Source organism: Tachyglossus aculeatus, chromosome X4 (genome assembly GCF_015852505.1).
Source record: "Tachyglossus aculeatus isolate mTacAcu1 chromosome X4, mTacAcu1.pri, whole genome shotgun sequence".
Classification (NCBI taxonomy): Eukaryota; Metazoa; Chordata; class Mammalia; order Monotremata; family Tachyglossidae; genus Tachyglossus; species Tachyglossus aculeatus.
In genome coordinates, this window is record NC_052098.1 from 15,657,828 (window position 1) to 15,718,775 (window position 60,948).

The 60,948-nt window shown below is 44.7% G+C and overlaps 1 protein-coding gene and 1 non-coding gene across 2 annotated transcripts; both read left to right on the plus strand.

The window, feature by feature from the left end:
- The first annotated feature begins 37,754 nt into the window (after positions 1 to 37,754).
- Positions 37,755 to 37,891, plus strand: LOC119948358. Its single transcript, XR_005456759.1, has one exon. It is a non-coding gene; the product is annotated as a small nucleolar RNA SNORA7 (small nucleolar RNA).
- Positions 37,892 to 43,743: 5,852 nt separating this feature from the next.
- On the plus strand, positions 43,744 to 60,653 carry LOC119947858 (beta-1,4-N-acetylgalactosaminyltransferase 3-like). Its single transcript, XM_038769512.1, has 9 exons — positions 43,744 to 43,823; positions 44,566 to 44,700; positions 45,951 to 47,266; positions 55,363 to 55,478; positions 55,759 to 55,943; positions 56,648 to 56,780; positions 58,136 to 58,187; positions 59,879 to 59,934; positions 60,588 to 60,653. The coding sequence occupies exons 1-9, from the start codon at positions 43,744 to 43,746 to the stop codon at positions 60,651 to 60,653; spliced, it is 2,139 nt and encodes a 712-aa protein (XP_038625440.1).
- Positions 60,654 to 60,948: the final 295 nt, after the last annotated feature.

Genomic DNA, 60,948 nt, shown 5'->3' on the forward strand with positions numbered 1-60,948 from the left:
ATAATAATAATGACTTTAGTGCCTTCATTTTTCTAGATACATAGAAGCAGTGTGGCTCAGTGGAAAGAGCATGGGCTTTGGAGTCAGAGGTCATGGGTTCAAATCCCGGCTCCGCCACTTGTCACCTGTGTGACTTAGGGCAAGTCACTTAACTTCTCTGGGCCACAGTTACCTCATCTGTAAAATGGGGATTAAGACTGTGAGCCCCACGTGGGACAATCTGATCACCTTGTAACCTCCCCAGTGCTTAGAACAGTGCATTGCACACAGTAAGCACTTAATAAATGCCATCATTATTATTATTATTATTATTATTTGCAGGATGACAATAGTAGTAACAATAGTACTTGTTAGGTGCTTACTATTGTGTCAAACACTGTTCTAAGCACTGGCGAAGATACAAGATAATCAAGTCAGACATTGTCCCTGTAGGAGAGAGAACAGGTATCAAATCTCCATTTTACAGATGATGTAATTGAGGCACAGAGAAGTTAAGTGATGTGCCCAACGTTACACAGCAGGAAAGTGACAGAGCCAGGATTAGAACCCAGGTCCTCTGAGTCTCATGCCTGTGCTCTTTTCACCAGGCCATGCTGCTCCTGAGTCCTATAAAGTGGCCTATTTCCTGCCCACAAGGAGCTCACACTCTAAGGGGGGAGACAAACCAAAAACAAAAAAAAATGACAATTGGAGTGGTCAAAAATAAAGTGAGTGCTAAGGACAATGTAAATAAGTTCATGAGTGCTAGAGTTGGATGATGAGATGCTATGGCTCAGGGGGCTGGAAAATTAAAAATGGAGAAAGCTGGTTGGAGGAGGTGGGATTTGAGATGGGATCTGAATGTGGAGAGAGCTGTGGTCTGATGGGGGAAGGGAGGGAATTCCAAGCCAGGGGAACAATGTGAGCTATGGCCAGAGTGAGAAGGTTGACTTAGGAGTAATGGAGGCAGCGAGTTGGGGAATAGCAGTTGGGAAGCAGCATGCCCTAAAGGATAGAGCATGGACTTGGGAGTCATAAGGACCTGGGTTCTAATCCCAGCTCTGCCACTTGTCTGCTGTGTGACCTTGGGCAAGTCACTTAACTTCTCAATGTCTCAGTTACCTCATCTACAGGAATCTGTAAAGATTAAGATTGTGAGTCTCATGTGGCACAGGGACTGTGCCCAACCTGATTAGCTCGTATCTACCCCAGCACTTAGTACAGTGCCTGGCACATAGTAAGTGCTTCACAATATACCATAAGAAAAAAGAGAGAGAGAGAGAGAGAGAGCACATAAGTAAGGTGGGGCCAGATGGTGGGGGATCTTGAAGCCGCTTGTAAGGAGTGTGCTTAATACATACTTACTCATGAGGTTGGAATTGTAATAATAATAATAATTATGGTATTTATTAAGCACTTAGTATGTGCCAAGCACTGTTCTAAGCACTGGGGTAGATACAAGATAATCAGATTGTCCCACTTGGGGCTCACAGTCTTCATCCACATTTGACAGATGAGGGAACTGAGGCACAGAGAAGTTAAGTGGCTTGCCCAAGGCCACACAGCAGACAAGCGGCGGAGCTGAGATTAGAACCCACATCCTCTGACTCCCAAGCCCAGGCTCTTTCCATTAAGCCACGCTGCTAGCGGTGGCACCCCAGCACTCCGTTACCCTGTTCTGGGGTGCTCTGCTGACTCTACAGGATTTTGGGACAGAGTGGGAGATAACAGGATGCCGTGCCATTCCCAGAGAAATATGGAGTGTCACTGAAATTGCACTCTGAAGTTAAATTGCAGCCTGGAGAGCTCAGAGACTTTTTTCCATCAAGCAAGAACCCAAGAGAATGCAGCATTGTGTGAATGAAAATAATAAAATTACATCGAACCAAATTCCTTATTACTTGAATTTCTTCTCGAGTTACTCAGTTCAAGTACAAAATGCTTCTTTAAATTTCAGTTGGTAGCCTCAGAAACTGGCAGGCCAAGGTTTATCCCATTTGTTTTCTCTGACGACAACATGCTGGGAAAAATGCAATACTCATATCGCTTTCCAGCAGGAGGGGAAAGTGGGTTATTGGCAGGCATAATGACTTGAACTCACAGGACACGGCTCTCTTCACCACTAACAGTTTAGAGGTGTCATAACTGGGACTCCATTGTGTAAGAGCTGGTGGAAAAGCCCACGGTGGTGTTCTAGATCACATGTTCCTTGTGGGCAGGGAACATCTCCATTGTTTCTGCTGGACTTTCCCAAGTGCTTAGTACAGTGCATTATGCACTGTATTTCAATAAATACTATAAATACTACTACTATGGCCACTTCTCAATAAAGACTCCATCTTGCCTCCAGAAAGTAGAAATGAGGGAAGACAGATGATGACATTATTACAATTTTTGTAATAATAATAATTAGCCCTATTACAATCATCTCTTCCAAGAAGCCTCCCCAATCCCACATTTTCCCACCCCATTCACCCTCCCCTCTCCTGTGTACTCCTTAAGCATCTTGATATTCATCCCACCCCAACAGCACGTCTATACATATCCTTACACTTCACCATTTCCCCATCTGTAACTTATTTTCACGTCTGCCTCCCCCGCAAGACCGTAAGCTCCTTGTGGGCAAGGATAGTCTATATGTACTCTGTTGTATTGTACTCTCTCCCAAATGCTTAGTATGGTATTCTGCACACTGTAAGCACTCAATGAATTTCACCGATTGATTATTTGATTAATGCAGTTCCGGAAACTTGAATTCAGGATTGTCAAGAGTGAATGATTTCATATTCCACCACTGTCATTCCCCAATCCACAGAGTGACCATATTTTTTGGATTGCCTGGGACGGTCATGGAAATTCAGATTTTCTGGGCAATCTTCCCAGGGTTTATAAAATGTCCCAGATTTCCAAGGTATAAATGTTTCCAAATTACGACTGTAGTCTCAGGTTAAAGGTCCCCATGGTGACTTCACAACACGCTCAAAGCACCCTTCTTGTAGAATTACAATTGGGAAATAAAATTCCCAGAAATACTTAGCAGGTAAACTTTTCCCCAGCTCTGTGCTCCTGCCCAGTGGGAGCCATGTTTGATGTTGGAATAAGCAGCATGGCCTAGTGGATAGAGCCCAGGCCTAGGAGTCAGAGGACCTGGATTCTAATCCTGGCTCCGCCACTTGTCTGCTGTGTGACCTTGGGCAAATCACTTCACTTCTCTGTGCCTCAGTTACCTCATCTGTAAAATGGGGATTAAAGCTGTGAGCCCCATGTGAGGCAGGGACTGTATCCAACCTGATTAGCTTGTATCTACCCCAGCGCTTAGTGCAGTACTTGACACATAGGAAGCACTTAACAAATACCATTATTATTATTATTTATTACGATAGCAGGGCATCATGCCATCCAAACGTGTCCTGTGATAGGGGTCCCAGTTAATCCATCAATCAGTAGTATTCACTAATCAATCAATAGTATTCACTGGGCACTTACTCTGTGCAGAGCACCATACTAAACATTTTGGAGAGTACATTGCAACAAAATTGGCAGACATGTTACCAAGCCACAACAAGCTTACAGTCTAGAGGGGGAGACAGACATTGATATAAATAAATTCACCAAATATAATTTATAGATATGCACAGAAGTGCCACAGGGATGAGGGTGGCACAAATGACCAATGCCCAGAGGTCACAGAGCCAAGCGCAAGGTTTACATTTAATGCTTCTTCTAATGTGTTTATGTTGATTTATGTTTAATAGTTCCAATAGAAAGGCTTATGAAACAGTACTTTCACTATCTAGGGAGTATCTAATTTGTTCAAAACCCTCAGGCCCTCGAGAAAACACTACACAAAGTCTCCCTGAAAGCGGGTTCCCCTGTGGGAAAGACGGGAGGCCTTCCCCTTTGCCAAATTGGTAGCTTACTGCAAGTCAAGCCCAATATAGTTGTGTTCATCAAAAAACTCTCACCACTTTCTTCTGTGCAATGTACGTTTTCAGTGGAGGACTTGAGAGAGCGAATGTTATTTTAATGCAAATAGTTGGGTCATTATTTCAAAACAGATCAGTTGCGTGTTTTAAAGTAATGTACATTTAGCAGTGCTTCAAATAAAACAGCTGCTTAGAATGCATCTTTAAAAACTCTCTCCCAAAGCTCCCCATTTTCTTGGTGGATTAGGTAACAATAATACCTATAAAATTACAAGTTTTAAAAGCTTCCAAAAGAAGTTTACCTAAGGAACACTGGTGAATCCTAATTTGTAAGTGGCCAAAAAAGAAAGGGAAAAAAAGACCAATGAAGTTTCCAAAGCCATCAGAAGCATTAGAAGCAAATGGAACTCTCTGAAGACTACTTACTAAAGGAATGGATTCTGTACTCTTTGGGTGCCTGAACATAAGCAGGCTGGGAAATACAAGTTATCCTTCTTCTGTGCCACCACCTCCACTTCCACCCCAACGTTCTGCTACTGGGAGCTGATACGGGAAGGTAAAATTATTCCTGGCACAGCACTCTTAGCCTGCAGTGTGACCCTTGAAACCACTGGTGTGGAGAAGCCACTGGAAGCCCCAAATGACACTAGTGACGAGCAGAAGTAATGCCAGTCGGATAGCCATGAAAAGAACTATCTTCCACTGGAAGGATGAAGAAAACTAACAAAGGCCACAAGAGTAAATGGCAAAATATGTTCTGATTTTCAGAAATACCCTTCCCTGCACTTCAATGCCCAATCTGATGGGGTTGCTGGGAGAGAAAGAGATAAGAAGTGGAGGGGGGGGGAGGGTGACTGTGGTCTATGACTATGTTTTTTCCTGAAAAAAAAAAAGATGCTGCCAATTTGACACTGTGAAAGCCTCCAGAAGCCAAAAGACATTCTTTCATTACACATTTTCATGATGTGTTTTGGTTAGAACGGGATGGCAGAATAAGGGAATGGTCTTCCAACAATGCACATTAGCCTGGATACAGTGTAAAAAGAAACATAAGATCTAGGCCCATGGAGCCAGACCAACTGCAAATATTGCCATGCAAGTTTTATTTAACACGAGATTATGCAAGAACACAACCCCCATATTAAAGGAGAACTCACTGTATTGGGTGTAAATGTCAGGAGACAAAAAATAAATATATTTCCATTTTATGATGAGGGTGGGATTTCATTTCAGTCAGCAGACTCCTGTCATTGGTTGGATGAGAAATCTCACCTCACCACTTTCGTCTCATCTGGCGGGGTGTGTGTGTGTGTGTGTGTGTGTGTGTGTGTGTGTGTGTGTGTGTGTGTGTGTGTGTGTGTGTGTGTGTGTGTGTGTGTGTGTGTGTGTGTGTGTGTGTGTCTGGGGTGTGTGTGTGTGTGCGTGCAGAGAGAGAGATTCTCTCTATATATAGAGATATATACACAGATATAGATATATCTATGATGAATATCTGGCTTAGGTTGGGTTTGAATTACCTGCAGTTCAGCAAAATGACGGAAGTAAAGAAGAAAGAATCGGCATTTCCACACCATAGGTACAGAACTATGACTTATCTACAACCCCGAGCCTCCATCAGCCCTTTCATCTCTCCTTATTTGTTGAATGTTTTACATGCTGCATTGTGATTCTCGGAACCCATAAAAGAACATAAAAAAGGAACCAAGCTCAAGAATGAAATGCAATTACACATGGATATTCTTATTTCCCTAATGTAATCGATCAAAATGTTTTCAAAAATCCTAATCAACCCTCGAGGAGAATCTTTAATGACTTATTTCTGGCAAGTACCAAGAAGAATTAAGAGAAGTAGCGTGGCTCAGTGGAAACAGCCCGTGTTTGGGAGTCAGAGGTCATGGGTTCTAATCTTGGCTCTGCCACTTGTCAGCTGTGTAACTTTGGGCAAGCCACTTAACTTCTCTGTGCCTCAGTTACCTTATCTGTAAAATGGGGATGAAGACTGTGAGCCCCATCTGGGACAACCTGATAATTTTGTATCTCCCCCAGTGCTTAGAACAGTGCTTGGCACATAGTAAGCACATAACAAATACCATCATTATTATTATTAAGAATTAAAATGGGCTCAAAAAACATATTGTGTAAGATTTTTGTCAGGGATGTGGTCCAAAGTGACATATTACTAGAAAAGGAAAGGTGGGTTTCAGAAAAATGGGACAATGCTACGGATGGTAAACTTTCTGGGTGCTACACAGTACACCTAGGTCTAAACTCCAGTGTTCAGAGCTGCAGACTGGCAGCGTGTAATAACCAAGAGCCCACAAAGGGGCCAGAGATGCCTGCACTCTTATTGAAGAAGGGAGACTCTAAGCTCGTTGTAGGCACAGAACATGTCTTCCCATTCTGTTATATTGCACTCTCCCAAGTGCTGCATACAGCGTCTGCACACAGTAAGCACTAATAAATACAACTGACTGATCGATTGAATGACCAATGCTTTAAAACTGATTGGACAGGAGAGGAGGAGTTCAGTGCTGGAAGGCGAAAAAATGTGAGCTTGTGAGGGGCTTAGAAGATGAGAACATAAAAGTCGTACAAGAAAGGGAAGGCAGTTCAAGGAGCGGGACTTACCAAAAAAAAAAAAAAAAAAAAAAAGGACACAGAGCCAGGAGAGGAGCGGGCTGACAATCTTAATCCCATTTTACAGATGAGATAATTGAGGCACAGAGAAGTTAAATGATTAGAGAAGTTAAGTCACACTACCCCCCTTCAAAGCCCTACTGAGGGCTTACCTCCTTCAGGAGGCCTTCCCAGACTATGCCCCCCTTTTCCTCAACTCCCCTTCCCCCCACCTCACCCTAACTTGCTCCCTTAGCTCTACTTCCCCTCCCTGCCCCACAGAACTTGTGTATATATGTACATATCTATAATTCTATTTATTTATATTAATGCCTGTTTTACTTGTTCTGATGTGTATATATATCTCGACCTCTATTTATACTGATGCTATAAATGCCTGTCTCCCCTCCTCTAGATTGTGAGCCCGTTGTGGGCAGGGATTGTCTCTCTTTGTTACTGAATTGTACTTTCCAAGCACTTAGTACAGTGCTCTGCACACAGTAAATGCTCAATAAATACAACTGAACAAATGAGTAAATGAATGACTTACCCGAGGTCACACAGAAGATAAGTGGCAGAGCCGGGAATAGAACCTTGGTTCTCTGACACACAGGCCCATGCTCTTTCATTCATTCAATCGTATTTATTGAGCGCTTACTGTGTGCAGAGCACTGTACTAAGCACTTGGGAAGTACAAGTCTGCAACATATAGAGACAGTCCCTACCCAACAACGGGCTCACAGTCTAGAAGGGGGAGAGAGACAACAAAACATGCAGATAGGTGTCAAAATCGTCAGAACAAATAGAATTAAAGCTATATGCACATCATTAACAAAGTAAATAGAAAAGTAAATATGTACAAGTAAAATAGATAGAGTAATAAATCTGTACAAACATATACAAGTGCTGTGGGGAGGGGAAGGAGATAGGGTGGGGGGGGATGGGGAGGGGGAGGAGGGGGAGAGGAAGGAGGGGGCTCAGTCTGGGAAGGCCTCCTGGAGGAGGTGAGCTCTCAGTAGGGCTCTGAAGGGAGGAAGAGAGCTAGCTTGGCAGATGTGTGGAGGGAGGGCATTCCAGGCCAGGGGAAGGACGTGGGCCGGGGCTCGACGGCGGGACAGGCGAGAACGAGGCAGAGTGAGGAGATTAGCGGCAGAGGAGCAGAGGGTGCGGGCTGGGCTGTAGAAGGAGAGAAGGGAGGTGAGGTAGGAGGGGGCGAGGTGATGGACAGCCTTGAAGCCGAGAGTGAGGAGTCTTTGCTTGACTCGTAGGTTGACAGGCAGCCACTGGAGATTTTTGAGGAGGGGAGTAACATCCCCAGAGCGTTTCTGTTCAGTGATAATCCAGGCAGCAGAGTGAAGTATAGACTGAAGTTGGGAGAGACAGGAGGATGGGAAATCAGAGAGGAGGCTGATGCAGTAGTCCAGTCGGGATAGGATGAGAGACTGAACCAGCAAGGTAGCGGTTTGGATGGAGAGGAAAGGGCGGATCTTAGCGATGTTGTGGAGGTGACACCGGCAGGTTTTGGTGACGGATTGGATGTGTGGGGTGAACGAGAGAGTGAAGTTGAGGAAGACACCAAGGTTGTGGGCTTGTGAGACGGGAAGGATGGTAGTGCCATCTACAGTGACGGGAAAGTCAGGGAGAGGGCAGGGTTTGGGAGGGAAGATAAGAAGTTCAGTCTTGGACATACTGAGTTTTAGATGGAGGGCAGACACCCACATGGAGATGTCTTGAAGGCAGAAGGAGACACGAGCCTGAAGGGAGGGAGAGAGAGCAGGGGCAGAGATGTAGATTTGGGTGTCATCAGCGTAGAGATGATAGTTGAAGCCGTGGGAGCGAATGAGTTCACCAAGGGAGTGAGTGTAGATAGAGAACAGAAGGGGACCAAGAACTGACCCTCGAGGAACCCCTACAGTGAGGGGATGGGAGGGGGAGGAGGAGCCCACGAAGGAGACTGAGAATGAACAGCCAGGGAGATAAGAGGAGGACTATGGGAGGACAGAGTCTGTGAAGCCAAGGTTGGATAGCATGTTGAGGAGAAGGGTTTTCCTGGCCTTTCCACTAGGCCAGTCTGCTTGTATGCTTGGGAGAGTACGATACGGTCTAGATGGTAGATATGATCCCTGCCTGCAACGAGGTTACTAAGTCTATGTGGAAGATTTCATAATTTGGAGATGAGATTTTTCCATACCTGCTCTCGGATTTTACAGTATCCACCACCCATGACTGTTTCCTTTCCTCCCCCAGAAAAGTGAAAGGAAGAAAGAATGAACACTACAAACAAATCCATGTCAGAATTTCTGTGTCAGAAGGCTCAGGAAAAAGACATAATCATTGTCCATGCCAAGTGATTTCACTGAGCTCTTGATAGATCGGAAGAACAATGCAGGGAGGAGACCTGTAAAGCATTTATGTGGCTGGGATTAAGGATGTGTGTGAAACTGCAATCACTAAACTGATCTGAAAAAAAAAGGAACATATGGAACACTTCAATGAGAAATTAACAAACACTTTTGCACAGGTGCAGCTGAATTTCACTAACACATTCATATCAAAGCCTCACATGTTTATCCAAAATGTCAGCAATAAACAAATAAAGGTGTTGCTGACAGCCAGCGGAGTGAGTTAAGTGAAACTATTTTTTAAAAGGACATAAGCAGATTGTATTCGCAATGTTGTTTATGAATTCACTGTTTCATAGTCTTGGTAAGGAAACTTGACCTTGACAGCAGAGGTTAGTCAATACCCAGGCTTTAGTGGGGCATATAGCAATGGATGGCATTAAACAGTGCGTTGCTCTGACCTGCCTCAGCTTCACTGTCAAAGAGCATTAAGTGCCAGTAACCACATGGTTCTGGTATAATAATTAATAATTATGGTTTTTGCTAAGCGCTTACTATGTGCCAAGCACTGTCTAAGTGCTGGGGTAGATACAAGGTAAGCAGGTTGTCCCATGTGGGGCTCACCGTCTTAATCCCCATTTTACAGATGAGGTAACTGAGGCCCAGAGACGTTAAGTGGCTTAGCCAAGGTCACACAGCAGACAAGTGGCGGAGCCGGGATTAGAACCCACGACCTCTGACTCTCGAGCCCTGGACAAAGCAACTGAACGCTGTCCTTATCCAGAACAAGTTTCTCTCATGTGTGCTCATAAAATGTGCTCTGATTTCTCATCTGCAGGGCAGTTTTAAACCCTGCTCAAGGCTGAAAATCCAAGTAATGTCACGAGCTCCTCCCTCTTGACTGTGAGCTCCTTGTGGGCAGGAAATACGTCTACCGACTCTTGTTGTCCTGTCCCAAGGGCTTAGTACGGTGCTCTGCACACAGCAAGCTCTCCATAAATGCCACTGATCTATTGACTATTGATTGATTGCAACACTTATCAGGGTTAACCAAGCTCTTCGGTCCTGAAGTGAGTGCGTGGCCACAACCCAAATGAAATCAGGGGGGACCCAAATAAATCAAACAGCGGGACTAAAATAAACGTACTGTGTTCTAACCTTCCTTTCTAGTCCCTTCTGTGGTATCAGTTAAGTGCTTACTATGTGCCAAGCACCGTAATAAGCACTGGGAGAGATACAAGATAAGTGGAAAGAGCACAGGTCTGGGAGTCAGAGGACCCGGGTTCAAATCCTAGCTCCTCCACTTTTCTGTTGCATGACCTTGGGCATGTCATTTAATTTATCTGTGCCTCAGTTATCTTGTCTGTAAAATGGGGACTAAGACTGTGAACCCCATGTGGGACATGGATTGTGTCCAACCTGATTAACTTGTATCCACTCCAGTGCTTAGTACAGTGCCTGGCACATAGTAAATGCTTAACAAATACTATTTTAAAAAAAGAAAATATATCAGACACAGTCTCTGTCCTATAGGGGGCTCACCTACTCCCTATTTTGCAGATGAGGAAACTGAGGCACAGAGAAATTAAATGACTTGTCAAGGTCAGACAGCAGACAAATGGCAGAGCCAGGATTAGAAACCAAGGCCTCTGACTCCCAGGCTCTTTCTCCTTCCATTAGACTGCTTCCCTTATTTGGATTTCTTGGAATTGTTAACATTTGGTATTTGCACTTTTATGCATAAAGTATTCGCTGTAGCAGCACTGCATAAACTTGACAATCATCAAGGAGTCAGGTGCTGGATCTGCTTTTCTCTGGAAAGGCCTCCTTTCCTCAAAGTCACATCTTTTAAGCATTTGATCTGCAACTGGACAGTCCATGGCCTCAAATCTATCAAACCTGCCCAATGGCATAAGTGATGAACTGATACTGTGAGGCCAAAAACCTGGCTACCATCATCAGCACATATGTTCCAATGCCTACAGATACTGCCAAAGAGAAGAAAAATGCTTCAAAAGATCAGTAAAGGCTCACTAAAGAAGTGTGGTGCTTGAAATATGACCAGCTGATCATCATGGAAGATTTCCAAACATAGTTTCTGCTCGTCTAGCTCCAGGACCCTACTGATCTTTCTTTTTGTCTATGTTGTTTTAGTGTTTTGTTTCATCGCTCCTTGTGTCCATCACCAATCCCCTCTTCTCCTTCATAGTTTTAGATTGTGAGCCCCCTGAGAGACAGACACCATGTCTAATTTCCACCTGAGTTTTCTTTCAACACTCAGTACAATGCTCTACACAGAACACACACGTAATAGTATTACTACTACTACTATAAGATGGTTACATCAAAAGATGGGAAAAGGCTCATTGGTCCACATGTGATCAGAAAGCTCCTCTACTAGACTGTGAGCTCCTTGAGGGCAGGGATCAGGTTTACTTATTCTACTGTCATTCATTCACTCATTCAATCATATTTATTGAGCATTCACCGTGTGCAGAGCACTGTACTAAGTGCTTGGGAGAGTACACTATAACAATAAACAGACACATTCCCTGCTTACAATGAGCTTACCATCTAGAGGGCACTGTAGACTGTACAGTTTATTGTCCTTTCCCAAGTAATTAGTTCAGTGCCCTAAACAAAGTGAGTACTCAGTAAATAGCACTGATTTACTGAAATGGCGATAGTCTACTGCTGCTCAGTAGCTTATAATTGTCAATGCCATCTGACACCTTCCAAAGATACAGATTTGAAAAATACAACCAATCAACCAAGAAGTAGCGTGGCTTAGTGTGAAGAGCATGGCCTTGGGGTGGGTTCTGATCCCGACTCCGCCACTTATCAGCTGTGTGACTTTGGACAAGTCACTTCACTTTTCTGCGCCTCTGTTACCTCATCTGTAAAATGGGGATTAAGACTGTGAGCCCCACATGGGACAACCTGATTACCTTGTATCTACCCAGTGCTTAGAACAGTGCTTGGAACATAGTAAGCGCTTAATAAATGTCATCATTGCTATTATTATTATTATTAGTGGAAAGAGCACAGGCTTGGGAGTCAGAGGCCATGGGTTCTAATCCCAGCTCTGCCACTTATCAGCTGTGTGGCCTTGGACAAGTCACTTCACTTTTCTGTGCCTCAGTTAACTCATCTGTAAAATGGGGATTAAGACTGTGAGCCCCAGATAGGACAACCTGATTACTTTGTATCTACTCAGCACTTAGAACAGTGCTTGGCACATAGTAAGTGCTTAACAAATACCATTATTATTATTATTATTATTAATTGTTAATACTATTATTAATAATAATAATCATTAAGCAATCACCTTGTCATTTTGATCATCTTGTCCTCCTTTCAGAGTTCATTTTAAAAAAAACTCTGGCTAATAGCTCTTTCTCTTGGACCAACGGCAGAGTTTAGGAGTGGGATTTTCGATAGCGGAAAGAGAGAGCATATGAGAGGGGTTGGTGTAAATTCGGCAATTGTGATAACTATCAGCTGTTTCACCTGTCTTCTTGAAGATGGTGATTGTGGTGGCGTTTTCAGGATTCAATGGCATCTCCTTAGTGTTCTATAAACTTGTGTCAAGTATTTTAAGCTTGTCCATTTCAGAAGATGAGCTTTCAGGTCCAGCTGCTGTACTCTGATGGTGGAGGGGACTGTAAACCCTAGACTATAACCTCGTTGTGGGCAGGGAAAGTGTCTACCAACTCTGTTATATTGTACTCTCCCCTAGGGCTGAGTACAGTGCTCTGCACACAGTAAGCACGCTTAGAACAGTGCTTGGCACATAGTAAGCGCATAACAACTGCCATCATTATTAATGAACAAGATTAATTGCTTGATTGGGACATCCTGAATAGTTGGATTAGTTCTCTAGATCGTAAGCTCATCATGGGCAGGTAATGTATCTACCAACTCTGTTGCATTGTACTCTTCCAAGCTCTTAGAGAAGCAGCGTGGCTCAGTGGAAAGAGTCCGGGCTTTGGAGTCAGAGGTCATGGGTTCAAATCCCAGCTCCACCACTTGTCAGCTGTGTGACTTTGGGCAAGTCACTTCACTTCTCTGTGCCTCAGTTACCTCATCTGTAAAATGGGGATTAAGACTGTGAGCCCCACGTGGGACAACCTGTTCACCTTGTAACCTCCCCAGCGCTTAGAACAGTGCTTGGCACATAGTAAGCGCTTAATAAATGCTATTATTATTATTACATTGCTCTGCCCACAGTAAGCACTCAATAAATACCACTGATGGATTGATTGAAGCACTTGCCTTGTCTTCAAATGTTAAAGGTCTCTATTGCTTTTAGAGCATCATCTTCGATAATAGAAAGTATATTCAAGTGCCCATTGAAGTGATACCATCACCCCAGGAATCCTTCCATGTGTGTGATGGAGGTGGAGCTATCTTCACTCTTCAGCAGTACTGGGATGGGGGACATTAGTTCACAGAGCTTCTTCAGTGAAGCTAAGAAGGAAAATTAGACATGGCAAGTAATCCTTCAACTTCCTTCAAACCCCAACATCTCTCCATAAAAGCATCACAAGGGCATTAAAGCCATGACATAGGGCCTGCAAATCTGGCCAAACTGAAAACAAGTAGGCCATATTAAGCAGTGGGCCAAGAAGGCTCCCAATTTCTCACTCTCTGACTTACGTATCCAAGCGCGGTTCTTAGAAGAAAACCCTAGGTGACACAGTAAGCTCTCAATAAATACGACAATGGGTGAATCAGTCTGGCCTTGGCCAAACTTAACTGGATTGCTGGGGTGGGGCCCAACAAGGAGATTGTGTTGAGATTTTCTTTTCCCTTTTGAAACTGGCTCCCATCTCTTTGAAAACAAATCATTTGTTTTATTTAGTGTGTGGTGAACAATGGTTTTCCGGACAAATCTGACAAGTTTTGTTTCTGGCTGTTCATTTGATACCCACCACTTTAAAAGTGAAAAGTGATATGTGACTTCAACTTGTTTAACAATAGCATCCCCAATAAATATATGGTATGCCTGACAGATATCTTTTTTCAGTACCTGCTATAAAAACAAGTCAAGTATACTCCAGACTCCTACAAACAAGTCATATTGGGTTAAAACTAAACACTTCGTGATGTTCCCAGCTATTACCCCCAAGCAGCCAACTCCAGTTTTTCTCAATTCTGCAAGGAAATCACATATTCAGTGACACAAAGGGAAGGCAAAACACTCAAAAGAAGAAAGAGATATAATCATAAAAGAAGCGGGAGCATTTACAGGCCAAATTCCTAGGAGATATGAGGTACCATTTAAAAATCTAACAGAATCCTGAAAAGCCTGTATTCTTACAAAATGGTTTAGTTGAAAGTTGAGATCAGATAATTATCTGGTTGAAGAGGATAATTATTATCCAAAGGCCACACAAGTCGAAGCTGCAGAGTCTCGTCACCAAGAAGAGATCTCCATCACTCCACATAACAGGTTGTCTTCAAAATGTGTAGAGTAAAACCTTGCATTTGGGGAAGGGTGTGGGTGAGTTATAACTCGTTTAAAGCTCAAACTCTCCTTCGTCTCCCACTGCATGGTGTGACTCCTTAAGCACTTGGGTAGCTTCCCCATTACCAGTTATGCATACATCTTTAAACTTGGTTGCGTTTCCCTACTTGCAATTTATTAATCAGTCAACCGATGGCTTTTATTGAGCACTTTCTGTGTGCACAGCACTGTACTAAGCACTTGAGAGAGTACAACACAATAGAGTTGGTAGACACATTCCCTGCCTACAGTGTGCTTACAGACTAGAGGGGGAAACGGACATCAATATAAATAAATTACCGATATGTACATAAGTGCTGTGGGGCTGAGGGTGGGGTAAATACCAAATACCCAAAAGGTACAGATCCAAGAGAATAGAAGACACAGATGGGAGAGGGAGCCAGGGAAAAAGGACTTAATTGGGGAAGGCCTCCTGGAAGAAATGTGACTTTAATCATTCTTAGAAGGTGGGAGAGTGGTGGTCTGGCATATATGGCAGGGGAGGGAGCTCTATGCCAGAGGAAGGATGTGGGAAAGGGGTCGACGGTGAGGGAGATGAGATCAAGACACAGTGAGCAAGTTGGTGCCAGAGGAACAAAATGGGAATTTTTCCAATCAATCAATTGGATATGAAAAGGGAGGACATTCCAAGCCAGAGGCAGGATACGGGTGAGAAGTCGGCGGTAAGATAGACAAGACCAAGGTACAATGAATAGGTTGGCGTTACAGGAGTGAAGTGTGCGGTCTGGGTTGTAGTAATAATAATGCTAATAATGATGGCATTTATTAAGCGCTTACTATATGCAAAGCACTGTTCTAAGTGCTGGGGAGGTTACAAGGTGATCGGGTTGTCCCACAGGGGGTTCACAGCCTTAGTCCCCATTTTACAGATGAGGGAACTGAGGCCCAGAGAAGTTAAGTGACTTGCCCAAAGTCACACAGCTGACATTGGCAGAACAGGGATTTGAACCCATGACCAAATGGGTAGGAGAATAGCAAGGTGAGGTAGAAGGGGCAAGTTGATTGAGTGTTTTAAAGCTGATGGTAAGGAGTTTTTGTTGGATGTAGAGTAGAGAAGCAGCGTGGCTCAGTGGAAAGAGCACAGGCTTTGGAGTCAGAGGTCATGGATTCAAATCCTGGCTCCGCCAATTGTCAGCTGTGTGACTTTGGGCAAGTCACAACTTCTCTGTGCCTCAGTTCCCTCATATAGAAAATTGGGATTGAGACTGTGAGCCCCACGTGGGACAACCTGATCACCTTGTATCCCCCAGCGCTTAGAACAGTGTTTTGCACATAGTAAGTGCTTAACAAATACCATCATTATTATTATTATGTAGAGGTGGATGGGCAACCACTGGAGGTTCTTGAGGAATGGGGAAAAATGAATTGAATGCTTCTGTAGAAAAATGATCTGTGCAGCAGAGTGAAGAATGGACTGAAGTGGGGAGAGACAGGAGGCAGGGAGGTCAGCAAGGAGGCTGATACAGTAGTCAAGGTGGGACAGGATAACTGCTTGGATTAACGTGGCAGTAGTTTGGATGGAGAGGAAAGGATGGATTTTAGCGATGTTGTGGATGTTGCATTGACAGGATTTAGTGATTGATTTAATATGTGGGTTGAATGAGAGAGAGGAGTCAAGGAAAATGCCAAGGTTATGGGCTTGTGAAACAGGATGGTGGTGCTGTCTACAGTGATGGGAAAGTCAGTGGAAGGAGAGAGTTTGGGTGGGAAGATAAGGAGTTCTATTTTGGACATGTTAAGTTTGATGTGATGGTAGGATATCCAAGTAGAAGTGTCTTGAAGGGAGGCGGAATTGTGACACTGCAGAGGAGGAGAGAGATCAGGGCTGGAGATGTAGATTTGGGAATCATCTGCATAGAGAGGGTAGTTGAAGCCATGTGAGTGAATGAGTTCCCCAAAGGAGTGGGTGTAGATGGAGAATAGAAGGGGACTCAGAACTGAACCTTGAGGGACACCAAAAGTTAGGGGGTGGGAGGCAGAGGAGGAGCCCACAAAAGAGACTGAGAATGGGCGGCCAGAGAGATAGGAGGAGAGCCAGGAGAGGACAGTGTCAGTGAAGCTGAGGTCGGAGAATACTTCCAGGAGAAAGGGGTGGTCGACAGTGTCCAAGGCAGCTGAGAGGTCAAGGAGGTTTAGGATGGAGTAGAGGCCGTTGGTGTATATAGGTTCAGATTCCATCACTCTTTTTTTCAGTTTTGTCTAAGGTCCCAAGAAATCTGGAAGCTAGGATTTGCCTGTCAAACTCTTCTTGCCCAAGAAATGCTGCAGATTTCATCAGAAGTCTTTGAGAAAGCCATCCAAAAATTCAGCCAGAAATTGGCAGAGGCCGATAGCCGTGCTCTCTGGAATGCACATAATGCATGCATACCGGCAAGGTTATGGATCACTCTGCTGATTCTACACAGAGAAATTGCCTGATAATCAGGCTGCAGACCCAAACCCTTGTACCAGCCTGGATCAGGAAAAACCTCATACACTGAGAAAGATCTGTATATCATATACAGACCTGAAAGTTTCCCTGAATTATGTTCCTAATTGTCTAAGGAGGCATTGACAGACCCAAAAAAAAAAGACAATCTGATCAAGAAAACTCAGGCAACTCACTGACAGTAGACACTCAATAAGTATTGATAAAGATGATAAGGATACTACACTCACTACAACAGAAGCAAGACACATGATCAATGCATTTAGTACAGTGCTCTGCACATGGTAAGTACTCAACAAGTACCACTGATCGAATCCCACTGGGTTAGATAAACAGCTAAAGTAATTTACAAGTTGGGAGCCAGAGGAAGAATAATTATATAGCAGAATGTAGAATAAATATATCAAGATGAAATAGATGAATAAACATTAGATTTCACAAATAAAAGTATAACAAAAATGTATACCTCTACGTAAGATTTGAGGATAAGAATTAAATGTATAAGTGTTAATAAAAGTGGTATTGGGTTGATGCCACTGGAGCACTGGGAATGATCAATCTGTCAATCAGTGATGTTTACTGAGCGTTTAGTGTGTGCAGAGCACAGTACTAGGTGCTTATCAACACACCTCATATTCCAATACAAACGGAAGATGTATAGAGGAGTAGTCTTTTACAATTCAGGCTAAGTGCCTGGTCTAATTTTTGTGAGATATTTGCACTTCTAAAAGAGTTGCTTCTCAGCAAAGGAATCTACACTCCCACAGAAACTTGAAATATCACATTTTATGCTCATAGGCATGAAATACTTTAGTCAGTCTATGCCTCGGCTGGGTTCTGTCATATTTAAGGCAGAAAAGCTTTTTCACATTCAACCAGAGTAAAAGAAAATTTCACAACACATCTACAAGCAACATAAATAATGTTTTAAACCATTTAACTGGCCACAGCAGTGTCTCCTGGAGAATGGCAACCCAGGTGGTGGTGAACTTGGAGTTAGGGGAGAAGGGGAGACAGGGTTCTCTGCAATTTTCTCGTACAATTTAAGTTGCTTTTTGGGGATTTTCAGCACAGATTTTCCCTGGATAGAGTATAAAGGGAAGTAGTTCCAGGGAGAAAATCCACAAGGAACTACTTTAACTGTACAAAAAACCTTGGAAAACCCACGCTATTTGACCTTGGACTTCACTATTTTGGGCCTCAGTTCCCTCATAATAATAATAATAATGATAGCATTTATTAAGTGCTTACTATGTGCAAAGCACTGTTCTAAGCTCTGGGGGGTTACAAGGTGATCAGGTTGTCCCACGGGGGGCTCACAGTCTTCATCCCAATTTTACAGATGAGGGAACTGAGGCCCAGAGAAGTTAAGTGACTTGCCCAAAGCCACACAGCTGACAGTTGGTGGAGCCGGGATTTGAACCCATGACCTCTGACTCCAAAGCCCGGGCTCTTTCCACTGAGCCATGCTGATTCTCTAAATCCCTCATCTGTAAAATGGGGATTGAGACAGTGAGCCCCACATGGGACAGAGACTGTGCCCAACTCAATTTGCTTGTATCTACCCCAGTGCTAAGTACAGTGCCTGGCACATAGTAAATGCTTAACAAATGCCATAATTATTGTTACTATTATTACTCTCCCAAGCACTTAATACAATGCCCTGTACAAAGTAAGTGCTCAATAAATACTATTCATTGGTGTTTTAATGGTATCTGTTAAGCACTTACTATGTGTCAGGCATTCTTCTAAGTGCTGGGGTAGATACTAGCTAAGCAATTTGGATACATTCCATGTCCCACACCGGGCTCACAGTCTTAATCCCCATTTTACAGATGAGGTAACTGAGGAACAGGGAAGTGAAGCGACTTGCTCGCAGTGAAGCAGACAAGTGGCAGAACTGGAATTAGAATCCAGGTCCTTCTGGCTCCCAGATCCATGATCTATCCACTAGACCATGCTGCTTCCCAAGTTATTGACTGACCAAGTTATGTTTGAAAAGATTGCTCTAGCGTAAATACCTTTATCATGCGATAAATTTTCCCATACACTTACATGTTATAACTAAAGATCCATCCCAGAAACTCTGTATTCGTAATATCAAAAGTGAAGAGAATACCGAAAGAGAGGTAGCGTAGCTAGTGGAAAGAGCACAAAGCTGGGGGTCAGGAGACCTGGGTTTGAATCCTGGCTCTGCCACTTGCCTGCTGTGTGACCTTTGGCAAGTCACTTAACTTCTTTTGCCTCAGTTTCTTCATCTGTAAAATGGGGAGTAGATACTTTTTCTCCCTCCCTTTTAGACTGTGAGCCCCATGAGGGACAGGCACTCTCTCTGTGATCAACTGTAGTGTATGTACCCCAATGCTTAGCACAGTGCCTGGCACTTTGTAAGTGTTTGACACACTCGATTGATTGATTGACTGCAGAGCACTGTACTTAAGTGCTTGGGAGAGTACAATATAACAGAGTTGCTTGACGCATTCTCTGTCAACAAGGAACTTACAGTCTAGAAAGGGAGAGTGACATTAATATAAATACATTACAGATATGTACATAAGGGCTGGGGGACTGAGGGTGGGGTGAATAAAGGGTGCAAATCCAAGTGCAAGGGGGACGCAGAAGGGAGTGGGAGAAGAGGAAATGAGAGCTTAGCTGGGGAAGGCCTCTGTGCAAATATATTAAGTGCTTAACAAATACCATAATTATCAAATTCCTTTACTTGCTAAATATTACAATAATACATGTCACTAAAGTGGGGTTTAGTCTTTATGAAAGTAATTCAAAGCATAGCATCAAAACAATAAATGGGTTGTAATATGATTAGGAGTCTTTGAAGGAGGTTGCAGAAGCAAGAGCTCATTTTGTTGAGAATGGGTTCAATTTTCGTGAAGTTTCTCCAATTTAAGGTGAACAACAGACCTCTTTTCTTCATAAAGCACCCTGTAGCAGGCGGGCTCCTAAATACCTCTACGCATCTTTGAAATCCTCTCTATATTTGGATCTTCTTCAATTATATTTTAAAATTAATCTGCTTTCCTGAAAATTGATGCTACACTTTTCACTCTCAAAATTTTTAACTGCTAATGGAGAAGCCACTATTTCTTCTTGATGCATTTTGCCACCTTGCATTGGAAGCAATGTGACCTCCTTTCTGTCAGCTCGAAAGGCCTCTACTCTGTCCTAACCCTCCTCAATCTCTCGGCTGCCTTCAACACTGTACTGAGCGCTTACTGTGTGCAGAACATTGTACTAAGCACTTGGGAGATTACAATAGAGTTAGCAAACATGTTCCTTGCCCATAATGAGCTTACAGTCTAGAGGGAATGTGAACCACTCCCTTTCCTTGGAAACATTCCCAAACACAAATCTCTTGTGCTTTTTCTCTTACCTCTCTGGCCAATCTTTCCTTGTCTATTTGCTGGTTCCTCTGCCTCAACACTCCCTAACTGCAGGTGTCCCTCAGGACTCTTTTCTGGGTCTCTTTTTCTTCTCAATTTACACTCACTCCCTTGAGCAACTCATCCACTCTCGGCTTCAGTTATAGGTGGATAATTCTCAGCTTGGCTTAGTGGAAAGAGCACAAGACAGAGTCAGGAGACCTGGGTTCTAGTCACGGCTCTCTGAGACTTGTCTGCTGTGTGACTTTGGGCAAGTCACTTAACTTCTCTGTGCCTCAGTTACCTCATCTGTAAAGTGAGCCCTATGTGGGACAGGGACTGTGTCCTATCTGATTGGCTTGTATCCCAATCACTTAGTACAGTTCCAGACACGTAGCGCTTAACACACACCAGAAAACAATAACTGTACACACCAGAAAACAATAAACGTCCCCCCATCTCCCCCACAACCAAAACCCCTCTCTGTTCTCCAATTTCCTCATCTGAAAAATTAAGATAAAAAACCTCCCTCTCTCCCTCTTAGACTGTAAGCCCCACGTGAGACAGGGACTGTGTCTGATTGCATTTATCTTGTATCTACCCCACCCTTAGCACAATGATTGGCATGAGTGATTACTAAATACCATTTTTTAAAAGTAATAATATATACCTTGCTAGCTGTGACTGCCCCTCTTCTCTGAAATCTTGCATTTCCTTCTGCCCCCAAGACATCTCTACTTGGATGTCCTGCTGGCACCTCAAGCTCACTATGTCCAAAACAGAACTCCTCATTTTCCCCCCAAATCCTTTTCTGTTTTCTTGTAAAAACCAGGGGAAAAGCTAATCATTCAATCAACATAATTTACTGAGAACCCTCTGCATGTAGAGTACGGTAATAAGCACTTGGGGAAGTACAATAGGGATAAAAGACCAATCCCTACAAAATGTATACACAGCTGTCTTCTGCCTCACTAGACAGACCAGAGCCAAACAACAGCAAGAATAGCAGAACAGTGCTTGGCACATAGTAAGCGCTTCACAAATACCATCATTATTAAAAGCAGACCAGTGAGGAAGTTTCAGGGAATTGTGCAGTTGCTTATACTCCTGGGAAAATTTGGAAGGATTATTCCTAGAAATTAATTGTCTGGCTGCCTCATGAGGAAAAGACCTCTCAGAAATAAAGCATATCCAGCACCTGCCTTCATCGGACCATAAAGCCTTGATCGACATTGTAATATCAACTTTAGCTCATGGCCAGTTATCCATTGAAAACTAGAGTATTCCCGAGTTACCTGTGTATGTGGATCCTACCAATATGGAGACTCACTATTACAGGAAAGAGTGTGACTTTTGGCATTTTTCAAAACTCCTGTCTGTAGTATTTAGTCATACCGCTAAGCTTGGTCGACAACTCCTACTTCTAATTTATTTTAGTGTCTGTCTCCCCGACTAGATAGTAAGTTCCTTGAAAGCAAGGATCATGTCTATTAACTCTACTGTACTCTCTGAGTACAGTGCTCTGCACAGAGTTGGTACTAAGTAAATACCACTAATGGGCAAGCTCAACCCCAGATACTTCCCCTGCTGTTTGAAGGGTTCAAATCTAAGAGCCATGGGATGGTGGCAACAAACTTCTGAGACAGTCTTGGGGCATGTCTGCATGAGGCCTCAAGGAAGTCCATACCCCAACTGCAAATTGCTCTTGTCATTGGAATTCTGGTACTAAAAACTGCATGTCCTACCCGAAAACATCACAATGGGGCAGGCCAATGATCCATCCAGCACAGAATTCTGTCTCTGACAGTACAAAGAGTATGCTTGGAAGAACAGTGCTCCATGGCAACCATTTTTATGGTTATGAATATTACCATCTAACATCCCTAACATTTCCTCTGATTGACATCATAGAATTATCCACACATCTATTTAACTCTTCTTGAGCTTTCTAACATTCATAATGGTTCTCTCTCACAACCTAAACTTTGCCTCTAAGTCATTATGACCTCTCAATCATGAATTCCTCCATCCTTTAGGAATCTATCAATCTCTTCTCCTTTGCTCTAAGACAATACTATTTCTTTTCTACATCAATCTCCAATCTGTCCTCTTCCGTTAGAGATGGTTTTAATCTGTCCCATTTCTGAGCAGAATCTCTCAGTTTATTTTAAGATACTGAATTTCCATTTTGTCTCCAACCATATGCATTTATCAGTATACATGTGTTGAAATAAGGTATATTAGAGTTTGTGATTAAAGCTTTTTTTGGGTGTGGCTGTTTTAAGTGATCAATCAATGGTGTTTATTGAGTGCTTACTGTGTGCAGAGTACTGTACTAAGCAGTTGGGAGAGTACAATACAACAGAGTTGATGTTGAACAACTATGTCCACTTTTTTCTGAAGTCCCACAGTACTAGATATCACTAGCATATCAACAATATTCATGGCTTTATTTGTGTATGAAATTAATGTTTCTGCCCCTTCGACATCATTTTTCATCTTGCCCTTTCATGTAATACTTTTCTGAGTCTATAAAACTGTGTGGCCCAAGATAAAGCAACCTCATTAAGAATATCTGTTGTTCAATTGGCAGTTGAATAATAAAACACTAATTTTTATGACATGACACAGCTCAAATGAATAATAGCTACAAGATAACCGAACAGATGAAATTAGTGTAAACCAGTTTGAACCTAGCCGTACTGCTTCAGTGAGCTAGCACTTTTATCTCTTCATTTGATTGAATGGGGCCTCTGTCTATTCTTTTATAAGACTCTGAAGCATGCTTTAAAAAATTTACAAAAATAGCCAATCAGGGAAGGGAGCAGGGTCTAGTGGAAAGAGCATGGGACTATGTGTAAGGAGACGTTTGAGTCCTCGCTCTGCCACTAGCCTACTGTGCTGCCTTGGGCAAACTACTTAACCTCTCTGGTACCCTGTTTCCTCATCTGAAAATGGGAATAAAATGGATTGTGAGTCCCAGCTGAGATGGAAGCCCTTTATAAACACCATTAATATCATTATTATTCAACTAATAATAATAATAATAATGGCATTTATTAAGCACTTACTATGTGCAAAGCACTGTTCTAAACTACTATTACATTCATCCTTACCAAAATCTGGGAATGGCCCCACCCAAAACCTTCGCCAGATGATTCTTTAAAAATGATGCAAAACTACTTCCTGGATAATACTCCTGCAGCTGAACAACCTACACAGTTTTTTATAGCTATAGCATTTGATCTTGGAAAATAAGATCAGGACCGTATTTCCCTAGTACTTGACTTTAAACTTCCTATAAAATATTATGCATTCTCTCAGAGATTCTGTAAAATATTTTACAATAACTGAATAAATATCAGGAAGCCTGTATCTTGGCTAGTATTAAATTTTAATTGTGTTGCAGTTATTGCCTTACCAACAGATTTCTTAACCTGTGAATACCTGGGGGTAATACGGCTTGTTGTGAGTTCTGGACATGAGCATTTTATGTAAACACATCTTCCTCCACTAATTTTTATTGTCTCTACCCATTACAGTGTCAATGTGCCCAGTGTTATTGGAATAAGGCTTTATATAGTTCTTTGCTTAACCAAGAATTTAAGAAGCACCCCATAGCACATGGTTTCATTGCTAAGTTGCTGCTTCATTTGACTCCTGATAGCCCTCAGAACAATAGGCAAGTCAGTCTCAGTAATACTCTCTTCTTTAATTTACACATTTCTGTTGGGCTCCTGCCTGTGACAAGAAAAGCCCATGCTTGCTGACACATTTTCAGTCACTGGTCGTGTAAGAAATAGTGAGATCTTCCCACAGTTTGGCTTCTTATGAATCAATTTAGCCTTCTTTTCTCGCTCTCTTGCAGTCACCCTTTCTCATTTTTGAAGCCTTTGTTAGTGAATTATGGAAAAAAGTATTTTTGTAAGGCTAATGGGAAAGCCCCCGAATAGCAATGAAAAAATGATTAACTATATAAACTTTAGAGACTTGGAACTATTCTTCTTTGATAAAAGGTTTTCTGCTAAATCTGTTTTTGCCCTTTATAAAACAGATTTGGAGGACATCTTAGGCACCTTCGCCACACCCCATTTCACAGAAAATCTCCCCAAACTTTCCATTAGTGGAGGTGACTTGATTGGTCACCACTCAACCACATTGCTTTTCCCAATTTCCCCATCCCCATGTGGTCTCTTCTTAGTTCCCCATCCATTACTAGGACTCACCCCAAAAAACTGACCGCTACTTAGTGGAAAAATTTTGCTTTTCAATGTCTAATGCTCTTTAAAGGAGAGGTGCTTAGCTAAGATAATGCTAGACCTACTTGCTCACAGTTTAGGCCAGAGAAACTGCACAGAAACTGGGTAAAGGAGTTGAACGATATCTAGGAGGACAGAGTAAGGGCTAGGAAAAACCCTGGAATCTGAATGGAGAAAACAGAAGGGCAAGAAATCTGAGAATACATGAAGGAAGGAAGGAGCGGGAGAAAGCTGCCCTTTCGGAAAGATATACAGCAACATTGGAGGTCTCCTGGGGGTGGGGGTGGAGTTAGAGGTCTGCCCCACCCCACTATCACCTTGTGCAGTTTCTTTCTGTTGGAGAAGAGAAGCAACCTGGCCTAGTGAATAGATCACGGGCCTGACAGTGAGAGGACCTGGGTTCTAATTTTGCCTCTGCCACCTGCTTGCTGCGTGACTTTGGGCAAGTCACTTGACTTCTCTGTGCCTCACTTTTCTCAACTGTAAATGAGAATTCAATACCTGTACTCCCTCCTACTTAGACTTTGAGCCCCATGCGGGACAGGGACTGGGTTTGACCTAATTGACCTGTACCTACCCCAGTGCTTAGAACAGTGTTTGACACATAGTAAGCACTTAACAAAGACCATAAAAAAAAGAAGAAGAGAGCAGCACTATAGGAAGGCAGGAGAAGGGCAGTCTAGAACAAAGCAAGGCAGGATCCTACATCACTTAAACTGACTGTTTCATTTGTCAGAGAGTTTGACTTTCCTGCCTTAAATGCAGGGAGGGACTAGGCCTTTTCTTCCTCTGTAAATTCCCCAGGCTATGAACAGTGCCATGCGATCAATCAGTCAATAATTACTATTTACTGAACTCTTACTTCGTGCAGAGCCCTGTACTAAGCGTTGGCATTGGAGGCATTCAATAAACAACTCTCAGTGACAATAGGATACTGATCTATGTGTTGCTTTCAAAAGTATTAAGTCAACCAGACCCTGACCAACCAAATCTGAATTTGAAACTGGTTCTAGGTGCTGGATATGAAGATGCAGGACCTTGAGAGCTTCTGGCATCCCTGCTCGAATCTTTTTATGTTATCCAGTAGTTCTGAAGATGTGCATTGCTCTTATCAATTTTGATGAATCATAAAAGACAGTGACTAGATGTCTTCCTTCAGTTACAGAGGCAGCACTGCCTCGTGGATAGAGCACGGGCCTGGGAGTCAGAAGGACAAGGGTTCTAATCCCAGTTCTGCCACTTGTCTACTGGGTGACCTTAGGCAAGTCACTTAACTTCACTGCGCTTCAGTTCTGTCATCTGTAAAATGGGGATTAAAACTGTGAGTCCCTTGTGGGACTTGGACTGTGTCCCACCTGATTAGCTTCTATCTACCCCAGTGCTTAGTGCAGTGACTGGCACATAGTAAGTGCTTAACATGTACCATAAAAAAAGTTAGACTGTATTCCTGAATCTGCAAGTGTGCTCACTGTGGGTAGGGAATGTGTCTGTTTACTGTGATACTGTACTCTCCCAAGCGCTTAGTACAGTGCTCTGTGCACAGTAAGCACTCAAGAAACACAAGTGAATGAATGGGTGTGCACCTGTAGTTGGCCTAGATCAATGCCCAATTCCTGAGTGTGTATAGGTGCGTGTTTGTATGTGTACACATATATAGCTGTTGTATTTGTAGATGACCTTGTTAAAGAAATATTTCTATGGGACCCCTGCTATATGCCGTGGGGGATAGAGCAGAGCCAGGCACATCTGTACACAGCCAATTCTGCTGGAGTGCGATATGGGCTCAGGGTGACTCGTGGGCAAAGTTGGTACAGGGGAAAAGAAATCTGCCTGGGAATGGGATGGAAGAGGAGGGCTGCCTCTTCTTGGCATTTGAGGTCTACGGTGGCTGCTTTGGTTCCAAATGTATGATCCATTTGCACATGTGTAGCTGCTTCTAGGAGACTAGAAGTCCCAGCTTTTTGTAACACGTCAGAGCTGCGGGCCTTCTCAGGGGGTCCCACCTACCTAAATCTCCTGTCCCCAAGAAAGGACTGAGGACCCCCTTCCCTCCCGATCCCAAATTCCAAACACCATTCCTTTCCCTTTATACCTCTGCTCAAACCTTCCTCAATCTTACATAGTTTCACTACCTCCCCATAAGTTGCCAGTATAACACTCCCAGACCCCTGCTGGTGATCTGGATGAGAGATCATTGGAACGATGCGCTTCGGATCCAGCAAACCCAGGAATACACCGTCAATCCATCTTCTCTGGGATGTGTGGCTGATCCCCCTTCAGTCAGTCGAGCTGGGGTGGCCGAAAGGTTTTGGCTCCTGCAGGGGCTCTAGCCTCTGGTCTATGCTGCCCTCCAATGGACACCATCCACCACTACCCCTCTCAGCGACCAGGAGCAGAGAGGGTCCAACTTTGCTCAAAGAAAGGGGCTGGGCGGAGGTAATGCAATAACCAAACTTCTTCTGATCAATGCTTAGTTCAAATAATGAGGCACCTCAGGAATTCGTCACCCCTCTCCCCCCAGCATAACTTTATGGCCGATTCCAAGTGGAGGATGTAAAAAGGCACACTCATGGTGCTCAAAGAAGAAAACCCCACAGGAGGGGAGTTTGCTTGAAACCTGAGTGGGATTTTTTTTTAAAAAAAAAAAGGTAAACTGCCAATCTTTAATTTCTAAAAAAATGCAAGCTTGGACAAAACTTTCACAGATTTCAGTGAGCCCCGCTCAAGTTCCCCATTTACTGTATGAAGAGCACTGTACTAAGCACTTGGGAGAGTAAAATACGATAGAGTTGATAGACACGTTCCCTGCCCACAAGAAGCACCCAGGTGGAACTGTTTTTGTTTGGCCTTCAAGTGAGGATTGGCCTTTTGTCCTTTTTCTTTTCTTCCTTAAATTTTTCAGGTGATACTTCATTGTGCATTCCCTCTGGCCTAATAAAAAAAAAAAGTTTTCCTGGAAGTCTAACCCAGGAAAGTTCTCTATCCATTTTCAAACAATCTTATTTGGAGCAATAAGTATGTGCTATATTTCTTTAGCCATGAAATACTATAGTCTCCTGGTGGGGATGGGACTATTTCCTAAGCAGGTTAGGCTATGCCTCACTAGACTACACTAAGGCCTTCACAGTTCTTTTCATTTAAACAGTGTACCTGTCTTGGGAAGAATTGAAGGGTATCTTGAAAAATGATTTTCCAAGCTTAAATCTATTCAGGAATTTCCCTGGCAAGTGATATTTTACTCCAGAAATTATGCACTTGCCCTCCAAATTGGGGGCTAAGCCATTCCAAGAGCTTTGCACTTGACAATTTGATTTGGGCTTTCAAACAGTGCCCTACCTCAAAGCCTTCACATGGCTGGGGCAGGAAGGAGTCGGTTCAGCCCTACCTTTCACCGGCTTGTTTAGTCTATTACCAAGGAAATATTTAAGCGTGATCTGAGAAACACGGAAGGAATCTGAATGGACAGCCGAGAGAGAGAGAGGAGAGATTAATGCCTTCAAATCTTCATGCAAAAATTATCCAGAAAAACAGCTCTCCACATAGTTTTGAGATGCTAGAATATTCCATTTGATTTACATGAACATTTCAGTTGCATTCAGCTTCAAATAACACAGGGCAACTGTATTAATTCCTCAAATACTTATTGTATGCACTAATTTCTAGTCTTTTTACAATTTTCACAAAACTTCTTTTAATCTACTCACATTGGTGCTCAAACTGTGTTTGGGCTATGAAGATTACATTTTTTAAAATCTACTGCACCACACCTTGGGATCTCAAGGCACTTCTAAACCACATTTTCACCAACCCTCCAATTATCCCTAACCAACAGGTATTTGTCATCTTTTTAACAGCGATGAGAATTAATCCAATTTAAGTGAGTGTTCAGAAACAGTATCTTTTTCATGTGACTCTTGTCTTCCCTTTGCATTCATTTGCATTGATTTGCAGGAGTGATTTATCAATCACTTTGTTCTCTTCTACCTTTCCCATCTCTAAAGCCTAGAGTATGTTATTAAGAGAGCACATTACTAGCAAAATTGGAATTCGTGAACCAAACTCCCCATAGCCTGTATACTCAGGTCTGTAAAGGTGGCAGATGGCATGCTTTTGATGCTTTAGTACTGCTTTTCGGGATGCTGCATGCCAAAATGCAGTAGTTTACGGTAAGGGAAAGCCAATCTCCCATAAAACTCGGATGCTTATCAAATTGGCTTTCATGGGCCACAGAGGCAATATCACAAACAACATGCAGTAGTTCCCCTACAATGTCACTGAAGTGCACAGCTCTCACAATTCTTTGTGATTTTTCTTCTTGCCTTTTTCATTCTTTTGATTTGATTTTCCCAAAGCATTCACTTCACATGCAAATCCTCCTCTACCTTTGCACAATCTGTATGTGAAATGGTAAATCATGATTTTTTGAGGAACTACTGTACCCAGGTTGTCCCTCACAGATTTTTTTTTCCATCCAACTTTTTGATTTTCTCTCATCTCGGTCTCATTCTCCTCTGCTCTCTTCTCACTGTTTAGGTCTCCTCTTGTGGAAAGCTACCTTGAAGTCACTCAGCTTTTAGGGGGGACCCTTAACATCAGGTGAGAATCCCTGCTGTCTGGGGTATCTTTTCCGACTTTACAGCTGATGACACCGAGGGATGGACGATTGCGTGTACTGGTCAGAGACCCTCAAGCAGATCAGTGGCGGGGAGGGAATTGTGGCATTTTCTCCTTACTGACTGCTCTGCCATTATCTGAGTTGTCTGACTCTTAAGGATGGAAGTCAGTTTCATTAAACATTCTCCAGTGACCCAACGGAGAGAACAGTCCCCTTGTAAAAGGCATCGGGTTCTGAAAGAGATGTGGAATCATCAATATCCGGGAAGGAGGGGCAGACAGAATCCTCCTCGTAGCTGACCCTGTTTGTAACTCCCATGCTGTTCCTGCTGCTGGTCTCTGTTGAGATTAGTGGAATGTCAGGACAAACTCCTGGCAGCAGTGAGATAAAAACTCTACTCTCCAGTAGTCAGGTGGTTAAGATTAAATTATTGCTCCATAATGCACCATGATATTAAAAGTCCTCTGAAACAGGAAACCCTCCTTGCTCATTAGAAACTGTATTTCAAACATTAACTGAACATCAACAAATGTCCTCTACAACTGCTCCAGCAACATGCAGTCGCATGAGTGTACCAGACTATTTTATTCTTGAATTCATCTGCTGTTCATTTGTGGGACAAAATTTTCAAATTTAGATCCAGCTTCCTGGTATCACTTTCCAGTTTGGGGAACTATATATTTTTTAAAATTAATGGCATTTGTTAAGCACTTTAATATGTGCCAGGCACTGAGTGCTAGGGTACACAAGCAAATCAGGTTGGACACAGTCCCTGTCCCACGTGGGGCTCACAGTCTCAACCCCCATTTGACAGATGAGGTAACTGAGGCAAAAGGAAAAAAATGACTTGTCCAAGGTGACACCACAGGCCAGTGCTCTATCCACTACGCCCTGCTGCTTCTCACAGTCTTAATCCCCATTTTACAGATGAGGTCACTGAGGCATAGAGAAGTTACGTGACTTGCCCAAGGTCACACAGCAGACAAGTGGGGGATCTGGGATTAAAACCCAGGTCCTTCTGCCTCCCAGATCCTTGTTCTATCCACTAGGCCATGTTACTTCTTTGAGGTGACCAAGGCACTGCCCGTGGGACTCTTGGACCATGACGAGTTCCTACCTGCACAGGATCTGTCCCCTTCAAGCTCATGATATAATAATAATAATAATAATAATAATAATAATAATAATAATGGTATTTGTTAAGCGCTTACTATGAGCAAAGCACTGTTCTAAGTGCTGGGGGATACAAGGTGATCAGGTTGTACCACATGGGGCTCACAGTCTTAATCCCCATTTTACAGATGAGGGAACTGAGGCCCAGAGAAGTTAAGTGACTTGCTCAAAGTCACACAGCTGACAATTGGCGGAGCCGGGATTTGAACCCCTGACCTCTGACTCCAAAGCCCGGGCTCTTTCAACTGAGCCACGCCTCAGCTCCACAGCACCTGCACACATACCCATAATTTATTTCTTTATATTAATGCATCCCCCCCTCTAGAAAGTACACTCCTTGTATGCAAGGAACGTATCTATCTAGTCTGTTGTATCGTACTATCCCAAGAGCTGATTTCAGGGCTCTGTATACAGCTGGCACTCAATAAATACCATTGATTGACAACTGCCACCAGAGGAAAGCAAAAACAAGACAAATGGGGCAATGCTGGTAGACTTGGAGACAACCAGAGTAGAGGTTCAGAGATGAAGGGTGCAGAAGGAAGTACAGGAAGCCAAAGAGAGAAGGCAAGAGTGGAGAAGCAGCAAGGCCTGGTTGATAGAGCATGAGCCTGGGAGTCAGAAGGACCTGGTTTCTAATCCCAGCACAGCCACTTGTCTGCTGTATGACCTTGGTCAAGTCGCTTCACTTCTCTATGTGTCAGTTACTTCCTCTATAAAATGGGAATTAAGACTGTGAGCCCCATGTAGAACATGAACTGTGTCCCACCTAATTAGCTTGTATCTACCCCAGCACTTAGAACAGTGTCTGGAACATAGCGAGCGCTTAACAAATACCTTTAACAACCACCATTAGAGAAGCAGCATGGACTAGCAGGTACAGCATGGGCCTGGGAATCAGAAGGTCATAGGTTCTAATCCAGACCCCGCCATCTGTCTGCTGTGTGACCTTGGACAAGTCACTTCACTTCTCTGGGCCTCAGTTACCTCATCTGTAAAATGGGGATCAAGATCGTGAGCCCCACTTGGGACAGGGACCGTGTGCAATCCGATTTGCTTGTATCCATCCCAGTGCTTAGTACAGTGGCTGGCATATAGTAAGTGCTTAACAAATACCACAATTATTATTATTAACAACAAATTCTGTTAACTTGTGCTCCCCCACAGGATTGTCAGCTCCTCAAGAGCTGAAATTGTGTCTACCAACTCGATTGTCCTCTCTTGGGTGCTTAGTACAGTGCTCTGCACACTATAAGTGCTCCATAAATACTAGTGATTGATCAATTGGATGGTAACAAACTAACATTTAGAGAGGTCTACCCAAGGTTCTGTTTTGCAGTAACTTAGAGCTCTGCAAAATTGCACCATCTCAGCCCTGCCTGACTCTACTCAACCTGGCCTGGTCCCAGCTCTTTCTTTTATTCAACTCATCTTTCTGGAGTCTTGGAATCCCAGCATCTGGTTCCAGCCATCACCATCATCATATTATCATTCATAACAACAACGACAGTGCTATATTTACTCACCGAGTGGTTTTGCGCAGGGAATGTGTTTACCAACTCTGTCATATTGTACTCTCCCAAGCACTTAGTACAGTGCTCTGGAAACAGTAGGTGCTCGCTGACTGATTTTTTCGATGATGATAATGATGACGACTATAGAGTACCCTCTCAGGAATGATGGATGAGCTTCGGTCCTAAGATCTTGGGACTAAGAACCTGTGCAAAGGCAGGAACAATGGACTATAGGGAAGCGGTGTGGCCTAATGGGAGTCAGAGGACCTGGATTCCAATCCCGGCTCTGCCACTTGGCTGCTGTGTGACCTTGAGCAAGTCACTTCACTGTACCTCAGTTACCTCATCTGTAGTACGGGGATTAAGACTGTGATTTGGGACATGGACTGTATCCAAACTGAGTATGTTGTATTTACCCCAGTGCTTAGTACAGAGCCTGGCACATAAATACCACAAAAGAAAAATGGTGATAGTGGTTCGTGCAGCACGACTCTTGTTCTCTGTTCATTCATTCATTCAATCATATTTATTGAGTGCTTACTGTGTGCAGAGCACTGTACTAAGTGCTTGGGAAGTACAAGTTACTGTACTGTTATTGTTCCCTGCTAGTGGTGTTCCTCCTGGGGTACTGAGCACCTGTTGTGTCAGGACACTATATTATGCACTTGGGAATGTCCAGAAGTAATAGACACAGTCACCGGCTTCTACTATCAATGCTCTGAACCAGAAATGTATTTCAGCGGGATCCAAAGTTCCAGGCTTGGTTTCCAGGGGCTGTTTTTCTGTCTGTGGGCACCATGTTTTCACAAATGGGAGCTCACCCTCATGAGCTGCTGGGACTCATCATTGCAGCAGGCCACTGGAACAACTTGACATGGAAAAAAGTCACACAGGTGACTTGAGAAGCAGCATGGTCTAGTAGAAAGAGCACAGGTCTGGAAGTCAGAGAACCTAGGTTCTAATTCCGGCTCTGCTACTTATCTGCTGCGTGACCTTGGGCAAGTCACTTCACCTCTCTATACCTCAGTTACCTCCTCTGTAATATGGGGATTAAGACTGTGAGCGCTATGTGGACCATGGACTGTGTCCAACCTGATTAGTTTGTATTCATCCTAGCACTTAGTACATGCCTAGAACATAGTAAGCACTTAAATATCATTTTTTAAAAAATCCCAGTCACATGCCAAATCTCCCTCACTCCTCTGCAATATGAAATGGACACACAGGGAAACTTAACAGGGATCACTGGGGAACCCAAGCTGACCTTTAACCAGAGTGTCTCCCTCTCTTGCAACTGTTGTTTTGACTCTCAGGGGAGCTGTGATTTTAGTAAGGTTTTGAAGGTGGGGAGAGTGGTGGCCTGTCAGATGTGAAAGGGGTGGAGTTCCAGGCCAGAGGGAGGACATGGGCAAGGGCCAGGAGTAAAGTGCGCTTCCTGGGTTGTAGTAGAAAAATCAGTGAGGTGAGGTAGGAGGGGGCAAGCTGACTGAGTGCTTTAAAGTCAATGGCAAGGAGTTTATGTTTGATGTGGAGGTGGCTGGGCAACCATTGGAGGTTTTGAGGAGTGGGGTGATGTGGACAGAAAGGTTTTGGAGAAAAATGGTCTGGGCAGTAGAATGAAATAATGACTGCCGTGGAGAGAAGCAGAGAGGTCAGTGAGGAGACATGCAATAGTTGAAGTGGGCTATGACAATAACAATAATTGTGGTATTTATTAAGCACTTATGTGCCAGGCACTGTACTAAGCGCTGGGGTGGATACAAGCTAATCAGGTTGGACAAGGTCCCTGTCCCACATAGGGCTCACAGTCTTAGCCCCCATTTTACAGATGAGGCAACTGAGGCACAGAGAAGTGAAGTGACTTGCCTAAGGCCACACAGCAGACAAGTGGCAGAGCTGGGATTAGAAAGCATGACTTTCTGATTCCCAGGCATGGATCAACATGGTGGCAGCTTGGATGGAGAGGAGAGAGGATGCTAGAGATGTAATGAAAGAAAAACTAACCGGATCTGGTGACAGACTGATTATGCAGGTTGAATGAGAGTGACGGATTGAGGATAATGCCCTAGTTTCGGGCTTGTCTCTGGTGATGGGAAAGTCGGTGGAAGGACAGAGTTTAGGTGGGAAGATGAGGGGTTCTATTTTGGACATGTCTATTCTCCCCCTTCTGTGTTGTTGCCTCCGCCCCACCGACCCTTATGTCACGGTACAGTGGGAAGTCATCGTCCAGAAGATGACCCATGTGAAGAGATGCATGCTCAACCCGGTCTTCAACCTGTCATTCATTTCCCGGCCAGCATCACGTCAGATTCTTTATCACCAACTTTAACTGTAATACTAAGAATGAAGCACTCATTGGTCCACGCCATCTTTGATACTCACCGCATCATAGTCCCCAGGGCCAAGAACAGGCAGGAGTTCTGCTCCAGCAGCCCAAGAGCCCCTGGCTATGTGGCACAGCCTCATCGAATAGTAAGCCCAGCCAAGTGCCCACTAAGCCAATCTCAACGCCAGTTTCCAGGTCTCCTGTCATGCCCTCACACATGCCAGTATGGAATAAACTGAACAAACTCTAATTCACAACCCTGCTTTTCTCTACTGATGACAAGAGGAAAGTGTCACTTCAGACATATTCAATTCTGCCATCACCCGCCACACCAGTATGGGTTAATATTTGGAACTTTGGGACTTCTCAGGGAAGCCAATTTGCTCAGTAGCTGCTGGAACTCAGGAATGCAGTTGCTGCCAAATGTTTAGTAGGATCTCTGAAGAAAGATGTTTTAATAGGGCTGATAAGATCCAAAACCTGAATATGGGGTCTATTTTTTCCCCTAGAAATAGCCCTTCTCACTAGGCACCTTTGAAGAATGAAACGTGTCTCCTGCAGGTAGTTTTGAAATTCCATCTAATGGAGATAGGACATTGCTTTGTGGAAGGAGCTCCTTTAGGGGAATTTCCATCCAAACTGACAAGTCCCAGCTATCTCAATTGGCATTTCACAGGTTCTATCTGAACATACACTGATAACTTCTGCTCCACTTTTATGAATGTTTGCTACTTTGCATTTGACCCTGGAAGTGATTTAATCTCCAAAGGACTGGTTTTATCAATCCAAAAAATCAATGAGTACTCTAACACAAAGACAATGATGCATTCTCATGTTGTTTACCCAGGAACTTCCCTTGGTTACTGTAAATACTGGTGCCCAGCCAAAAGCAGAGGCCAGGCTCACTACTGCATACTAGTGTTTTCATCATGGGGTTTTTAACCTGGGCTTTTCCTGTTTGTGAACGTGAATACCGAAAGATTATAGTATCTCCGTCTTGTCCCTGGTTTCTTAAAAGTCAACCTGAAGACCCACTGATTATTTTCATTTCTAAGTAGGTCAACCAGGATCTAAAAGTAAGGGTGATTCTCTCCTCAATGAAATCTCCATGTGGAGATGAAAGGTGTGGGAGAAGAGACCCTGACCCAACTTTTGTCAGTGACCGGCTGCTCCCAGATTGACTTTATGGCCCAAGTGAAAAAATACTACTGAGCAGTATATAAACAAAACTCCTCTCTGAAGTTCCTGGGGCCAGAGCAGTCGATCTGAAACAGTTGATACGCAGTGAATCCTGGAAGCACTGGTAGCACCAGATGACATCATGAAATTCCAAAATCTTTAAGCCAGGCTCAATCGCAACCAATGATGGCTAGGATCTGTCATGGCCACACTCACTATACCAATGAACTTTTGTTTGAGGAACTAAGCTTGAGGTTTTCTTTAAATGGAGCTGTTCATTCCCCCCCACCCCCAAGACCACCTCCCTCCTCCTAGCCCTCTCTTAATCCACCGAATCAGGGTTCCAGTTTGGGGTGGCTTTCCTATTTACTCTCAGGTGGGAAAGGGCCTGCCGGGGTCATTTTGTTTCCACTCGGCTCCTCTTTCTTTCAATTACTGGATTCTTAAAACCTGATGGTTCTCCAGACAGTTCCAGCCAAATGGCAGCTTTGGCAAAGCGACTAAAGTGCCTTGGAATATGATCATTGTGTTCAGGAGTACAACTGTGTCCTACATGTTAAGCATTAATATAGTCCTCCAGCAAATTACTGCTGTCTTCAGATTTCCAACACCAGGGTAGGAAAATGATTCCAATAGACCTAATATATTTTCCAGTGGGTGTACCAGGAGTTTGAAATGAACCTCCAATAACTCCTTTAAATTACTTTTGTTTCCATTTTTACGGCCATGAGGGGGTGGGGTGAGGGGAAGTCTATCAGATTTAATGTACAGATTTTACTCTGTGGCACTTTTAGTTTCAACCACATCATCTGAAACAAAAACAACACAAGTTTAAAAAAGAAAAAGAAAGAAACTCTGCCAGAGACATGGCCTGAAACAGTGCCAGAGATTTCAAGCTGGCAAATCAGCAAAGGAGTCAGATAAATCAGAATGAGTGTAACAGATCTGATCTATTTCAGCTCAGCTTAGCCTCTTTACAATATCACTGTCATCGATAGCCAAAAATATTGAGCTGAAGGAATAGAAGTGTCTGCCTAATATAGTGGAACCGTTAAAAGAGAGAGCGACAGCAAGAGTGAGAGAGAGAGAAAAGGAAAATTGAGAAGTGTGACCATAAGAGCATAATAATATGATTGAGCTATAGGGTTGGGGCGGGGGCATTCTGTACAATATAAGCAGAAAAGGCAGATTGATTTCTATTGTATACAATTTATTCAATATCCCAGTAGTAATTTACATTTGCTGGCAACAGCTGCCTACGGGTCAGGTAACTATGGCATTCAATAACCTCATGATGAACAACTGTAGACTTAAAATTGGTGTTCATAGCATTTCATGCTTTCAGAAGGCTCCAAACGCACTGTGCTGAAAATACTTAGAGAATATTTCAGAAGTACAAACTACGAGAGGCAAACAGAATCCCCAAGCTTCGGTTGAGGCGTTTGGGGAGAGGGAGCTGCACATGTGGTGAAAACACTAGTGGGATAAGGATCTGGGTTCCCTTCCTCATGTATATAAAACTCTCATTAAAGGTAAGGAAGTTAAAGATAGCCCCACAAGGGAGGAGAGGAGCCTCTCTGGTCAGAGATAAGATTTTGCACAGATGCATTCTTGCATACCTCTGCAAGTCTAACAGACACTACTGATTATCACATTCCTTAGCATCAGAACTTCCAATCTTTAGAGATACAGATCTCGTTACCAGTGCAAAAGGAGATGAGCAGTAGGCTATCTTCGCATACACTAAGGATTAAAATCAGCCCTGGTAGGAGACTCGACGGCATAAGGCAAGACACAACAGTAAGCCTCTCCAACGCCGGGTCCTAAAGATTCCTTTTGCTCATTATCCTTTTGGATTTGCTCCAGTGAGTGTTTTAATAACTCATCGACTTTGCATTTGCACACTACATCTGTGGGGTGATCGAGCTCACGGTCATCGGCATATGACCGGAAACATTAGAAGAAAGAGTGCGGAGTCCAAATTGAATTCAGAGCAATAAATCCATTTCTGACTGTTACCTGGAGGTAGGAGAAAACAGCCAATCCCCTCCCTTCCGTGCCCCGCTGCCCCACCCACACACTCACATTTACCCCCACTTCAAGGCATGGAAAGTAACATCATAAGAACTGCCTTACTAGGTTATGGCAATGAACCATCCAATCTAGTATTCTGTCTATTCACTCAATCAACCAATCAATGATCAAGAAACAGTGTGGCCTAGTGGAAAGAGCATGAAGCTGGGAGTCAGAAGACCTGGGTTCTAAACTTGTTCTTCCAACTGTTTGTTGTGTGACCCTGGGCAAGTCACTTAACTCTCTGTGCCTCAGTTGCCTCAACTCTAAAATGGGGATTAAATCCAACTCCCTCCTTAGACTGTGAGCCTAATGGGGGATGGGGACTGTGTCTAACCTGATTCACTTGTGTATCTACCCACTTCGCTCAGAACAGTGCTAGACATGAAGTAATAATAACAATAGTAATAATAATTTTCCCTCTCAGGGTCACACCTGGAGAGTTTCCAGTACTCCACCAGTCTCAGCTACGGGAGGGAGAGTCAAGCGGAGCATACCCATTCCATTCCTAGCTTGGCCAGTGGCTAGCGAGTGGAAGGCAATCTGCTACGAGTCAAAACTCACCCATGCTGGGCAGCAGCGGCACGGGAGAGAGTCAAGGGAGGAGACTCAAGTTTACTGCACGGAAGGCAGCGATGGTAAACCGCTTCCGTATTTTTACCAAGAAAACTCTACGGATACACTACCAGAACAACTGCAGATGGAGAACGGGGCTTTCTGGGAAAGATGTGTCTGTGGTGTTGCTATGGGTCGGAAGCGACTCGACGGCATAAGACAAGAATAATAATTTATGGAGCATTTTCTGTGTGCAGATCACTGTACTAACGATTGAGAGAATTCAATACATCAGAGTTGGTAGACACGTTCCCTGCCCTCACTGAGTTTCCAGTCTAATGGACACCAAAGAATGCTTGAAAGAAGAGTGCTATCGTTGCTCTCCTTAACATCCATTCTGAAGGATAGGCATGGAGCATCTAACATTCCAAGATTTTCCTCCTAAATATCCATCATTGATCCATGAATATATTAAAACCATTCTCAAATTCAAGTTTCCTCTTTCATAAGCCACTTTGGACCTCATCCATGCATGTATTCAAGTACTTCTTGAATCTCCTGATATCGTCTGCCTCCACAATTTCCTGAGGTAATAAATTCTACAGGCAAAGTATTTCTTTTCATTCTTTCTGAACTTTCCACCTCCAAGTTTCATTTTATGCCCCTGGTCTTGATGCTATGAGATTTGGTGAACAAGAATGATTGTTCGCCCTATCTGTGCCCTTCTTGATTTTGAAAACTTCAGTCGGTTCCCCTCTCAGCTCTCTTCTTTCCAGACAAACCTTTCAACTCCATTACATTCTTCTTACAGGGTGGCAACCAGAATGGCACAAAGTAGTCCATATGTGGACTAATGTAATTTTATGCAGCAGCAAAAGTGTGCTCTTGGTTGTGTTTGAAAATCTCCCTGATTATGCTTCATCATCGCAAATGCCTCCATTTACTGTTCTAGTTGCCCTGATTAATTAACAAAGTAATCACTGGCATTTATTCACCACTTACTCTGTGCAGAGCGCCACACTGCAATTCTGTTAGTAATCTGTTTGAGTGCATACCTTCATATTAAACGTAAGACATGAATACTTTCTATGCCTTTTGTTTCCTTTTTGCAGATGTGGCATTTACAATGCACAGAGCAGTTTTCCTCCAATTTCACATGTTAACAATAAATAGCATTTGTTGACCACCTACTGTGTGCAAAGCACTGCCCTAAGCGTTTGAGGAAATACAATAGAATTATTATTCATGATCCCTGTCACCAAGGAGCTTACACTCTAGCAGGAGAAACAGACACCAAAATAATTTACAGATAGGAGAACACAACAGAGATATATACATAAGTGTTATGAGGGCTGTGAACATTTAACTGCTAAGGTGGTGTGGAAGGATTGAAGTGACCGGGAATATAAAATGAAGAGATGAGAAATTAATAATGGAAGGGATGAAGGAAAAACAATTTCAGAACGGTTTGAAAAAGAGAAGAGCATTGGTCTGTTGAATTAAACGGAGCGAGGGAGTTCCCCGCATGGGGGAGGCTGTGAGCAAGAAGTCAAGGCTTCCGGTGGGAGAGGCAAAAGTGAGTCACAGTGAGATTGGCTTGAGAGGAATAAACAGTGCAAGCTGAGGTGTAGTGGGAGAAAAGAGTGGGTACACAGAACGAAGAGAGTCGACTGAGTGCTTTAAAGCCAACAGACAAGAGTGCTTGCTTGATGTAAAAAAGAACAGGCTACTACTATTAGCATTTTTGAGGATTGGGGAGATAATATATGGAAATTGCTCCTTTATCTTCATGAATTTTTAGGGATAAAATTTTTGGAAGGTGCTATTCAGATAGCTGTTACATATACCCTCTAAAATACATTATAAAGTATCATCTTTCTTATCTGGTGAATGATTGTCCAGTTTCCAAAATTACTGATTTTGGTCTCTGATATTTCTTATACGGGGATTTTCACCTCTCTTTCCCTTACCACTTGAGCTCCTCAAGATGTTCTTTTAATTCAATTTGCTTTCATTTCTGCTCACAATATTCCTATAAACTAGGTAGGGGGCAGATAATATATGTACATAGAGAAAGTGAGGCATGAAGTGCTATAGTTTGCCTAAGGTCACCCAATGTGTGACCAATTGGAAAGTACAATTTGGCAACAGATAGAGACAGTCCCTACTGAACAACGGGCTCACAGTCCAGAAGGGGAGACAGACAACAAAACAAGTAGACAGGTGTCAATACCATCAAAACGGATACATAGAATTATAGATATATACACATCATTAATGAAATAGAGTAATAAATATGCACAAATATACACAAGTGCTGTGGGGAGGGGAAGGGCAGAGGGAGGGAGGGAGGGAGGGAGTGGGGGCGGTGGGAAGGGGAGGAGGAGCAGAGGAAAAAGGGGGGGCTCAGTCTGGGAAGGCCTCCTGGAGGAGATGAGCTCTCAGTAGGGGTTTAAAGGGAGGAAGAGAGCTAGTTTGGTGGATGTGTGGAGGGAGGGCATTCCAGGCCAGAGGTAGGACGTGGGCAAGGGGTGGATGGTGGGATGGGTGAGAATGAGGCCCAGTGAGGAGGTGAGCGGCAAAGGGGTGGAGGGTGCAGGCTGGGCTGTAGAAGGAGAGAAGGGAGGTGAGGTAGGAGGGGACAAGGTGACAGGGAGCTTCGAAGCCCATAGTGAGGAGTTTTTGCTTCACGCGAAGGTTGATAGGCAACCACTGGAGATTTTTGAGGAGGGGAGTGACATGCCCAGGGTGTTTCTGAAGAAAGATTATCCAGGAAGCAGAGTAAAATATAGACTGAATAAAATACACAACTATGACTCTCCAGCAACTTCCGAAGCTGCGGAATCCAGCAGCACACAGTATTGTAGCGTACAATGCCATCTTGTGGTTCTTGAGAAAATTGTACAAAAAAAGTTCAAGAAGGGAACAAAAAACCCTGTTCTAGGATCTCTTCATACAGTGATGATCACCTTAGCCTCTCCACTGTTTATGAGTAGCACTAATGGCATATGGCAGAAAGAGACATCTCCCCAAATACCACAGACAAACTTTTTCCAGCACACCAGGTGGAGACCTGTGGCGTTGGACCACTTCTGGAGATGAGGAAACGCCCCTGTGTATCGTTATCGGAGTAGGGCATGATGAGTGTGGCGTTCAGAAGCGGTCATTCTCACTTACCCTCACCACCACCCCCCCCCCCGAAAAATGTTGGCTATCAGGTCACTGGGATAATAATAATATTTAAGTGCTTACTATGTGTTAAGCACTGAGACAGACATAAGATTATGAGATTGGACACAATCCCTGCCCCATAGGGTGCACAATCTATCCCATCCCCATTTCACAGAAAAGGAAACTGGGGCCCAGAGAAGTTGTCACTAGCCCAGAGACACACACAGCAGGCCAGTGGTGAATGGGGACTCAAACCTGGGTCTCAACTCCCAGACCTATGCTCTATCCACCAATCCACTCTGCCTCCATTCACTGGAGTAGTCTATCACGCCCCAAAAGAATTTACAAAAAGTCGGTATTCCCGTGGCCTTAAAATATATAATTAAAATAATGAGAAACAGGAAGCTGGATATCTGTCTTGAAAGCCTCGCCACGTAACATATAATCTGGCTGAGTCTATTGCCTGTTATTGTATAAAATAGCCCAGACCTGAAATCGCAGGCTGCAGTGGAAACAATTTTCTCCACCTGTCAGCCTTTTCAGCATAAATCCTGGGCTGCAAGCACTCCCTCTTTTCACTTATCTGAAAGTATTTCCCCTGGGTTAAAAGTAGCACATCAAGGACTCAGCAACCCTTGGGGCCACAATCTGAGTAGTCCAGGTAGTTTTGGGAGGGTGTTTGGTATTCCTTGGAAGCCTCAGCAAAATCCCAAACCCAAAATAATGCCAAACTGTGAAGCTATGAATCCATAATGCTGCCTTGTGGGATGCATTTAGTGTGCAAGAGATCATTTCTCCAAGAAACACTCACAGGTGCAGTCTCCCCTTTGTTGGTGTTGACAACTACCTGGTGAACCCGAGTGGCCTCTTTTGAGCTACTTTAGCTCCTCAAAGATACAAGTCAACAACCACGTGATAGTGGGACAGCCCATAATGGCCCAGAAGGTGCTTTTGTGCAATAAACTCAATAATTAGAATTTTTGTTATTTATAATTCAATTCCAGAGGAATATTAGAAAAGGAACCTCAGAGCAAATATTGGTTCAAACTATGAATATTTAAATTTTAATCTTTCATTTGGTGCTATTAAACTTTTTAGATAGTAACTGGTTGTAAACTAGTCTCTGGGAATAAACTGTTCACCTTTGGGTGGACAATTAACTCTTCCTCAGCCTCAGAGTACTACATGGTGCCCAGAAAGGGTCATTCGACAGAGGGAACAAGCCAACGTCCCTGAAAAATGTGAGGAATTATCTCACTACATTTGGTAACACATCACTGAGGGAAAAGCAGGAGTGTTTCCTATCTCTTTGCACAGGGGAAGGGAAATGGCTTGACCAGGGTCAGAAAATGAGGCCCAGCAACAGCACTGATAGAATCCCTACTGAGTGTGAAGTAGTACATGGAAGAGTACAGCAGAAGCAAGACACACGATCACTGCCCTTCAGGAGTTTACAATTGAATAGAGTGACCACAAATTTCTGGACATAATTTTGGTCTTGAGAGTTCCAGCACAGTAGCCCAGCTCTTAGGAGATGCCCCTTTCAAGTGGTCTCAAGGAAAGAGCATAGTACAGTGCTCTGCACACAATAAGCACTCAACAGATACCATTGATGATGAAGAGCTCTGAGCCACCTGACTGAACTCCCTGTTTCCTCGCTTTAATCTATACTCCGTTCTTCTCTAAAGTTCATCTTCCTCATCTCACAACTCCCTTCTCCTCTACGCCCTCCAATGATATCAAGCAAATACTTTTCACAGAAGCAGCTTGGCTCAGTGGAAAGAGTCCAGGCTTTGGAGTCAGAGGTCATGGGTTCAAATCCCAGCTCCGCCAATTGTCAGCTGTGTGACTTTGGGCAAGTCACTTAACTTCTCTGGGCCTCAGTTCCCCCATCTGTAAAATGGAGATGAAGACTGTGAGCCCCCCGTGGGACAACCTGATCACCTTGTAACCTCCCCAGCACTTAGAACAGTGCTCTCCACATAGTAAGTGCTTAATAAATGCCATTATTATTATGGCTTTAAAGAGATATACGATAGCTCTGTGGCTTGCTAGCCTATGACTCCCACAGCAAATGAAGGGCTTCCCAGGAACCTTTGTGGTTTGGGTTCTTCCAATTAAAACTTTGGTTTACAATCTGCCTCTTTCACCCCCTTCTCTGATTGATTCTTCTAGGCATGATCTGATTGGTGGGCAAATCTTCCAGTTGAATATTTGCCATGATCGGATTGGTGGAGAAATATGCCCGTTGAGTCCCCTGCAGGGGTACGCGATACAGGTGTAAATCGTCTGAGCTATACTTGATTGGATGACAGTCGTCCCTGGGCACCCGTGTCTGGTTGTCCTCTATCCAGTTGAAGGATTTGATTTACAACATGTTCATGAGCCACATCCTCTGATTAGTTCCTGCAGATAAGCTCTGATTGCCTGGAAGATCAGCCAATCTTCTGACACAGTGAAATCATAGTGGGATACAGATATTGAGAGAGACAGAGAATGTTTCTGAAAAATCAAAATCAGGATCCTTCTCTAATCCCGTTGCCCTACCACACATCTCCTCCTGGCTCTTTGGGGGAAGCGTCGTGCTCGCTGCCACCCCAGCAAGCCGTGTGTCTGCAGTCACTCTCGTGAGTCTCATGCTGCATCTTGGTACCATGGGGGTGGGTGGAGAAGGGAGGTCATGCTTGCTGCTGCCACCCCAGATGGAGGAGACAGTGGAGGAAAAACTAAAGCAGCTTTATCCCAGATCCTCAGGGGAGTGTTAGGTCCACCCAGGACATCCCCCTCCATAACCCTCAGTCTCTTAGCCTCTCTGGTGTCGGGGGGGGGGGGGGGGGGACAGAAAAGAGACAGAGGGGGGCTCCTGGAGTGATGGTGTCGGGGGAGGGGAAGTAGCCAGTCTCACTGGAATGTCCGACCTCCCTCTGTTTGCCAGGCTGGTGACTAATAATAATAATAATAGTGTTGGTACTTGTTAAGCGCTTACTACTACTAATAATAATAATGGTGGTATCTGTTAAGCGCTTACTATATGCCAAGCACTGTTCTAAGCACTGGGGTAAATACAAGGTAATCAGGTTGTCCCATGTGGGGCTCACAGTCTTCATCCCCATTTTACAGATGAGGGAACTGAGGCCCAGAGAAGTTAAGTGACTTGCCCAAAGTCACACAGCTGACAAGTGGCGGAGCCGGGATTTGAACACATGACCTCTGACTCCAAAGCCCACGCTCTTTCCATTGAGCCACGCTGCTTCTCTGACTAATGTAGACAATGGATGGATGAGGTGACCAGAAGTTGTAGCAGTTTATCCACTAATCGTGGAGGATTTTGCCAGATAAACGGATCATAGTTAAAAATGATGACATTCTCTTGAGGAACCCCCCCCCCCGTGCTTTTGAATTTGGGGACAGTGGTTAAGGTGGGTCTGTCTGGCCCACAGCATCCACTGTAGGTTGCTTCGCATGGAAGCAGATGTTGTTTCCCAGGTCTCCTGACTGCCAGACCGCTGCTCAGTTTGGATGCGACCAAGGGGGTGTATGAGCTGAGTCACACTCACAACCTTATACCCTCCCTAGCCCCGCAGGAGTGGGGAAGGGGAGAGGAGTGGGTCCAGAATCCAGGGGAGCCCCTGCAGAGGTACCCTTTGACACTCTCCACCATCTTACGTATCAGCCCCCATCACCTACTACACCCCAGCTTGTTCTGTTTTTTTCTCCCAAGCTAACGTTTCAGCAGCACCTTGCTCTTGACTCTCCTGCCTCCCATCCTTCAGTTCATACTGTCACTCGGGCCTAGGGCTCCCATGCCCACTGCCATTCTGTCCATCAGACAGTCAAACCCCTCCTGAAATCCCACCACCTCCAATAAGCCTTCCCCAATTAAGCCACTTCTACCACTTTCAAATTCATCTGTACGTACACTAAATCAATTGTACCATCAAACCATTCTGATCATTTTCACATTTTTACAGCTGTGACTCATGCTTCCCTTCAACACCTACAATGCATAGTGCTGCATCAAATGCTTGGGACTATACCTAAAAAAATTAAAGTAAAAGATAGTCCCTGTCACAAGTGACTCACAATCTAGCAAGCAAGATAAACACAGAATCCAACAACCATTTAAAAGTATACCCCTTTAAATACCAAATTCTAATTATAAATATCTAGTTCTTAACACAGCATTTGTCCCAGTGCTCAGTGTAGTACTTTGAATGTAGTAGTCTAGTAGTAACAGTGCCAATCACTCAATGGTATTTATAGAGCACTTACTGTGTGCAGAGCACATACTAAGTACTTGGGAGAATACAATACAACAGAATTGGAAGACATGTTCCCTGCCCACAAGGAGCTTACAGTCTAGAGGGGGAGACAGATATGAAAATAAATTACTATGTACATAAGAGCTATGGGGCTGAGGAGTGGGGGGTTAATATCAGATGCTTAAAGTTCACAGATCCAAGTGCAATAGGTGATGCAGAAGGGAGAGGGGGTAGGGGCTATGAGGGCTTAGTAGGAGCAGGCCTCTTGGAAGAGATTTGATTTTTTAACAAGGCTTTAAAGGTGTGAAGAGTAATCATCTGTCAGATATGAAGAGAGAGGAAGTTCCAGATCAGGAGGAGGACTTGGGCAAGGGGTCAGCAACAAGAGAGATGAGATCAAGGTATAGCAAATAGGTTGGCGTTAGAAGGTGCAAAGTTGGTGGGCTGAGTCGTTAGGAAATAAGCAGGGTAAGATAGAAGGGGGACAGCTTATTGAATGCTTTAAAGCCGATGGTAAGGAGTTCTTGTTTGATGCAGAGGTGGATGGGCAACCAGTGGAGGTTCTTGATGAATGGGGAGGTGTGGACTGAATATTTTATTTTGCTTTAGAAAACCTATCTGGGAGGCAGAGTGAAGTCCCCGCCACCCCCTTCAGGAGCAGGCGGAAGCTCTTGTCCTTTCGGCATGGGTCCTCGATGCCTGCCCTGCACCCCATGGAGTCCAGAGCCCCACTACAGGCGTGGCAAGGGGAGGGGCAGCAGCCTCCCAGCCCTGAGCCTGCCCACAGACAGACCCACCCAACTCCTATGTCCACCAGGGCCGCGGGTCTCCCCCCGGAGCCTGGGCGCACCACTCTGGAGCGGGCCCAGTGGCTGAACCGGGTGGCTTCATACATTGAGGAGCAGCAGAGGGGAGACAGCGTCCGGGACCCCTGGGCTGTGGCGGGGGGCGGGGGCGGGAGGGCCGCATCGGAGGGCGGCGTCGAGGACATGGAAGAGGAGGAGGAGGAGGAGGCGGACGAGGAGGTAGAGGACTTGGAATATGTGCCTCTCTTTGACCCGGCGGTGAGCTGGGCCCAGACTTTCAGCATGAGGCCGCTGGACTTCCAGGCTCAGCGCTCCGACTGGATCGATCTCAACTGTAACACGTTGGGAAATGTGCTGCTGCCAGAGCGGGAGGCCCTGGAGGTGGCCCGCGTCTTCCTGAGGAAACTCAGCCAGAGGACCCGGGGGCGATACCAGCTGCAGCGCATTGTGAACGTGGAGAAGCGTCAGGACCAGCTGCGGGGAGGGCGCTACCTGCTGGAGCTGGAGCTTCTAGAACGCGGCAGCATGGGCGAGGGCCGGCCCGTGCGACTCTCGGAGTTCATCTTTGCCCGCAGCTGGCAGGGGCCCGGCAAGGCTGACCAGCCGGAGGGGCGCGGCCGGCGGGCCCCAGCAAGAGCGCGGCAGCAGGGGAGACCCCACCATCCGCTGGACTCGGCCCCCCCGGAGCCTCAGCTTTGCTGGCCCCAGGGCTTCTCCTGGAACCACCAGGCGGTCGTGCACTTCATCGTACCCGTGAAGAACCAGGCACGATGGGTGGAGCAGTTTATCCGCGACATGGAGGAGCTGACCTGGGTCACCAGGGACCCCCACATCAACGTCATCCTCACCGACTACAGCAGCGATGACATGGATGTTGAGGCAGCCCTCCAGAGGTCCCACCTGCGCAGTTACCAGTACCTGAAGCTAACGGGAAACTTCGAGCGGTCGGCGGGGCTGCAGGCTGGGGTGGACCTGGTCAAGGACCCCCACAGCATCATCTTCCTATGTGACCTCCACATCCGGTTCCCGGCCGGGATCACGGACACGATCCGGAAGCACTGCGTGGAGGGCCGGATGGCCTTCGCCCCCATGGTGATGCGCCTGGACTGTGGGGCCACCCCACACTGGCCTGAGGGTGAGCAGACACTCACCCATCCACTCCCTGCCCCCTGGATCTGAGAGAGGAGGGGGCCCAGAGTCCCAGGAGAGTCCCCAAGTCCCCTGGGCTGAGGTGGGCCCCCTCACCTTCCCTGCTTGGGTCTAGCTTATATTTTGTTGGTATGTTTGGTTCTGTTCTCTGTCTCCCCCTTTTAGACTGTGAGCCCACTGTTGGGTAGGGACTGTCTCTATGTGATGCCAATTTGTACTTCCCAAGCGCTTAGTACAGTGCTCTGCACATAGTAAGCGCTCAATAAATACGATTGATTGATTGATTGATTGATTGAGTGGGAAGAGACAGAAGGCAGAGAGGTCAGCGAGGAGTCCGATGTAGTAGTCGCAGCGGGACATGAGAAGTACTGGAATCAGAAGAGTAGCACTTTGGATGGACAGGAAAGAATGGATTTTTGTGATGTGAGGTTGAACTGACAGGATCTGGAGACAGACTGAATATGTGGGTTCAATGAGAGAGATGAGTGCAGGATAATGCCAGGATTTCAGGCTTGTGAGATAAGAATAGTTGTGCTGATGAAAGTGATGGGAAAGAACTGGGGAGAGGCAGTGCCTCAGTGATACAAATATCACTGATTGATTGATTGATACTATTACTACCACGAAAATCAGTTCTGGCCAACAAGAACACTTCGTGTTTCTGGCACATAGTAGGTGCTTAATAAATACCATAATTATTAAAGCAAGCCTCCTTCTCCATCTACTTCTCCCTTCCCCTGCCCAAGACCAGCCAATATTTCACCAAAGTTTCCAAACATACTCCTTCACCAGTCCTCAGATCCCAGGGTCGTGGGGGTGAAAATCTGAGCCCATGGAACACAAAGCCCATGGTCCTCCTCTAATATCACTGAGATTATGGGGATCAAGACTGTGAGCCCCCAGTGGGACAACCTAATCACCTTGTAACCTCCTCTGCGCTTGGAACAGTGCTTTGCACATAGTAAGCGCTTAACAAATGCCATCATTATTATTATTATTGTGAGAAACGTGTGAGACCTATACCAGTGTCCATTAAAATTATCCAGTGGACAAAGTAACAGATCTCCAGACATTCAAAATGGAATACTCAATAACAGGAAACAGCAGAATTTTTCCATACTCGGAGTGGAAAACCAAAATTTTGAGAGGAATTCATTCATTCATTCATTCAATCGTATTTACTGAGCGCTTACCGTGTGCAGGGCACTGTACTAAGTGCTTGGGAAGTACAAGTTTGCAACATAGGGAGACGGTCCCTACCCAAAAGCGGGCTCATTTCCTCCTTGCCTGGTTGACAGTCACAAGCCCCCACATACCTCTTTATTCTTAGCTTGAGAAGCCCCTCAAGGGCCAGACACCAAGCTTCAGAAGCAGTATGGCATAGTGGATAGAGCATGGGTTCGGGAGTCAGAAGATCATGAGTTCGAATCCTGACTCCACCACTTGTCTGCTATGTGACTTTGGGTGAGTCACTCCACATCTCTGTGCCTCAGGTACCTCATCTGAAAAATGGGGATTGAGACTGTGAGCCCCACGTAGGACAGGGACTGTGTCCAACCTGATTTGCCTGTACCCACCCCAGTGCTTAGTACAGTGCCTGGCACATAGTAAGCACTTAATAGGTACCACTATTATTATTTTTCTGTTTAACTTGTCACCCATGCATTTTTTTTCCTCAGTACAGTGCTTTGCATCCAGTAGGACCTTCATAAATACCATTACTGCTAGCCATGCCACTTTTATCAGCATCACTTATGAGCCACTCATTCTCAAATGGCAAGGACAGAATTACCAGCAATGAAGTCCTGGAATGCAGTCAGGGCACCAGCATGGAGATGACACTCAATCAATCAATCAATCGTATTTATTGAGCGCTTACTGTGTGCAGAGCACTGTACTAAGCGCTTGGGAAGTACAAGTTGGCAACATATAGAGACAGTCCCTACCCAATAGTGGGCTCACAGTCTAGAAGGGGGAGACAGAGAACAAAACCAAACATATTAACAAAATAAAATAAATAGAATAAATATGTACAAATAAAATAAAGTAATAAATACATACAAACATATATACATATATACAGGTGCTGTGGGGAAGGGAAGGAGGTAACACGGGAGGGATAGAGAGGGGGATGAGGGGGAGAGGAAGGAGGGGGCTCAGTCTGGGAAGGCCTCCTATAGGAGGTGAGCTCTCAGCAGGTCCTTGAAGGGAGGAAGAGAGCTAGCTTGGCGGATGTTGGGAGGGAGGGCATTCCAGGCCAGGGGGATGACGTGGGCCGGGAGTCGACGGCGGGACAGGTGAGAACGAGGCATGGTGAGGAGATTAGCGGCAGAGGAGCGGAGGGTGCGGGGTGGGCTGTAGAAGGAGAGAGGGGAGGGGAGGTAGGAGGGGGTAAGGTGAGGGAGAGCCTTGAAGCCAAGGGTGAGGAGTTTCTGCCTGATGTGCAGATTGATTGGTAGCCACTGGAGATTTTTGAGGAGGGGAGTAACATGCCCAGAGCATTTCTGGACAAAGACAATCTGGGCAGCGGTGTGAAGTATGGATTGAAGTGGGGAGAGACACGAGGATGGGAGATTGGAGAGGAGGCTGATACAGTAGTCCAGACGGGATAGGATGAGAGCTTGAAAGAGCAGGGTAGCGGTTTGGATGGAGAGGAAAGGGCGGATCTTGGCAATGTTGCGGAGCTGAGACCAGCAGGTTTTGGTGACGGCTTGGATGTGAGGGGTGAACACGAGAGCGGAGTCGAGGATGACACCAAGGTTGCGGGCTTGTGAGACGGGAAGGATGGTAGTGCCATCAACAGAGATGGGAAAGTCAGGGAGAGGGCAGGGTTTGGGAGGGAAGACAAGGAGTTCAGTCTTGGACATGTTGAGTTTTAGGTGGCGGGCAGACATCCAGATGGAGATGTCCTGAAGGCAGGAGGAGATGCGAGCCTGGAGAGAGGGGGAGAGAGCAGGGGCAGAGACATAGATCTGGATGTCATCAGCGTAGAGATGATAGTTGAAGCCGTGGGAGCGAATGAGGTCACCAAGGGAGTGAGTGTAGATCGAGAACAGAAGGGGACCAAGCACTGAACCTTGGGGAACCCCCACAGTAAGGGGATGGGAGGGGGAGGAGAAGCCTGCAAAAGAGACTGAGAACGAACGAACGGAGAGATAAGAGGAGAACCAGGAGAGGACGGAGTCTGTGAAGCCAAGGGTGGATACCGTGTTGAGGAGAAGGGGGTGGTCCACAGTGTCGAAGGCAGCTGAGAGGTCGAGGAGGATTAGGATAGAGTAGGAGCCGTTGGATTTGGCAAGCAGGAGGTCATTGGTGACCTTTGAGAGGGCAGTTTCCGTGGAATGTAGGGGACAGAAGCCAGACTGGAGGGGGTCGAGGAGAGAGTTGGTGTTGAGGAATTCGAGGCAGCGCGTGTAGACGACTCGTTCAAGGAGTTTGGAAAGGAATGGTAGGAGGGAGATGGGGCGATAACTAGAAGGTGGGGTCAAGAGAGGGTTTTTTTAGGATGGGAGAAAAATGGGCATGTTTGAAGGCAGAGGGGAAGGAACCAGTGGAGAATGAGCAGTTGAAGATGGAAGTTAAGGAGGGGAGAAGGGACGGAGCGAGAGATTTCATGAGATGAGAGGGAATGGGGTCAGAAGCACAGGTGGCTGGAGTAGCACTTGAGAGGAGGGAGGAGAACTCCTGAGAGCCGGGGGGTTGAAGAAGGGGGGGGGGGGGGGGGGCAGTGACTTTGGGGAGGTCGGACCTGATGGATTTAATTTTAGTAATGAAGTAGGAGGCCAGATCGTTGGGGGTGAGGGAAGGAGGAGGGGGAGGAACCGGGGGCCTGAGAAGGGAGTTGAATGTATGGAAGAGCTGACGAGGATGATGGGCATGGGTGTCAATAAGGGAGGAGAAATAGTTTTGTCTGGCAGAGGAGAGGGCTGAGTTAAGGCAGCCCTCTAGACTGTGAGCCCACTGTTGGGTAGGGACCGTTTTTATATGTTGCCAATTTGTACTTCCTAAGCACTTAGTACAGTGCTCTGCACACAGTAAGCACTCAATAAATACCATTGATTGATTGATTGATTGAAAGGATAAACTTGAAGTGAACGAAGTTGGCATGGTGTTTAGACTTTCGCCAGCAGCGTTTGGCAGCTCGAGCATAAGAGCGAAGGAGGCGGACAGTGGCAGTGATCCAGGGTTGTGGCTTAGTGGTACGAGAGCGGCGAAGGGAAAGGGGAGAGAGTGAGTCTAGCTGAGTAGAAAGGGTAGAGTTGAGAGCACTAATCTGATCATCAAGATTGAGTAGAAAGGAGAGGGAGGCGAGGTGGGGTGTGAGGTGCTCAGAAAGATGGATAGGGTCAAGAGAGCGGAGATCTCTGTGAGGGAGTAATATGGATTTACAGGGGAAAGGAGTGTGAGTGAGGAGGGAGGTGAGAAGATTATGATCAGAGAGAGGGATTTCAGAGTTGGTGAGGCTGGACACAGTGCAGTGGTAGGAGATCATAACCAGATGGAGGATAGGATACCCATGAGGCAAAAAAGGGCACACAAAAGGAGGGAAGACAGAACATTAGAATAAACCCAAAGTTAGAATCTCCAGTAACTTGATACATTAGAGAGCCACTGGGAGACAACATAGGCAGACCAGGCTGATGTTTGGCAGTCGAATGAGAGGGACTGCTCTCCTGGGGCAAAACGTTCAAGCAGATTGGTTTGTCAGGAAGTAGATTCACAAGCGGCACTCACAGTTACTGAGCAGCGTGGCTCAGTGGAAAAAGCACGGGCTTAGGAGTCAGAGGTTATGGGTTCAAATTCCGGCTCCGCCAATTGTCAGCTATTTGACTTTGGGCAAGTCACTTAACTTCTCTGTGCCTCAGTTACCTCATCTGTAAAATGGGGATTAAGTCTGTGAGCCCCATGTGGGACAACCTGATCACCTAATATCCTCCCCAGTGCTTAGAACAGTGATTTGCACATAGTAAGCACTTAAAAAATGTCATTATTATTATTATTATCCTTACCATTCATTCATTCAATCATATTTATTGAGCACTTACTGTGTGCAGAGCACTGTACCATCATCATCATCATCATCATCAATCGTATTTACTGAGCGCTTACTGTGTGCAGAGCACTGTACTAAGCGCTTGGGAAGTACAAGTTGGCAACATATAGAGACAGTTCCTACCCAACAGTGGGCTCACAGTCTAAAAGGGGGAGACAGAGAACAAAACCAAACATACTAACAAAATAAAATAGAATAGATATGTACAAGTAAAATAGAGTAACAAATATGTACAAACATATATACATAAATACAGGTGCTGTGGGGAAGGGAAGGAGGTAAGATGGAGGGGATGGAGAGGGGGAGGAGGGGGAGAGGAAGGAAGGGGCTCAGTTTGGGAAGGCCTCCTGGAGTAGGTGAGCTCTCAGTAGGGCCTTGAAGCACTTGGGAAGTACAAGTTGGCAACATATAAAGACGGTCCCTATCCAACAGTGGGCTCACAGTCTAGAAGGGGGAGACAGAGAACAAAACATATTAACAAAATAAAATAGAGTAATAAATGCATACAAACATAAATACATAAATACAGGTGCTGTAGGGAGGGGAAGGAGGTAAGGCTGGGGGGTGGGGAGGGGGAGGAGATGCACAGAGGCTGCAGTGAATTGTGGGTAACTCATATGGCAGCCCTACCTGTAAACCTGGACAGGGTCTTCACTTAGGTAATGTCTCTATGTTGCTGAATTGTACTTTCCAAGCGCTTAGTACAGTGCTCTGCACACAGTAAGCGCTCAATAAATATGAATAAATGAATGAATCTTTGATTATGCAGGGCAGCTCTGGGTGAACTATGAACACTTCTACCTTTTAATAGATGGAGATGATACTAAAATGTTCAGTCATCACTTTAATGATGCAAAGATAGAAAATATAGAAGCTAATAAAAAAGGAAGCATGTGGCAAGTTTCAGTGAGGAGTGAACACATTTCCTGATTCAGCTTTTTGGGAATGCAAAACCCAGGATGGTAGAGCAAAATGGAAGTAATTTATAAAAATGAGAGTTGATTTGAAATATAATCAGAACTAGGATTCCAAGCAAATATAGATTTCTCTGATTTACTAAGAGATGACTTTCCAACTCCCACCCATGGAAGTGAGCTTTCCTTGGGTGTAAACTAACCCTAGAAAATTGCCCCTTTGGACAAAAAAGTAGGTTTGCTTGGTTGGGACAGAGAATTGGAGCTGGGATCGAGCATATAATGAGGGCAATTAGGTAAGAAGGGGCCAGTTGGTGTAAGCCCTTAAAGTCAGTGTAAGGAGTGACTTACAAGGCCCTACTGAGAGCTCACCTCCTCCAGGAGGCCTTCCCAGACTGAGCCCCCTCCTTCCTCTCCCCCTCCTCCCCCTCGCCATACCTCCTTCCCCTCCCCACAGCACCTGTATATATGTATATATGTTTGTATGTATTTATTACTCTATTTATTTATTTTATTTGTACATATTTATTCTATTTATTTTATTTTGTTAATATGTTTTGTTTTGTTCTCTGTCTCCCCCTTCTAGACTGTGAGCCCACTGTTGGGTAGGGACCGTCTCTATATGTTGCCAACTTATGCTTCCCAAGCGCTTAGTACAGTGCTCTGCACACAGTTAAGTGCTCAATAAATACGACTGAATGAATGAATGAGTTTTAATTTGATGTGAGGTGATCAGGAGACACTCAGATGGAAATGACTGGTTCAAAATGACCCAATGTGCTGTGGAAAGGATGGCTCCAAACAGGGAAAGAACCTGCAGGCTGGAAGTCTGGTAAAAGAACTCATTTCATTAGTCCCCTCATTTCTGCCTGCCTAATGCACAATACAATTTGCAAGGCAAAGACTATCAGTTGTGGGGACAAAATATTTCTCCCTAAGAGGCAGGATTAACAAGATGCCCGAAGCAGGGAATGAGACTTTAATTTTGATGGGAAAAAAAAAAAATGTCCGATCCCCTTCCCTTCATGCCAGTTGAAGTTTCATTTCTACTCCTATCTTCCGTTGCCGATTTCCTATTACAACCCCGGATGCACACTTCACGGCTCTAGCACCGACCTACTCACAGAACCACAACCTCATCTATCTTGCCACTGACCTCTTGCCACATCCTCCTTCTGGCCTGGAACTCTTTCCCCCCCTCATATATGGTAAATCACCACTTTCCTCACTTTCAAAGCACCCCTAAAATCATATCTCCAAGAGAACTTCCCTGATTAAGCCCTTATTCCCCCCACTTGCCCTCCTTTCTGGATCCCCTATGCAATTGGATATTCACCCCGCCCTCTAAGCAATTGATTCTCATTCCAACCCCAGCCCCATAGCACTTATGTACATATCCTTACACTTGGTCATTTTCCCTATCTCTAATTTATTTTAATGTCTGTCTTGCTCTCTAGATTGTAAGCTCCTTGTGGGCAGGGCTCTGTATTGTAAATTCTCTCTAGATTGTAAGCTTGTTTTGGGCATAGAACACATCTGCCAAGTCTGTTATACTGTACTCTCCCAAGCGCTTAGTACAGTGCTCTGCACACAGTAAATGCTCAATAAATACAATCGATTGAATCGTGTCTACCATCCCCCCCAGACCGTGGGCTCATTGTGAGCAGGGATTGTCACTCTTTATTGCTGTATTGTACTTTCCCAAACACTTGGTACTGTGCTCTGCACACAGTAAGTGCTCAATAAATACGATTGAATGAATCTCGATTGTAGTACTCTCCTAGAGTGCTCTGCATGCACTAAGCGTTCAACAAATGCCACTGACTGATTCCCACTTTCTCTACATATTCAAACACGGAACTGGAACTAAAACAATATATATTATAATATCTGAGGTTCTGTTGACTTTTCTCCATAATATTAGTCTGGCAACTACTACTACTGGTAGAATGACATTTTATTGTAAACCAGGGACTGAAATGAATATGGCCAGTTTTTATGGTCCTGGCCATAATGATGACTCACAAGAAGAGCCTGTTTAAGAGATAGCAGCATTTAGAAAAGAAGATAAGAAAACCAAGTTCTTTTTAATTTGAGATAAACCCATTAATCCAGAGGTTTTCAAGCAAGGATATCTGTGGGAGTACTTCAAAGGGTACCATGAAGCTCATCTGACTGCATGGACTGAGATCCCCCTGTTTGGTGATTCCCCCAAATTGACTGTTTTAGAGGTGGCTTTACAAAATGATTATTTCTTTCTCAAGTCTACTAAGACTAGGTTTCAGTAAAGAGTGGGGGGGAGGGGTCCTTCTGCCGCAAGGTGGTCTCCCCAGAGACCACCCATTTACCCCCAGTATTTATGGGAACAAAGTCCACCCATTTCCCCCCAGACCGCTTGCCTTCCAGCCTGCTCCTCCCACCCCGTTTCCAGAAAGGAAAAAAAGCCATGGGTTTTTCATGGAAATTTGTGGACTAGCCGGAGAAAAGCTGCCAGCTCCAATCCTTTGGCAGGGGCTGGAGAATATTTTCTGCTTTCCCTCCTACTTGTTTGCAGTTTATTGTCAGACTTCAAAAGGTTTTGAAACTCTCTGCCAGTATCTCTCTCTTCTACCCCAAACTTCAGCGACTGCAATCCAAACTACTCCCTCTCTATCCACCCACCACAGTTTGAGAGCCTCTTGCTTTTTCTACAGAAGGTATGTAGGTCTAGTAGTCAGAGACCTGGGAAACAGAGCGCCTCCTGCCATGAGAAGCACGATACCATGGGTGAGCAGTGCCCACTGTACCCACCCTCCCATGTTCAGAACCAGAGGGGATTATATCACTGGTGTGGGGGGGACTCAACAGGCAGATTTTCCCACCGATCGGATCCCACCTGGGGAAACCAATCAGAGGAGGGAATGGGAGCGGTGGATTGGTAATAAAGCTAAATGATGTGCATTTAGCTTTAATTCCATTTGTTCTGACGACTTGACACCTGTCCACATGTTTTGTTTTGTTGTCTGTCTCCCCATTCTGGACTGAGAGCCCGTTGTTGGGTAGGGACTGTCTCTATATGTTGCCAACTTGTACTTCCCAAGCGCTTAGTACAGTGCTCTGCACACAGTAAGTGCTCAATAAATACGACAATGAATGAATCGTAAACCTGTGTTTTGACTGGAACAATCCAAATAAAAGTTTCCCAGAGGCCGATCATTTGTCACAGGAGTCACAGATCAGCAAGCCACAAAGCTATCATTCACCCCTTCAAGATTCCCAAAGGAGGCCAGTTACATAGATGTTCCTTTATGCACTATTTGCTTAAATGGTTCCTAACGATTAGAAATTTACACCCCTTCTCTCTCTCTCTCTCTCCCCCCATCTCCCCTGCATGTTCTTCAAAACCCCCTTCCTTCTTCAGCTCCCTCCCCAGTTCTCAGATACTGATTCTGGGACTTCCTAGTAATACATTCTGGATCCAGTCTAGAGACTCGCTGGTTGGCAGCAATGATTACAGCAAGAGTAGGTTGCTCCAGAGGCTGTTGCTCACTCTTGTGAGTATCCCCACCCCAGTGAATACGAGGAGAGGAGAAAGTGGATTAAGAGAGGGGATAGGGGGTGGGCAGGAGGGATTGAGTTGGGGAGGGAGGCATGCAAGAGGGAGTATTTCTGGTAAAACCTGGAGACCACAGAAGTAAAAAAATCAAAGACTCCTGCAATTAGTTGATTAGTCAGGGTTTTCCCATCCCTCAGGACTCAGCTCCAAACTCATTTCCTCCAAAGAAGCCTTCCCTGCTTAATGCAGAAATATTTAATACCACCACAATCTCAACGACATTTCCTGTCTTGTAAGCATATGTTGTTATGTAATGATTCGTCTTGATGCAATCACTGCACTTCGATGTCAAATCTGTGATTTCCTGTCTTGTCTCCCTATTAGATTAGGGATTAGATCAAAATGGGCAAGGACCATAGTTGATTTCAGGGTGCAAAATCTCATTGACTATTGGAAAGAGCATTTTTTTTAATGGTATTTGATAAGCATTTATTATGTGTCAAACACTGTTCTAAGCGATGAATTAGGTTGGACGTAGTCCCTGTCCCACACGGGGCTCACAGTCTATGTTGGAGGGAGAACAGGGATCCCCATTTTACAGCTGAGGAAACTGAGGCACAGAGAAGTGAAGTGACTTGCCCAAGGTCCTGCAGAAAACAACTGACAGAGTCGGGATTAGAACCCAGGTCCTTCTGACTCCCGGGCCCGTGCTCTCAAAGGCCATACTACTCCCCACGGGCCTTTGAGTCAGAGGACCTGGGTTCTCATCGTGGCTCTGACATTTGCCTGCTGAGTGACCTTGGGCAAGTCACTTCACTTCTCTGTGCCTCCGATTCAATAACTGTTCTCCCTCCCCTTTAGACTATCAGCCCCATATGTAACAATGACAATGTCCAACCTATCCAGTGCTCGGTATATACTAAGAGCTTAACAAATATCACAACTTCTTTTTTAAAAAATTTTATTATGCTTTCCTTGGGATGCTCAATAAATATCTGTTGAGGGCGATGATAATGACAATAGCACAGTGACACCGGCTGCACATGCCCACTGGAAAATTTTTTGTGGGTTAGTTAGTAACCAGTGTTCGGTGTAAAAGGAGCAGGCTCCAGGGAGATTTCTACAGCCAATTTGGTCTGGTTGTTCAATGTCGGTGTGCATTCTGAAGCAGAAATAGTAAAAAGAAAAATCTGATAAAGTACCTAAATATGCACACAGTTTCGAAAGCAAAAATATTCCAACTGAGCAGATAACATGAAGACACCTCCCCCAACCCCCAATCTGCTCTTCAAAAACTAAACCCTTCTAACACAACTCTGGCTCTGGTTTTTTTGCTTCTGTTTTTCTCTCTAGCGAATGAGTGAATTGAAAGACACTCTCAGCTCTGCAAACCACAATTATCTTGGTAATGAAACTCAATAAAAGCTGCATTTGACATGTGAATCGATAGATCATTCCCTCAGCTGCAGCTAAATAAAATGAAGAAAACTGCCCTCATTTGTTTTCCTCTTGATATGGTGTTTTGGTTTATTTCACTTTTTATTGTTGGCATCTTAACTTATATCTTTCCCCTCAGTCACTTTAGCAACAAAAGTGACTCGACTGATAATTAAAATCCCCATAAAAATGGTACCCATTGCTTATTTTCATTTCAACATCAAACCACTGTGGATTATTAAACCAGTGCCAACTTCACAGTCCCACACACCTTCAATGCCACTGGAAAAAAAGTGTCCAAAATGTAAGGTTGTGTCCAGATGATGAGTTGCTTTTCCGCAATCACAAACTTGGAAGTGCTTTCAATTACTTTCACAGGTACATGCTGCATGATTGCCCAGTACATGGAGCTACTTTTTCCAAAAACCAAATGAACTGACTTTGAATTGATCACTGGGTAGCAATAATAGTCCACATATATAATTGGTGGTATTTGTTAAGTGCTTACTGTGTGCCAAGCACTGTTCTAAGCACTGGGGTAGATACAAGGTAATCAGGTTGTCCCACATGGGGCTCACAGTCTCAATCCCCATTTTACAGATGAGGGAACTGAGGCACAGAGAAGTTAAGTGACTTGCCCAAGGTCACACAGTAGACAAGTGGAGGAGCCGGGATTAGAACCCACGACCTCTGACTCCTAAACCCGTGCTCTTTCCACTGAGCCACACTGCTTCTCTATGTAAAGCAAATATGAACTTTCTGGGTGTGCAGTTATTATATCTATATCAATCAATGGTCTTTACTGACAGCGTACGGTGTGCGGAGCACTGTACAAAGCGCTTGGGAGAGTATAATCCAAAAGAGTTGGCAGTCATGTTCTAAATTGGTAGTCTTATTCCATGCCCCCAGTGAGTTTATGGTCTAGAAAGGAGCTTACAGTCTAGAGATCTATGCCCTTTGTCTTCAAAGATTAAACTATTTATGGTACGATTGCCACTTCAGCACTTCCTCATTCTCCAAGCTCCTGGGTACTCATTTCCCCACCAGAGCGATTAGGTACACATCTTTATACTCGGTTGCTTTCCCCTACTTGAAGTTTCTTTTAGTGTCTGTCTCCCCAACTGGATGGTGTACTCCTGGAGGACAGAGATCAGGACTCCTAACTCTACTGTACTCTCCCGAGTGCTTAGTTCAGTGATCTGCACAGAATATATACTCAATAAGTGTGTTGCATTTGTTAAGCGTTTACTATGCACCAAGCACTGTTCTAAGTGCTGGGGTAGATATAAGATAATCAAGGCTCACCTGGGGCTCAAAGTGGAAGTAGGCAGTAGAATAGGTATTGAATCCCCATTTTGCAAATGAGGGAACTGAGGCACAGAAAAGTGAAATGTTCACAGCAGGGTAAGTGGCACAGCCAGGATTCTAATCCAGGTTAACCCTAACCCAGGTGCTCTGAACCCCAGGCCCAGGTTCTTTCAACTACGTCAATCAATCACATTTATTGAGTGCTTACTATGTGCAGAGCACTGTAATAAGTGCTTGGGAGAGTACAGTTCAACAGCGCTTAGTCTAGAGGGTCATGGTGCTTCTCACTGATCAAATCTAGCCACGCACACTAGTGTGAAAACCACTCAAATTGGTTAATTTTCATCTAAGCCCATAAACAGAGACATCACAGTTCTCTGGGTTTATCAGGAAGTGAAAACTATCGAGTAGGTGCCCAGTGAATGTCCCCAGGCACAGCAGGAGAGGGGATTCCACTTGGAAGTTCCATGACAACTTGATGTTTTGCCAGTTGGGCTGACCGACATTGAGAATCTCCCTGTCGCTGCCAGGTGTCACCCAGGTGATCCACTCAATTGGGTTTTTTTTCTTGGTTTAGTCTCCCAGACACCACTGCCCCAACTTCCTTCACACTTGCATAAACCTGCCCTCACCCTTTTCCCCTCCCTAGGATCTGAATCACCTAACCTGCCCAGCTCACCTGGGTTTAGACATGTTCCACCCTGCTTATCCTTCTCCCTTTCTCCACCACGTTGTACCTTTCCAACCCCCAATTCCTGGGTCCTGTAAAACTGTGGGGCAACAGGGATGGGATGGGGGTGGGGAGGGATGGAATGGGACGCTCTGCCTTTGCAGAGCTTCCAAAATTCAGAGATGGAAGCAATGCTTCTCTCCAGTCATAATTTGTCTGGGCATGTGGAGTAGATGGACAGAGACTGACAAACCATACACCTCATGAAACAAGAAGAAAGCAAAAATGGCACCAAATGCTATGAGCATCAAGCATGACCACCCCACAAGGTTCAGACTGTGTGCGTGCCCAATGTGTCCAGGACCATGGGTCCCACATTGGCCGTTTTAGTCCCCGATGCACCTATGGGTGAATTTCACTGTCAGTGGAATCCTCTTCGACAGCTATATAATTTAACACCACGACAACAGCATCATTTAAGGCAACAATACACACATGCAATTTACACACTTGTATATACTGTACATGATCCTCCAAAAATATATATTTTAGTGTCCCAATTCAGACTCCGAATCTCAGGATTTTGCACTCCTGAGCAGGAGGGGATAGTTGGATTGGTTTTAATGCAACGAGTTTATAAAAATAATGCAAATGCTCCCTCACAAAGCAGTTCTCTGATTGTAATACGTTGTCTGGAAATGGTTCTGGGAACCCTCTGCAGTGCAATCTTAAAACTACAGAGAAAAATGAT

Coding starts and splice junctions, on each gene's coding strand:
- LOC119947858 (XM_038769512.1), top strand. CDS start 43,744: ATGCTTGCTGCTGCCACCCCAGATGGAGGAGACAGTGGAGGAAAAACT. Junction 47,267..55,362: donor CACCCCACACTGGCCTGAGG/GTGAGCAGACAC, acceptor CCATTAATCCAG/AGGTTTTCAAGCAAGGATAT. Junction 55,479..55,758: donor CCAAATTGACTGTTTTAGAG/GTGGCTTTACAA, acceptor ATCCTTTGGCAG/GGGCTGGAGAATATTTTCTG.